Consider the following 70,378-nt stretch of genomic DNA (forward strand, 5'->3'; position numbering starts at 1 on the left):
TTGAATGAAAGAATATAAAATGTCTATTGAAAAGTTTTTATGTTGTATACATCCTGAAATAACACTTTTGATAGTTAAATTATTAAAATTAATTTTACCTGTTTCTTTGTATTTTGAAAATGTGGTTACTAGAAAATTTAAAAGTCCATCCACAGCTCACATTTGTGGCTGACTTTATATTTTTATTGGACAGCATTTCTCTAGATGCTGAAGGACTATAATTGCATAACTATACTGAACTTTCATCTGTGTACATTTCTGTTCTCTGTCATAGTTCATTAGTCATTAGTTCATAGTGTATAAGGTGAGTTCAATACTTCTCAACACATATTTCTGTTTTCTTCACACCTTACTACTGTTAGGCAGTCTTTTCCCTCTGTTAAGAACCCTTTCCCACTGGCCTAGTTGGCAAATTCTTACCTTTTAATAGCCAGTTAAAGCATTCTTTTCTCTGTAAAATTTTCTCTGAACTCCCTTACTCCACACTTGTACCCAAACTAGAAATACAGATTGTCCTCTGGATTATGAAAGTTGTTGTTGAGTCGCTAAGTTATGTCTGACCCTTTGTGACCCCCATGGACTGAAGCATGCCTAGCTCCTCTGTCCTTCACTATCTCCCAGAGTTTGCTCAAATTCATGTCCATTGAGTCAGTGATGCTATCTAATCATCTCATCCTCTGCCACTGCCTTCTCCTTTTGCCTTCAATCCTTCCCAGTGTCAGGGTCTTTTCCAATGAGTTGGTTCTTTGCATTAGGTGGCCAAAATTTTGGAGCTTCAGCTTCAACATCAGTTCTTCCAATGAATAGGGTTGATTTCCTTTAGGATTGACTGATTTGGTCTCCTTGCAGTCCAAGGGACTCTCAAGAGTCTTCTCCAGCACCACAGTTCGAAAGCATCAGTTCTTCGGCACTCAGCCTTCTTTATGGTCCAACTCTCACATCTGTACATGACTACTCAAACAACCATAGCTTTGCCTATACAAACCTTTTCTACTGTTAAAGTATCTTGCCCAATATCTACTGGATGCCCACCATTAACAGAACACAGGGATAAGTGGGGACATATCCAAACATGAACCAGAAAGACACGGACCCTATGCCCGAGGTGATTGCAGCTAGAATGGGATACCGATAAGTAAATACCCAGTCACCAACTGGAGTGAAAAATCCTATCACAGATAGATTCAGGGAGCACATCATAAGCATGCCTCTCCCAGACAACTTCTTTGTGGCAGATAAAAACACTGAGCCTGAACTATATGTATCTGATCCCATAGGAACCCTGAATTTAAAAAATAGTTGTGTGTGTAAGTATAAAAGCTCAAGAGCATCTTTTTCACATCACAATTGGTTAGAGTGAGTTGCCTTCAAAATACAAATTCCAGAATAGGCATTCTTCTATTACATATATGTCCCAGTATCCATACAATGACTCTCTTAGCCAGGAAATTTAGGTATTGATTTTTTTTAAAAAACAAAGTACAACAACAAAATAGCCCCAACACAATTAGAATGATTAAAAATGAATTCCACAAAAGGTGTGCAATTTACTTAACACTAATGTACTATCAAAAAGAGTTCAGGATTTCAAGGATTGGATTTCTGTGGGTTGAGAAGATAGATGAAGAATGAAATGAGGAGCTCTGTTATCTAATATTTTGCAGTAGACTTTTAAACAGGAGTGTTAAAAAGGGCAGGACCAGTATTTGGCATGTTGGATTAATTGTGTAATCTTATTTACCAGGAGGTCGTTTATCTACCAACCACAATGATCTAAAACCCAGTTAAGAAGCAAAAAGAATGCTTTTTAAAGCATCATTTGAGTAGTCCAAATATCTGTCACAAGGTCGATGCACTTAAAGTTCACCTGCCTTTCTCCTTGGTGAGCACATCAGTTCCTTATATGGGACCTATTTTGTTTTACTTTAGACTGAATTGTGACAAATGAGGCTATCTGGAATCTCAGTCTGCACCAGACTAGCAGCTGCCAATCAGAAGAGGAGGATAATGTTAGAGACAGGCACCCTGAGAAAAGAGAGAAAAGACAGCAGATTGTTAGGGAAGGGGGAGAGAAAGCAACTACCAAAGACAGAGGTGATCACTGAGTCATAGTATCCTGGAGTCCTTCAGGGTGAGGACTGGTGGCTTCTATATGTCCTGGGGTCCTGGAAGCCTTCCTAACTCCCAGGAAGGAGCTTGACAGAGAACAGGAACTTGATGTAGTCGTTAAGTTCATCATAACCTACTATCAAAATTAACTCTGAATTTTTAAGAAAAAGCCAAAAAACGGCTTATGAAAATAGAAACATCTAAAATACTTTTCAGAAAATATTTGTCCAACGGTTAAAAACAGTTTTAAAGAAAATTAGTTTGATTCCTTAAAGGGCCACACACACTCCAATAATGATGCCTATCACTTAATTGAAACAGTTGGCTCTGAATCAATCCTGGATAAACGTCGTTCTGCGGAACAGTGGACTTTACTAAGCTGCCTTGAACCGATTTTAAATGGTGGTAGATACAAATAATAAGCTCTCATATGAGGTTTAAATATATAAGATGGCAACAGATCGCACAGTTGAAATCACTAGGGTGATGTAAAATAATTGTTCTAAAATGCTCTATCACCATGAAGCAAAATCTTCCGGCCATGTGCCCAGCACTGTGCTAGGTGCTGTATTATTAAGCACTAACCTGAAAAATCGCTTTTCCTTTTAAGAATGTGAAGGTGTTCCCAAATCCTCATTCATATTTTTAAAGGTTAAATGACATCTTACACGCACAACACAACCATTACATAACAGGCATAGAATACTGTTCTATGACTTGGATAGTTCTTTTTTTTTTAAGTGCACTAGCAACTTTATTTTCAAATGCTGTCGAATCCTTAAGGATCTGAAAACCTACACATAGGAATGGAGTGTCTTATCCACTCACTTGTTTTGTGTGATAACTGTTTAAACACAGGCATGCCATTTCGGAGTTTACAGTGAGGCTAAGCTGTACTTTAGCGTTTTTGCAGCAAGCAAAAACAATTTCTGCAACGGTCCTCATTTCCCCTGGCAATTTTTTTTTTTTTTTTTTTTTCATGGCGAGTTACTAAATGCTAGATGCTAGAGTCAAAAAGAAACCTGACATCTGGGGAGGTGTTGCGGGGGTGTTAATAGTTCTAGTTTGATGTTTGGGGAGAGCCTTGAGGATGATTTTAAAACAGCAAATACAGGGAGAAGAGGGAAATGATGGTTTCGGATGACTCTCTCCTCCCTCCACTTTCTCTCTTCACCAATCCGTATCCCCCCCAATTTAGAGGCGGGTTCAAGGGAGATCAGGCTGCAGGAAACCCGGAGGCTCTCCGGGGCTGCCGCCCCGGCCTCGTGATGTAATTGTTATTTCTTACTCGGAGCCTGAACCCGCGGAGAGCTGCCCGAGAAGCGGCAGCCGGGTGCCTTCTGCCTTGTCTTGGAGGGTCAGGTTCGGTCCGAGGACGATGTCGATTCGCGGACCGACTCCGCTGGAGACTTCGCAGTGACAAAGCAGCAGAAGATAAACCCTTCTTCCGTCCGAGGAGCTGAACCCGGCGCTCCTCAGGTCTCCTTCCCAGTTTTCTTCTCGGACTCACCCCCGATTATCCCTGGGTGCCTCCTACGTGCTGGGCGCCGGATCAGAGGGGCCCGCAGTTAGCGCCCGTTCCGCCCCCCACGCCCCAAGACTAAAGCAAGACACACAAATGACAAGGTGGTGGAAGTTGGGGGGGTGGGCGAGAGGGAGCCCAGGAGACACGGGGCGTGGGGTGAAGTGGGCGGAGAAGGAAGCCTAAGACGCCGGCACCCAGGAAGGGACCCGGGGCGTCGCGACCCCCAGGCTGAGCCCCCTTCGCGGGCCTTTGGCCTGGGTCACGAGACTGGTCCCCCCTGCCCCCTCCGGGAGCCCCAGGAGGAGCTGTCCCGGCGCCTTCGGCGGCGGTGGGGGCTGCTGGAGCACCCGCCTCTCCCGGCCGCCGTGGTCCTCCCGCCGCCTCGGGGCTCCCGCAGCCCCCGCCCGGCCGGCCGGAGGGCGGGCGAGGAGGAAAGCCAGCCAGCCGAGGGGGCCCCGCGGTTCCCGCGAGCCTCCGGGACCCGAGCGCGTGCCTGCCGCCCCGGTGACAATGGGAGAGAAGGGGGGAAAAAAGGGTTAAGAAACTTGGCTGAAGAGCTGAATGGCGTGGAGCGGCGAGGGGAGGGACTGGGCCGCGGCCGCCGCGGCGGCGGAGGGAGGAGCGCGGCTGCGGGCGGGCGGGCGGCGAGCGAGGCGCTCAAAGTCAGCCTCGCAGACATTGCAGCAGAGCCCCGAACTCGGGAGGCGGCGGCGGCGGCGGAGGAGGCGGCGGCGGCCGAGGCGGAGGGACGACCCGGCCCCGCGCTCGCCCGCGCGCCCGCCCGTGGCCTCGCGTCGGCCGCTGCGCCCGGCAGCGCAGCCGATCGGAAGGAAGAGCTCGCCGGGGCGCCGAGGGAGGACGGGGCGGCGGGGCGCCTTCGCGGAGTGAGCCGGCCGGAGCCCCGGCGCTCGGAGCCGCGGCGGCCTCGGGTGAGTGGCGGCCGCGGCCGGGGGGCTCGGAGGAGCGGCGGCCGCCGCCGGAAGCGGCCGGGAGCGCGGCCCGCGGCGGCGTTGGCGTTGGCGGGCAGGGCCTCGGGGGGCGTCGGGGCGGCGAGGGGCCCGCGCTGCGGGGCGGCGGGAGCGGACGCGGACGGCGGGCTGGGCTCGGCGGCGGGGGACGGCTTCCGGGCACATCCCGCCTCTCCTGCCGGCTCCGAACCTCCCCGGGAACTCGGGGGGCCAGGGCAGCGGGGCCGGCAAGTTGTGGAGTTGGCCCGGGGGGCTCACCGGCGCGTTCCTGGCCGTCCTGGGCCGGGGGGGGGCGCGGGGAGGGCGGCCGCCGTGTGGCCCCGGAGCCGGGCCGGGGGTCGGGGTCGCGCCCCCGCTCGGCTGTCCCCCTCGGCCCGGAGCCCCGGGCGCTTCTCGCCGCGCGGTTCTCGGTCCTGCTGCCCCGGGCGTCCTGGGCGGCGCCGGGCGCAGCTCCCCGCCTCTCGCCCGGGTTGCCTCCCTGCTCTGAGCTGGCCTGATCCCGGCTGGGGAAAGTGGGTAGGCAAGGGGTCCGCGCTCCCGGCCCCCAGCCGACCCTCGGGTCCAGCCCGGCCCGTTGGTACTTATCCTTCCCTTCCCGAGGGCGAGGCCCCTGGGACCCGAGGCCTCAACCATCACTTTTCTCCGGAGCCAGAAAACCGAGTTCACCTCTAGAGTGAACCCCGTACAGGTCCTGGGAGGCTTCGTTTTTCTCTCTTACATCCATGTACTACTAGTGGATATTGTCTTATGAAGGGTTTTCCGGGAAATATTCTGCAAACCCTCACAACCTTTCCAAAGTAGTTTTCCAAATTTTAATCAAGAGTTGCTGTTCCGTCTGCGGGAACAAAGGGATCAACTATGTCTTAGAGGCGAGCAAGCTGGGAGTCTGTGACACATGTTGATCTCTGAAGTATCACAGGAGTTTTTACCATCTATCTCGTTATTGAATTGTACTTTTGCGTTTTAAAAACATTTTTAATAGGGCGTTTTTATGTTGGAAAAGAAGTAAGACGTTCTTAGCCACAGGGGACTTTTCATTCAGTTGGTGGAACTGGAGTTTGTCTCCGGTAATATAAATGATTAAATGTGAGATTGTGCGGGAAAAACTGTTCTTAGAGGAAGAGTGTCCATCCATAGGGTGAAAGTAAAAAATGGTTGTCGAGTTACAGATGATGGTTGTTTTCTACGTTTGGGGAGGGAGTGGTTTGTGAAGCAGAGGGCTTTGGTAATTCATTCTTTAAAGTTATGAATTGCATTGAACCTGCTTATTAGTGAATCATGACTTTAGCAAGTGGGTGGCATCTTCCCGATGTGATTCTTCAGTGGTTAATCACTAGTTTGCCACCTTTGTTGTTGAAGAGACACTGAAATAAGTGGACTTTTTAAACAAATGGTGCTTCATCTGCCTGGCACCAAAGTGTGGGTTGCTGCCTGGAGTATGTTGAAATGTTTTCAGCTTTGAAGTAAGTTGCTCTGGTTTTGCCCAGCGGTTTGGTAATGTGGTTTGGGTTTAACTGGTTTCAGAGAGTAGTGGCTTCATCACCAGGGCTAACTTTTCTCTGCTTGGAATTAGTTCCTAAAGACAAAGAAGATTCCAGCAGTGGACCAGCCATTATCCTGCAGGCTACAGGATTGTTAGTCTGTTTCCTACACTCTGGTGGGGAAAGACCTCTTTCCACACTTACCCCTTGAAAGTGCCCTAGAAGCAGGAGTAAAATACATACCAAAAAAAAAAAAAAAAACAAAACAAAAAGCAGGACTCCTCATTGTTGGTTTTACCCCAGTGCGCTCTCTACAATGCCTTTGAGGTAGTTGAAAACCAGGTTTAATGCTTGGACCCACTTCCCGTGTGGGTCTCCAAACTTTTACTAATTGGCCACCCTAAAATTGTATAAGTTTGCAGTAAAAAGACATCTGTAAAAGAGGTGGAAGGCTCCTCTGACTCTTGCAGTTTTTTCAGAGCAAAACATCATGATAAAAAATAACCTATACCACCACCTAGAGTCTGTTTGTTAGTTTATTGCTCCTGAAGTTTGCTTAAATGGACATGCCTCTTGTGGTTCTGATACAGCCAAAGAATTATTATTAAATACTAACTTTCAAAAGGCCATCCAAGAGAATGATTATTTGCATGATAAATAACAGGTGCCAGTTGAAATTATGCATGCTACCTTTACAATAGAAAATGATGACATATCAAGTTAAGTGGCCTATTTGCCAAAAGATATTAATTCCAAAGACTTTAAGAAATTTTGTGTCTGTGACTTAGGTAGCTCTGATTGCTTAAAGGCTCTCTGCATTGTCACCAGAGATTCAAGACATCTTACAATTTAATACCCTTAGGACTTTTTTGAGGTCCAAGTGAAACAAAAGCAATGATCAAATAAAAATGTAAGGGAGCATCACAACTCCAGAAATTCTGGAAACTTTAAAGGTAAGAGAGAAGTTAGGCTATAGTAAAGTTGCAGTTCAGAGATGTGAAAAGTAGCATCACTGTGAAATAAAGTGGCAATCTGTCCTGCTGGTAGTTTATACATAGTAAAACAATCTGTTAAATGGGAGGATGGGAGACCTTAAGAAGACAGCTCTGTTGCCATGTGGTTTAGCACATTGTCCTGGGAGGAAGTAACATTCCTTCTTTAAACAGTGTAACCCGAGAGAAAGATGGCCTCCAAGATCTTTAATTAAATACCAGTTGAACAGAGAGAACTAGAGCACTGTATTAATTCTGTCAAACATCACTATTTTAGAACATCAAGGACAACTAAAAATGAATTAACTCATATCCGAAAGCAGAGTTTTATGGAAGGTGACAGATGAGGCAAAATATGTCAGTCTAATGGCGCAAATAGGGAGATAAGGAGATATGTCATTCTTGGCTCCCTGAAAAGATGAGAAGGAGGAAGGTTATTATTGTACAGATTCCATTGCAAACCGATACTGGAAGAAGGTGGCACAGAAGTAGTTTTAAATCAGAGTGGCTTAGGATATATGATGTTAAAGCGATTAGGTTTTAAAACTTGACAATTGTAAGAAACTTAAAAGGTCATTTTTAAGTGTTCCGAAAGAGCAATGATAGCTTTGTGGATCAGGTTAAAAAAATAACTCTGCCCCACATAAGTTCGAAACAGCTCATTTTTATCAAGAAAAAATTGTTCTCTTTAAATTGTGATAGGTTGAGTTTTGCTTTTCAAACTTCAGATTTCCGGTTGCAGTCAGGTTTTAAAGTATAGGTGGAAGCATTCCAGTTTGTCCTCACCCCACCTCCCTTTCTCCTTGTTGTTTCTGCTTTCTTGTCCCCTTCTTTAAAATGAGTAGCTTCTACATCTGTGGGTGTTTTCTCCCATTAACCTTGCCTTCATTTGTAATTTTGCTTCTTAGCTGTGTTGGGATGAAGGGTCTTTACACTTGTGCTCTTTCCAGATGCCCCTTCACGTGGCTGACGCACCATGAGGGTGGGTTCTGTTTTGGTTTGGTTTCATAGTGGTTTAGTGCTCCACGGGTGCAGACTGGGGAAAAAAGCATTTGCTGTTCTAACAAAGCCCTTTGTATCCGTCTTCCAACTAGAGAAATATTTTTATGAAAAGCAACTTTTGATTACTATGGAAAAGTCAGAGAGACGCTCTGAGCAGAACAGGGCGGGGTAGTGGTTGGAGGCACTTTCAGGATCATGAGTTTGATTTGGCGAATTGTTCAAGATGCATTTCCTTAAGTGGCAGTTTTGCGAGGGGACTGACAGAGGGGAAAATGAGTAAACTTCATTCCGTAATATTTAGATTGACGCAATAATCAGGATTGACAGAATATTACTCCAGGAGGGTCACTAAGACTTGAGAAGGTAAAAATCGAGAGTGTCAGATGATGAAGCAGGCCAATGGCATGGAACTGAGGCTTATATCCAGAGGTTGGAATGAAAAAAAAAAAAGTAAATGGAGGAGAGAGATCTTGTTTCTGTATCCTGTTTTGCATCTGGTACTGAAGCAGGAACATGAATTGCTGATGGTAATGGAGTCCCTTTTATGAGGGCAGCAATATTATATAAATAGTGGTGGTTTGAGAGGGAGAAATGGCAAGTTCCCCACTTGGGCATGTGCACACTGTTTTTGAATGTCTCTTAAATATATCTATAAAGTGGAAGGTCAAAATTGGATACCAGCATAGAAACAGGACTTAGTTTATTTCAAAGGAAATGAATTAAAAATAGACCATCTTTTCTTTATTCTTTTGAGATATGGTGTTTTCCAGGGGTCTTATTAAACATGGAAAACAGAGTGCTGAGGTTTGGGTAGTATAACTGGAGAATTCTTTCATAAGATTGCTGATAAGGATAACTTCATGTAAATAGCCCCAGAAAGAATGCTTTCTTTAAGCACAGTATCTGGTGATTCAAGGGGAGGGGGAAAATTGGGACCAAAGAGACCTCTGAAACCTTATCAGGGTTTTTTTGCGAACTGCAATGTAGATGTCCATCTGTTGTTTTCTTATTCCTTGAAATGTAATGTTCAAACGGAATTTTTAGAGTTCTGAAAAGTAGAGTTTGTTTAGAAGAGACGTTTCCTTTTATTTTGCTACAGATATGAAGAGTAATTTTAATTTTTCATGATAAATATAGGTTATTGAGATAAGTGTGTGTGTGTGTGTGTGTGTGTTAGTTGCTCAGTCATGTCCGATTCTTTGCAACCCCATGGACTGTAGTCCACCAGGCTCCTCTGTCCATGGGATTCTCCAGGCAAGAATACTGGAGTGGGTTGCCATTTCTTTCTTCCGGGGGTGGTGAGGGGGGGTGTCTTCCTACCCAGGGAATAAAACCCGGTCTCCTGCATTTCAGGTGGATTCTTTACCATCTGAGCCACCAGGGAAGCAGGATGATACCCTAATTGTTATCACTGTTGTGTTACATACTCTGCACTTTGAACCTTAAAATTCCTATCGATCCCTACATAATCTTGCAAATATTACAAAGAATTATTAAAAAAATGTGATGTTTTAGGATATTATTATTCCTGAAACACGTAATTTTTCTTAAATTCATAAAACATTGAGAATGAAAATGAGGAAAAGGTAAATATGGTACATTTTACCACCGTGTTAGAATTTTGTTAAAATTAGTATCTTGAGCCAAGCTAGGGATAACATTTAGCCTAGAGCTCTTCTAGGAGTAATGAGGTATGGATTTGAAGAATTCAGAAGACTGATAACTCAGAAATGTAGAAAAAATTACTCTTTGAAGTTGTGGAAAAAAAGAACCCCACTGTATTTACTTAGTATTACTAAGATTTTTTTTTTAAAAGCTAAACCAGATTTTAAGATAAACTGTTATTGAAGATAATATATGGATAATCACTTCTTAAAGAAAGTTTATTTCCATGGTTTTTGATCAAAATAAATTCAATAAGAACTCCAGAATATGTTGAAACTTTTCCTAGGAAGATGCTTGTGACATTCGTGTATCCATCTATCCAGCCAGCCAGCCAGCTAGCCTCTTTCCTGCTCTCCCTCCCGACCTTCATCCGTCCCTCCCTCCCTCCCTTTCTTCCTTTCATTCTTCTTTCCTTCCTCTTTGGATAAATTGCACTGGGGTTAAAAAAAAAAAAGCATTTTGTTAAGAAACTTGGAAATGAACTTGCTTCTCTGACAGTGAAGAGCTGTGTTTGAAATTCAAAGCTAGCATCTCTCCCCAATTTTTTTAACTTGGTACACCTCAAAGAGTAAAAGCTCTAAAAAGCTCTAGACCCATCTTGCCTCTTTAGCTTGGTGTCCTTCAGTAAAAATATTTTTAAGGATGGAAGGAAGAGACCCTTATTTGCCTTAAATTCCGGGTCACCGTCTGACTAAGCCTAGAGTTTCAAGAAATACTCAACTAGAAGCCTGCTGGGAATTTGAGTCATCAGCTTAGGATACCACTGGGACCAGGACAACTCTGACTGACCTGATGCTGGTGTTTATTCAGACCTTTGGTGGAAAGGAGTCTCTCACCCTTGGACCTGCAATTAAGAAAGTCATTTTTCAGTCACCTGTTAAATGATAGACAGGGCTACTCCTTGTTTTCAAATCTGTACTTTGCTAATAGATTGAGGGTAGCTCAGGAACCTAACAAGTTTGGGACTTGTGTTTTTTGCAGTTGGCTTTGATTATTTTACTTTTAGCTTCTTTACCAGCTATGTGAGGGTACTAAGTAAAAGTACCTAGTTTTCTCTTTACATAAGAGAAAAGCTGAATCACATAGTGGCTAAGATAGCTTCTCCTAGGAATTGTGTACTTGTAATTGTTAAATTTTCTTGTACATAATATGTGAACATGTTAACTATGTTACTGTGTTAATAAAGTAAGATAATTTAGCATTACAATAGTAATAGAGGAAATTATTTTTGTATACCATCTTAGAATAAGAATATTATTATAACTGTGATGACTTAAAAACGACAATGTGGATAAGAGAGCCTGACATGTACCAGGACACAATCAAAGTTTGAGATTTAGAAGTTTCAAGAGACAGCTGTCTTGAGGAATTTATCTAGATATCGAGAGAGATGAAATGTTTAAGAGATTATATCTTTGTTTTTTTTAAAGCACACATTTTAAAGAATTTTTTTTAATTCTCGAATTTATAGTAATCTCCAATAGAGTGGTAGATTTTTACCCTGGAAAAGAAATTAAGGAAAGGAAGGAGAACAGAAGAAGGTGGAAAACAGCAAGAAAAAGTGCTTGAAAGCACAGGAAGCACGACCAAACGGGATCTAAGAAATACTCTCAAAATGAAGTTAATCACAGTTGCAGTTTTTCGCCAAAGGGTGTATTTGCACAATGGGTCATGTAGGCTCAGGTTTGACTTTTGAAAAACACATTTTGAAAAAGCATCTCTGTTTTATTATTCCACACAAACTTTTCTAGCTGAAGTTCTGCTACTGAATCAATATGTGATAACTGATGAAAGGGAAGTCCTTTATATCTCTGGGCAACATCTGTAGATTCTGTAGAACAGGGAGGTTAGATTTCATTTCGAAATTCTGAAACCCTGACTATATATCAATATATGTTGTTGTTGATGGGAAACAGTAAAGATTTCAAGGTTGTAGCTTTGAAAGTAGAGATGTTTGAGTCCAAACTTGAAATATAAAAAGTTATTTAGTTACTTATCTGTTGCATTTCCCTTTTTTATTGAGAGGAGGAGGGGCAGGGAAAAAAGAGGCTTGGGGGCTCTTGCTTTCATGCTAGGCGTAGGGCTGGCTGTTGTAGAGTTCCCCTGTGACATATAGGCATCATTTTCTCTATTTTGGGCTTCCCTGGTGTCTCAGACAGTAAAGAATATGAAGTGTGGGAGACTTGGGCTCAATCCCTGGGTTGGGAAGATCTGGAGAAGAGACTGGCTACCCACACCAGTATTCTGGCCTGGAGAATTTCATGGACAGAAGAGCCTGACAGGCTGTAATCCACGGGGTCTCTTAGATGGTAAAGAATCTGCATGCAATTCAGGGGACCCAGGTTTGATCCCTGGGTCAGGAAGATCCCCTGGAGAAGGGAAAGGCTACCCACTCCAGTATTCTTGCCTGCAGAATTCCATGGAGAGAGGAGCCTGACCGGCTACAATCCATGGGGTTGCAAAGAGTCAGATACGACTGAGTGCTTAACACTACTCTATTTTATAGATAACAGACCTAGTCTAGAGAAGCCTGAGTGACTTGCCTGAGGTCACACAACTAATTTCAATGATAATAATTTGATTTTCTATTAGAATAGAGTGACTTCCCTGGTGGCTCAGATGGTAAAGCGTCTGCCTACAATGTGGGAGACCCGGGTTCGATCCCTGGGTTGGGAAGATCCTCTGGAGAAGGAAATGGCAACCCACTCCAGTACTCTTGCCTGGAAAATCCCATGGATGGAGGAGCATGGTAGGCTCCTACAGTCCATGGGGTCGCAAAGAGTCGGACACGACTGAGCTACTTCTTCATCCTGTTCATCATCATCTGTGAGAATATGACATCTTTCGAAGAGAAAACCAGTTTCTACCTGATTTTTAGAAAATCATTAAAACAAAAACAAACAAAAAAAAACCCTGCTCCCAGCCGGATAGCCACAGGACTCAGGCAGCCTGGCTTCTCAAAGAGCAGCCCCACTGGGAAGGCACCCTGCTTCCAACAGGTGTTTCTGCCGCCGTTGGCTGTGAATTGTCAGCTGACGTCCTGCTCCTGCACTTGCAGGAGGGGGTGGATTCACCCAGAGCAGTTGTGCAGACTCTGAGCTCTGGTGAAATGGACCACAGTGTTCTTTGAGGCAGAGAAAGCTACTATGTTTCTTGATATAATTTATTAAAAGAGCTTAGCATGGTCTTAATCTAGGTATTCCCAAGGCTAATTATGTTTGTGCACTTCAAGGAGCCATTGTAGCAGATTCAGAGCCTTAGCTTTTCCTGGTTGAAAAGTTAAATCTCTTGGCTATTACGGCTCTTAACATGATTTTTATTTTTGTTGTCCTGTGTTCACCCCCATTATAAGTACTGTGCTATGCTAATGAACTAGTCTCTGTAATACAAAGAGGAAACTGACAGTATGTTTGTGAATTTATCTCAAGGATGCAGAAATCGAGAGACGGGGAGCATGTGGCTTCATTTGGGGAGTAGACCATGGTCAGGAAAGAAATTTTTGAGTTAGGGAGGTTTGCGGCACATCATGTATTTTTAAGTACACATGAGGCATGTTCTTTTATTGTTGGAACCGTGAGAAATGGAGTTATAAATCTCTCCACCTCTTTTTACTTGCCTCATTTAAAATTTATGGAATTTTGAACCCAAAAGAATCAAGCTGAGTGGTTCCTTATACACTAAAAGGCAGTCAAATTGAAACTATATTGAATACATAAGATTGAGTAGTAAGGTTCATATACATACTTTTTAGTGTGTTTTGGATTTTGAATTGCCGAGTAAATGTTGGATAAACGTCACCGTTAGTATAAAAGCTGCAAAAGAATGTTTGACTATGATTTTTTATTGAGAGTATATTGTATCTGGCCAAATAAGTGAGAAACTGTGTAAGTGAACAATCTGAGTAAGAAAATCTTTCCTGAGTTCATAAATGTATATAAATTCAGACACATTTAAAAAAAATAATTGAAATAGACTAAATCTACATGAGGTCAAAGTTTGAAGATGGACAGTTTTATTCACGGCCTGTTTTTTTCCCCAGTATCTGAATGTTTGGTGTTACCGAGGCAAAACTCAAAGCAATACATTGTTCACTCTGTTAGTAAAATGTTACTCTTACCTGTCCTGGTAATCCTCCACTGAGCTGAATCAGTGTTATATTCTGTTATATCTTTTGCTTTTGCTTGGGCTTTCAGGAGCTGAAGTACTTTCATAGGAGCCTTAGCTATCAGTTTGGAAAGGAATTTGATAGAAACTGTGAGATTTCTGAGTATAAATGTGCTTGTTCTAGAAATACCTTGTCTTACTTGCTCATTTTCAAACAAGTCGGTGTTTAGAGGCATCTTGCTTAACAGAAAAGCACATAGGCTAGGTAGCTGGTGTAGACTGTAACTCAAATAGTGACCAGTGCTACTATTTAGCCTTACACACCTTTTCCTTTTCTCTTGATCTTCCTCCTTTCTCTATTTTTGTTTCCTTTTTTCCCGTTTTCCCTTTTGTTTTCTTTATTTCTCACTTAATCTTTTTCTTTCTTTTTTTTTTTTAAATTGCTAGGAGTATCTGTGTGATACAGTAGGGTAAATGCTTATTCATTTTCCAACATTTTTGTTGTTGTTAATTCAAAACTTCCAAAACATTTTTTTTGTCTGTATCTTGAGCACCTAAGGATTTAAAGCCTCCAGCTGGCAGCTGTATAAACCCAGGGATGAGAAATCAAGTTTTGATTTATTTCCCTCTTTTTTGTTTGTTTGTTTTTGCTAAGGTTACCTCAGAAAGACAGACTTTTGTACCAGGTGTTAAGGAATAGTTAATAACCTTTGATGATGGATCCAGCAATATACTAAGTCTAAGCTGACCCCAAGGGAGGACCTGTGATAATCAGGACTGGATCTTACTTAAGAAGTGGAGTGAGCAGGGTCAATTGCATCATCCCTGTTTTTTGTAGCCTGCTTTCTTCTCATGCTGTTAAAATATGGCCTTCAGGACAGTCTTATGATTCATTTGATATTCTAGAACTTGGAATATATTTTCTAGGATGAGAATTTAAAAAAGAGAAGCTTTACAGTACAGGTGCACATCAGTTCATGCGGCAACCTTGTTTCTACATGTGACATGTATTTTTGAGTTATATTTAAAGTTCAGTAGGGCAATGACAAACCTATACAGCATATTTAAAAGAAGAGATATTACTTTGCCTGCAAAGGTCTGTATAGTCAAAGCTATGGTTTTTCCAATAGTCATGTACAGATGTGAGAGCTGGACAATAAAAAAGACTGAGTGCTGAAGAACTCATGCCTTTGAACTGTGGTGCTAGAGAAGACTCTTGAGAGTCCCTTGGACGGCAAAGAGATCCAACCAGTCAATCCTAAAGGAAATCAACCCTGAATATTCATTGGAAGGACTGATGCTGAAGCTGAAGCTCCAATACTTTGGCCACCAGATGGGAAGAGCCAACTCAGTGGAAAAGACCCTGATGCTGGGAAAGATTGAAGGCAGGAGGAGAAGGGGATGACCGAGGATGAGATGGCATCAGTGACTCAATGAACAAGAGTTTGAGCAAGCTCCGGGAGGTGGTGAAGGACAGGGAAGCCCGGTGTGCTGCAGTCCACGGGGTCGCAAAGAGTTGGACACGACTGAGCAACTGAATGACTATAAGGGGAATTTTATTTGTAGATGAGCAGAGTCAGGTAACTGTAGTTAACTAGTGTGATCACAACACTTGCAGGCCAGCTCTGCTTACTACCGAAGAATAATAATCTAAAACCACTAGTGAAGGTGGTTGGGTCTGTTGGTTCCATTGGGAAATAGTGCCAAGATTATGGGCCCCACTCCTGTATTCTCCTGAGGAAAGGTACCAGATCAGAGATGACACTGTAGACCAGGGGTGATCAGCGCCCTGAACCAGCTGCACCAAGATCCGCCCCTCTAGAAAGAAAGCAGAAGAGAAGAAACTTAATTGTAGCCTTTGATGTGGGCCACAGACTGACCGCATTTCTAACCTTGGTGAAGCAAATTGGAATGGAATATTCTTACTCATGGGACAGAAGACAAAAGAGTGTAGGTGCTCATCATGGTCTCCACACCTCTAAAGTGATCAGATTTGTCTCACAGTTCCTTGAACCCCTGATTATAATAGTCGCACCTTTGTTGAATGTCTGTCCTCAGTAGACTGTCAGTTTCATGAATAGGAGCTTATTCATCAATGCATTATCCATGCTGTAGATGCCTGTTACATAGAAGGTTGCTAAAAAACGTTCATTTTACTGTACCAATCTTAACTATTAGTGAAATCTGGCTCTGGGAGGCTTAGGAATGGAGCCTTTATGCATTAATACATAACAGCTGCTAATTATTATGAATAACTTATGCATAATAACTGCTGTCGTACCATTTTTTTCTTTAGTCTATTTAAATTAGAACTTCTAAAAGGAATAATATTTCTTCTTTAAAATGTATCATCTTCTTTCCAGACATATTTTTTATGAGGGAAACTGTGAAACTGCTGGTGACATTATAATTACTTGGCACTTGAAATTGTTTTGTATACTAAGTTTCTTCAAAAATACACAATTTATAATATATTAGAATGCATGTTCAACAAAATCTTTGGGGGCAATATTTACTGTTTTTAAAAAAAAGAGAAAGTATTTCTAGAGCCTCATGGCGGTTTTCTTGACCTCACTTGCAGTAGTCATCAAAATCTACCAGCTTAACACATTTAATTGCATTGAATTTCACTTTTTGGGATACTATAGGCATCTTATAATCTCATATCTAGTATTAATTTTGGCATTCAGTAATCTTAAAAGTTAAGAGATATCAAGAAGGAATTGTTCAAAACCTAGTAAATTATAGAACTTAAGTAGTTTATGAAGCCCTTTTGTTTTTAAAAGTTAGGATTTGCTCTTCACTAGAGGTGAATTTTCTGTTAGAACGTTATCATATTCCACTAGATTAACAATGCTAAGGTAGGAAATAAAATTATTTTAGCATGGAGGTCACAATTGCTAGACTAGCAATTTTCAAATACTAAGGAAAATGTGTAGGTTATATGGTATACACATATCTAGCACGGAGGTTTAACAAATGCTCTTAAAATGACTTTAATCCAGTTTCTTGCTTGTGAAGGCAAAAAATGTTTACTAAACTTTATGCATAATTAGAAGTAGATGTCTTTTGTAAGCAAAGAAGATATCTGTCAGGACTTGCATATTTTTCTATTCACAAGCTTATAAGTCATAATGAAGAAGATATACAGGCTAATAGACTACTATCCAAAGCAAAAGAGTAGAGAAATTAGCCCATTTATTATTAATGTGGTATATTCTACTTTGTGTTTTTATCCGTGCAGAACTGCCTTTTCATTGTTCCTCAGTATCAATCAGTATGTTGTAGGGTACATGAATACCATGCACTAGTGTAACTTGCCCACTGTTGAATTCCTCAGTGTCTGAGACCCAAACTTAATTTCTATGTTATGAACTGACTCTTGTAATTAAGACATGATGTCTCATTTAAATTAATACTAATATTAAGGATAACAAGGCCATATTGTATAGCACAGGGCACTGTATTTGGTGTCCTGGGATAAACCATAATGGAAAAGAATATAAAAATGCATATATATATATATATATATAATATTAACATTAATATCTTTTGCAGTAAAAAAGGTGAATGAGACTGAATCGTTAGCTTGCTTCCAGTTGTCTCAGTTTGACTGCTCATTTACCTGCATATATTACATTTTATACATCCTTGTGTATATTCTTTCTGATGATGCCATTTTTATGTTTGGGCACTCTAGTAAATGTGAATAGCAGTCCATTTACATACAGGTGTAAAAAGGATATTTTTAAAGATAATCAGCTTTTTCCAATGGGGATAAGTAGCCAGTTGTAGTTGCTTTCTGTAGCTTAAGTCATTTGCTTGATTCAATACTTAAATGAAGCATCAGTAAAGCAAAAAAAAAAAAAAAAACTTTGTTCTCATACCTATTGCCTTGGGAGTATTTCAGAATTTAGCAGTTCCCACAGATGACCATTGTTCCTTTTAAAAAGAAGAATAGTGAGTGGATAGAAAGTTTTGGTGTGGAAAGGAAAGATTACCTCAGAACTGATGTCGACATGCTCGTTGATTTTGCTTTAAGCTTATTTGTGTAGTGAATTTCAGTGGGTGGTGAAAAGTGGTAATGCGTTAAAAGTATTAGTATCCTTAACATGCTCCAGAGTGGTTTGACTATACATAGGAGACATGGAGAATAGAGGATCAGTGTTAAAGATTAGATAAGTTTCAGTGTGGTTCAACTGAAGCTGTGAAATAGGTGAGTCATTTATTGTTTTCTGGCCTCAGTTTGGAAAATAAGGAGGTTGGACCAAAATGATGATTTGGTTCTTCCTGACTCTGTCAGAATCAGTATCACTTCAAAAATGAGGTTTTACTGGCACATGCATTGAGTAGCAGGGTGCATAGAACTGAGGGCTGTGAGGATGTCCCTTATGGTTTTTGAGCGTGGCATTTAATATTTTGCAGCAAAGTTTTTAGTTTAACATAATTGAACTTGTACTAGATAGGGTTAATAGGCTAGAACAAAAGGTCAAAGCATAAGGCATTAGGCTTAATTAAGGGAGAGCGGGAGTGGCAGGAGTGTGTGACAGTTAAATGGGTCTCCCACGGACTAATGTTGGTTACAGTGCAACCATGCCTCAGCTTAAGTGGGTTATTTTGTGCAAAGGGCAGCATGATTAGCAGTTTGACATGCCAGACACTTCTGGCCAATCCCATCTGTTTTAGAGGTTAAAAAAGCACACCTTTATGAGCTGATGGACTGATTTGTGTGCCCGTCTGGTAAAGATTAGAAGTCCAAGGCCAATGCAGTAAACGTCAGTTATAGAATATTGTACTTTCTTCGTTGGCTCATTGTTTTAACCGTCAACTGTTTTATAATGGGGGAATAACTGCTGTTTATGGAGTTGAATGCAAGCTGGGTGGGGGAACGAACAGGTGAGAGAGGAAGAAAACAATGTCCAAGACAGAATTGTCAATTAACATGTTCCGGAGCAAGTGTTTCAGATGGAGATGTGAGCTGCTCTACAGACTCTTCAGCTTAGGGAGTGTTTCTGGTCCCTTCCTTACAGTTTTTGAGTTACGGTGTCCTTTTTTGAGAGTTATCTGAGTAACCTATCAGTGCAGGATGTAATTTTATACTCAGAATTGGTAAGTTTCTTTATTTAGGTACCTCTTTTTTTGGACAAGATGGATCATTTACCTCCATACCATATATATATGGTTATCTTTCTTTACTTATATAAAGTGTCGTATTTGTTCACTGACCTAGGGAGAGGTTAAGGAAAAGAAGAGAGAAATGAAAAGGAGCGCACACACCTGTGTACTTGCTGTCTGGGTAGGATACAGTTCGAGGCTGATGCATGCTGTTAGCATGAAGTGTGTGACAGCCTAGGCTGGGGCTTTCTTCTTCAGTTTTGAGAACTATAAGAGTTCTGCCTTTAAAAGTTCATTTTCAGTTCAAGGTTGTAGCTCATATGAAGACATACAAAGGCTAGAATGTGGTTATAAAAATTGGTTTTAATATAATCTAATATCCAAAGAAAGGAAAACTTAATTAGATATGTATGAAATAGAACTTTAGATAGATATTATTATCATAATTAGTGAGTTTTAAGAACATGAAGCATTCAGTCTTTTGGGTGGGTAGAGGGAAGTGTTTGAGAAATAACAAAATGTTATTCTATTTATCAGAAATTATCATAAGCATGAGATTTGAAATTAAAAATGTGACCAAGAGCACTGGAAATGATATTTGAAGATGGGGTTGGCCCCAGTGCTTTTATCCTTGTTGAAATATGTGAACCGTGAATTGTTTGTTACATAGTTATGCAGATTATCTCTGTGTGTGTATGTGTGTGCGAGTGTGTGTGTGTGAGTGTGTGTGTGAGAGTGTGTGTGAGTGTGTGTGAGAGAGTGTGTGAGTGTGAGTGTGTGAGTTTGTGTGTATGAGTGTGTGTGTGTGTAAGAGTGAGAGTGTGTGTGAGAGAGTGTGTGTGTGCGAGTGTGTGTGTGAGTGTGAGTGTGTGTGAGAGAGTGTGTGTGTGAGAGTGTGAGTGTGTGTGAGTGTGTGTGAGAGAGTGTGTGAGTGTGAGTGTGTGTGTGTGTGTGAGTGCGAGTGTGTGTGTGAGTGTGTGTGAGAGAATGTGTGAGTGTGAGTGTGTGTGAGAGTGTGTGTGTGTGTGTGTGTGTGTGTGTGTGAGGTCGCCTCAGTCGTGTCCTACTCTGTGCCATCCTATGGACTGGAGCCCACCAGGTTCCTCTGTCCATGGGATTCTTCAGGCAAGAATACTGGAATGGGTTGCCATGCCCATGTTAAATCCTGAATTGTTTTAGAATTAAATTATCTAAAGAAGATATGGTCACTGAAAGTTACATGTGAATCATAATAGTAACTAGTACATTTTAAAATACATGTATGCATTTATTTTTACTACTAAGCTATTCCAAAATGAACTGGTTTAACTTATAGAGAGAAAGTGAGATATGTTATTTATCATTTTAAAAGGACAAAGTGACAGCAAGGTGTTGGAGTTTGTTTTGGAATATAGTACTTAAAAATGTTTTCATCTTTATGTTCTTTGTGGAGTAACATCAGTTGAAATGATTGGGATCTAATATAGATTTACATGGAAAGAGTCCTGCCCTTCTAGGTAGGGAGAAAAGGTGAAAAGGCATACATTTTATATTATTGCTTTTTTTTTTTTTTTGCCTAAATCGTTTTTAAATTACAAAAGTATGGCTTGAGTAGTATAAAAGTGCTTTGGTATAATAGTATTAATACATTAAATGTAGGAGATTTATCTAATTTAATGGACAGAAGCTTCTTAAATGAATCTCCTGGTGATGATACGTTAAACCTAAAATAAATACTTGAGGTTATATATTTGTATTGATAGTACATTTTAAAGGTCTCTAGATCCTAACCTTTTAGTTTCCTTCTGTTTTCTCCAGTAAATTCAAGTGCCAATAACATCTAGTTTGTGTTACGATTTTACTAAAGACATATTTTGTAGGATTAACTTGTTTTTGTCTGTTATGATATTAAATTATAAAATTTTGAAGAATACACATTGTCCCTTGTAATTTATGGCAGCCAGTTTCTATCAGCCAGTTTTATTTCTTTACTTTCACTAATGTGGTATTATTGGCTTTGAGATATGTAAAAAGTCTGCTCCTCTAAGCAAATTAGTTGAATATATGCTTAGGTTGTGAAAAATCAAAGCAGAAATGCTTAATATACTTAGCGTTCTGTGTTTGCAGTCCTTGTCCTAAAAATTGCTATAGCTTTATAATCTGACTTTTAGTTGTTATTTTTTTGAACCATTGGAAATAGTAATAGCCCTGTTGCGTGTTTTGATCTTTAGTGTTGATAAGGCATGGAATTGTCCTTTGCCTCTATTCAGGGAGATGGCCTTTAATAAGAGAGCCATAAGATAAGATGGATTTAGCAAATGCATATTCTTATTATGTTTTGCATGTGTATTTATGAAATCAGTATGTCCGGTTATGTACGATACATTTCAGGTGGAGATGTTAGAGATGGCTGCACCTGTTGACTGCGGTAAGCATTGGGTCTCTCCCGGGGAGGCAGGGAGAAGGCCTCCCCACTGTCTGAGTACATCATCCCTCCTTGGTAGATTGCGTACATTTTGCTTTTTTGTATTCTGTGACCTTGCAGTCAGTGACTTCAGCCCAGAATAGTTTCAAAGTCATGTAAATGAATGCAATTAAGGTATTGCTTATCATCTTACATAGTTCAGATGGAACTTTATTGGATAGAGAGGTTTGTTTGCTGTATGAGGAAGGTCAAAGTAAGGTTAAATTTTATTACATAAAATGATTTGGTAATGGTTTTATTTAGCTGCTGAAAAAGTAGTGTCCTAATAGGAAATGATAATGCTCTTTTTTGTTTTTAGTCATTAGGCAGTCTCTTCAGGGTTTTTTGTTATTGTTGTTGTGTGTGTTTTTTTTTTCTCTCTATGTTAAGGTGATAAGTACTTGTCTCCTAATAAAATTTGGGGAATATTCTGCCTTTAGTTATGATTCGAGGTATTTTTGAGGTTACACGTTAGGTGACATTCCTTGCTGCTGATGGAGGGTAGCTTAGGAGCTGCTGAGCTTAGGAGTGTGCTAAGAGAGCTTGTGTTAGTGTTCAGTTACCATGCCGGTTGGTGCAGAGTCCCGGGTCACTAGGGCAGAGAAGAGCCCTGCCGCCCAGCTGGCTGACTGTTAGGGATTGGGAGAGTATGGACTTAGATACCCGGAGAGGGTTGCAAAGGCGAGCTGAGAAAGGGGAGAGGGAGAGCGTTGGAGAATGGGAATTGAGTATGTGTACGTGTGAAGTGTGAAATTTTTAAAAAAGCTGAGTATTCTCCATTGTGGTTGGCTCATGTAACTACCTGCTTTTGTTTGCTGATCCTGTGTTTACTTCAGCATGATGTATTAGGTGATAAAGTCTCTCCAATTCGTTGACTCATAAAGCAGACTTTACTCAGCATCAGCTCTGTGCCTTCCTTGCACCATACTAGGTCCTGGGGGATTCAGAGATGAATGAAAGACTCGCAGTCACCGGGGGAGTAACAGGAAGCAGGATACAAAGTGACCCAGAGGTAGAGTGGTTAAAGAGTCTGCTTCCCTGGGATATCACAGAAGCATCACTCAAAACAATGTATAATCTGTGTATGGTTTTCAGGAGACTGAAGGGCACTAATGAAATAATGATGGAAATGCTTTGTTTGGGGGGTTTAAGGTTTAGGTTTATTTATTTATTTGCAAGCTAAGCTATAACCCCTGAGAACCAATCACAGGCTCTGGGGCAGCTGCTGTTGTTCAGTTGCTTAGTTGTGTCCAACTTTTTTGCAACTCCATGGACTGTTGCACCCCCAGGCTCCTCTGTCCATGGGATTCTCCAGGCAAGAATACTCGAGTGGGTTGTCATTCCCCTCTCCAGGGGATCTTCCTGACCCAGGACTCAAACCCTCATCTTCTGCATGGCAGGCAGATTCTGTACTGCTGAGCCAACAGGGACGCCCAGGCGTAGGAACTGAGAATTGTGGAGAATGTGAACCTGACGAACGTGCAGTGGCTGGTGTGAGTGGAATGCTGCTGTGAGAAATCTCGGAGTTGGCCCCGTACTTGTCTTATCATCAGCTGGGCTCACTGTCCATTGGCCTATTGGTCAGTACACGGTTTCCTCAGCCACCGCAGTGTTAAAGGGGGGCTGTGGGTCTTGCTGGCCTAAGACTTTTTCATCCACTCTTTTGTTCTTATAAGAATAAACTGTCCCACATGTTGATGTCATTCTATATCTAGGATGATTCTGATTCCAAGTTTAGTATTTTTTGTTGCTAATGGTCTAGGGGGGGAAAATGAGGTGTTTCAACTCTTGTGTTGACTACCAAGTAATTCTAATACTTTTCTTCCAGAATCTTTGATCATAATTCCCCTTGGTCATTGACATTTACTTCTCATATAGTTGAGAATTGATGGAAGAGTCTTTATACAGTGTATAGACAGATAAGTAGTATGTTTTGATGTAGATAATTTTGTAATGCATATTTTTTTTATCAGATGTGATCAACAGCCTTGCCCAAGGAAAACATGTATAATTAAGAATATGTTTTACTTGCAATATGTCTTTTTTTTTTTTTTTGGACATTTTTTTCAGATTTTTTTTTCGGTCAGTAGTTAAGATTTCAATGTAAAAGATACTGTTGAAATTCTTTGAGATAAGATGCACTTGAAGTAACATTTCTTTTTGTTAATTTTCAGAGAGTGCTTGGATTGTGAGCGATTTAAGAACTCTGTTCTCAGGACCCATTACTTTAACATTGGGGAGAAACACATCCAGAAGGTATGTATTTTGCCTCATTCCTCCACTTTTTACAATGTAGTTAAGCCTTTTCAGTTATAGGGAAGAAAGAATATTATGCCATATTTTATTTTTCTTAAGTTTCAGAGATTGATAACTGAGTTGCTTGACGTTTGTAACAGGAGAGGGATATATTTCAATGTTGATAAATTCTGAATTTTGTGTGAGTACAAGAAATCTGGTTTAGATGGAACCAGTTTTGCCTTTTTTAAATATCTGAGATATTTACATTTTACCTTTTCAGCACAGTACTATTTTAAAGAATGTTTTGATTTGAAAATGAGTTGTAAAAAATTCCCGTTTATCTGAAACAGTGTGAAATACATGTTAAACATGCAGGCAGTCTTAAAGCTCTTTGTGCCTACATAAAATTCTACCTTCTAGTATAGGGACCAGCTGTCGTCTGTATTTCCATCAGTCTTTCATCAGGGTCCATGGACATATACAGCCAGGTCACCTGACTCCGCCTCTGAACGTCCATCTGCTGAATTCCCTCTGCATTATCACATGTGTCTAGGTTGGTGCAACATAGTAATTTAGCTGCTCCATAGGCCCTGAGTCTCAGGACATGTGATATATTCCCGGGAAGGAAGGATTTTAAGATCGTCACTTGGTTAACTTACCTGCTTTGTGTTTCTGTCCTTTACAACCCCAAGACCCCATGTGGACATACCAGTCAGTTTTGCTGAGGTCAGTGGTGAACACAGGTCCCCTTCAGTCATATCCCAGGTTTCCTTCTTGATGTCCTCCTTCATATCTCCTGTAAGTGTTGTGGTGGTCTTTTAAAAAACTTGGCAGCTGTCTTGCTTAGAATAGAAGCTGATAAAGGAAGAATGCATTAATACATTTAATAAGAATATATTTGTTAAGGTTGTAGTGATTACATGTGACTATTAACTGAAGATAGGTCAACTTCTAGTGTCAACCTCTTTGAATCCATATGACTATTAACTGGATATCTTGATTTATATTCACACGAAATAACACAAAAGTCAGTTTTACAAATTTTCTTATGTGATCACTTGTCAAGCACTATGAGTTTGTAGAATTGGATCAATATAGTCTTTTATATTTCTATAGCACAGTATATTGAACTCTGTAGGTTTAAGGTTATTCACTATTAGCAAAACAACATTTTCTCCCTGTTCCTGTCAGATGGAGAGGGTAAAAGCAAATAGTAAATCTGAATAAACACATTAGGACTGTAAAAGAACTTCTAAGTGAACTCCCAAATACAAAATTTAATTTTTATGTATACTTTATCAGCGAAAGAGGATATGATCTGAAAGCCTGAATTTTGTGAAATTTAAAGTTATCTTTTTAAATTAAAAGTTAACATATTACATACTTTAAAATATAAACATTCAAATAGTTCATAAGTATTAGTTATAGAGACATTTCCTATACTTTTTAAAGCCATTGTAATTTGTCCATTTATGAAAATTCATCAAGTAATTGCAAAATTAAGAGTAGGTTGAATAGAATTGAATTGCTTATTAGCTTTTATTAAAAAGAAACTGCAAAGAAGTTTAGTTACACAGTTGAATAGAGAGATTCTTATGTAAATTTTGAATAGAAATTGCTTTTAAGTCGTTCTTTTGAAAATAACTTATGTCAAGGTTTTTAAAAAATAATTTCTTATATTTAAAAAAAAAACCATTTTACTGAAGTCTAACTTCATATAGTCAACTTGGCACTCTTACTTGCTAGTTCAAAGATTTTTGGCAACCCACTCCAGTATTCTTGCCTGGGAAATCCTGTAGACTGAGGAGCCTGGCAAACAGGCCATGGGGTCACAAGAGTTGGACATGAGTGAGTGACTACACCACCACGGCCACCCTGCCTAACTGTACTCTACCCCAGAAGGTTCGCTGGGGTCTGTCCCAGTCAGTACTGCCTCCATCCTGCAGAAACTGGTCTTTGGCATCTTATATCTTGGATTAGTTTTGCTTCTTTTTGAACTTCATACAGTTGGAATCATACAGTGTGAACTCTTTTGTGTCTGACTTTTGTGATTAACATTATGTCTTTGAGTCATCCATGTATATATCACCCCCCTCCCCACTGCCCAGTCGTGTATATTCCATTGTATAATTATACTATCCTTTATCTCTTCTACTGTAAATGGATATTGAATATCTTACCAGTTTGGGGCTAAAATAAGGTTACTTGAACTTTTTAAAATCTTTTGGTAGAAATAAGCATTCATTTCTGATCAGTGTGTGCACAGGGATGGAACTGCTATGTGACAAAATATATGTGTCTAACTTTACAGTAAATAGATACCTAGAGTGCTTCTAAGCATATTTAGGAACTGTCAATCATTGTATCTTTTACTAATGATAGCTCTTATTATGAAATTGACTTATTTTTCTCTAGCTTTATGTGAACTCTAAAGTGGTTTTTCTAAGAATTATGAAATTTTCCTATCTGTTAAAATTAAGTAGTCAGTTTTCTGATTCCATTATGTGTTTGGTTCATGAAACTTACATCTGTCCTAACCCCATTGAAAGCAAATAAGACCCAGAACCCTCCTGTACATACTTATAGTTAAGGAAATACTGAAATGGGTTTTGAAACAAATTGCTCACATCATATAATGAAGCCTTTTACTTTATTGTTGAATTTTTAGTAACCTCTTTGACTATCTAAAATCATGGATATTTTTGAGTAACAAAGTAGTACTTTTGCATTTATGATGAATGTTTCTTGTGACCTTTATCTGTGTTTGTATTAATCTGCTTGGTGATTAAGTGAAATTATTCACTCTAGAACATAGGTGCTTGAGAAATTTTATCATCAGTCTTTTTCTCAGTCTTTTTTATAGAGCAAAGCTGTTCTACTGAACTATAATGTTAGCTCAAATTTAAAATTTTCTAGTGAGTGAAGTCACTCAGTCATGTCCAACTTTTTGCGACCCTATGGACTATAGCCTACCAGGCTCCTCCATCCATGGGATTTTCCAGGCAAGAGTACTGGAGTGGGATGCCATTTCCTTCTCCAGGGTTTCTTCCCGACCCAGGGATTGAACCCAGGTCTCCCGCATTGTAGGCAGACGCTTTACCGTCTGAGCCACCAGGGAAGTCCTAGTAAAGCACATTAAATAAAAGTAAAAAGCTGATGAAGTTTGTAAAATATTTTATACTGATATCTACAAAATATTATTTCATTGCTTAATTAGTATAAAATCATGAGATATTTTACATTCTTTTTCTCATGCTAAATTTTTCACATTCAGGGTTTATTTTCACTTTGTATCTCATTGCAGCTCAGACTAGTCACTTTTAAAGTACTCAGTAGCCACATGTGTCTGGCGAACAGTAAGGTTATAAAGTTACATCTTGGATGTTTTAAAAAAGACACTGCTTTAGTTAAATTCATATCAGTTAAAATATACTAAAAATTCAATGGGAAGATTTCATGCAGATGCTAATATGGTATGTTTCAGTAGGTCTCAAACAGCCTGTTTTTCCTTCAGTGTAGGAATAAATTATATTTTTTAAAATTGAACATGGGATTAAAGCAGTTAGCCTGCATCTAGGGGTCATTTGTGTGAAAAATGCATATCTTTAAATTAAAATCAAAATGTCAGATCCACATTGTCTCTCCTCCTCTAGGTTATATGCTAGTAGAATTTTATTTTTTTTGTGTGTGTGTGTGTTTTTAAAGCGTGGCTGTTTTAATTTTAGTGTGATAAATTGACATATGATGTAACTTCACTATCTTCCAAGTAGAACAGTGAAGTGAGTAAAGTGGCTCAGTAGTATCCAGCTGTTTGCGACCCCATAGACTGTAGCCCACCAGGCTCCTTCGTCTGTGGGATTTTCCAGGCAAGAATACTGGAGTGGGTTGCCATTTCCTTCTCCAACAGGGCAACTCAGAAAAGGCTGTATACGTATAAATGTACCTATGACTTTTTATTCATTAGGATATTCAAAGAATACCTAGATTTTGAGGGTTCATGTTTATTCATGAATGTATTTGCTGAGTGAGATGCAACGAGATCTGTAAGCTGTCTTACTTGAACTTGGGTAAGATTTTGCTACCACTTGGGTTTGCTTTAAGCTTTTTAGTGTTCAGAATTTGGAATGTGGATAAAGAAATACTAGTCTATGACAGTGGTCATTTGTGGAGGGTTGTCCTGAGCAGTAAAGCTTATTAAGCAATACTTTCCATAATTGCATGTGTTAGCAGTTATTTTGGGTTCTTGATATAAGGGGGTGTGTGTGTGTGTGTGTGTGTGTGTGTGTGTGTGTGTATATATGGTTCCTCATAGTGGTGATGTGTGTGTGTGTGTGTATATATATATATATATATATATATATGGTTCCTCATAGTGGTGATGTTTCACAAATGTATACTCACCTCCAAACTCATCATTAAATATGTACAGCTTTTTCTATCTAAATCTTTTCTCAATAAAGTGGTTTAAGAGAATGCTGGACATCTAGAAGGAGCGCATGAGTATTTATAAGTGTTTATTGACTAAATAGTTATTGAATGTATATTTTTCACTCCCCAAATTTTGCCTTATGGACTTTCTGAGGCAGGAAGTATTTGAAGGAAGAGAAAACAAAATCTTTAATTATATTTGTAGTAATACATTTTGATAGTTTGAATTAGTTGAAAGTAGTTTATTTATCAAACTGATATGTATATCTCAATTAAGAGTAATATGTAGATATGAAGTTTTCTAAAAATAGAGTGTAGTATTATGATCAGGTCTTTCATCTTTGGAGTATACAAACATGCCTTTTTCCATTTTGTTATAAAATAATGGTAATCAGCTTGAGAAGTACATTTATAAGAAATACCTTATGTTTCTGTAAAATATAGAGATTCATTGTATTTTAAAATTACTCTGAATCAGGCAGATCTTGATAGTTTTTAAGAAATAATTTCTGTATAGTGAAGTAAAGGTTGTCTTTCCATCTTATATAGGTATTTTCTTAATGTAGTTTTTGAAAGTGTCAGTTTTAGGTCATCTGTAATAAAGTGATCAAAGACTTATAGTATCGAGGAATGGTATTTGTTACTCTAGACTACATTCAAAGGAGATGTTCTAAGTGTTTATTCCATTTTAGCATCGGTAACTTTTATGAGATGATTTAAGTAGCCTTTCCTGCAAGTCTATTTGCAAGTTTTGAGTTTTATATTATGCCTTTATATATTCAACACATTATAACTGGTGACCATTTTTACGAGTATTTCTATAGTCATTTTCATTAGAACAGAAAGAATTATGAGATTTGATTTCTTACTTTTTCCACTGCCATCTTCTAAATCAAGCTTTAGTATTTCATGATTGTTATACAGTTACTATCGTAGCTTTCTAACCAGTCTTTTACCTTTTAGTGTTTATTATCTCATATGTTCTCCACACTACAGCACAATAAAACTTTTCTGAAGAGATAATCATTACCCTGAACACAAAGACCTTTGCCCACAAGATTAAAGCCAGGTCCTGTTTCTACCTGGCTCCTGCCTCTTATTGCATTTGCCTCATCCTTGAGCATGTTAACTGCACACTTCTTACACTGCCCCAGCTGTGGCTGTCTTCATCGTATATGTGTTGTGGTCTGTCTCTCTAGTTCTTTTTTCACAAACACGCTGTCCATCCTGTGATGCATATGATCACCCTAGAGAAAGGAACAAGTGCCCTCTTCGACCCTGTCTCAGTTGATGAGTACTACTCACATGCATTATTTTATTGATCTTTTCAGTGAGATTATAAACTTCTAAAGGGAAGGGACCATTTCTTTTATAAAATTGTGATATACAAAGCAGCTAGCTTGATGCCTTCCATATACATGGGTAGTAAGTTAGTGTTAATGAAAAAACAACTTCAGGGTGTATGTACCCTAGACCTTTAAAAACAATCAAAGGATTTAAAAATTCATCCTGTATTATATTTTGTAAGTTATTTAAACTTATTGTGCCATAGTTTTTGCATGCGGTTTGTGTGAAGATGAAATGATAGTGTGTGTCAGAAATCTGTCGGTTCCAGAGTTTGACACAAGTGTTTGTGATAGTACCCAAACTGAATTTTGTTGAGCATGTAAATTTCTTTGTCTTAATGTGAAACATAGAGAATGTTGTTCAATATTCCTTACCTGAATGACAGCAAGGTTGATTTAATGTTAGCTGATTGTGTATTCTAAGTTTCTTTACTGTTCATCTGAAACCAGAATGAAACTACAGATGCCTTTGGTGAAAGTAATGAATTAGCTTTTTAGAATGAATAGTTACAAAGATGAATGAATTTAAAAATCTTGTTAACTTTACAAAATTGGTCCTTAATTCCTCATATTGAATTACATTAGGGTTAAATAAGTTTTTTTTGAAGGGCATCTTTTCACAGATTTCCATAAATTTCTTAAAGGTGACCCCATCTGTGTCAATTCTGTTTCCTAGAAGTATTTTAAAAGCTTACCTGGCTAGTGCAGGTTTTTAACAGGACTGAATTTGGGAAAAGTTTTTTCTTCGATTGTGATATAGTTTTAGTGCTAAGAGAAGTATTTTGGAATAACACAAGTTTCTGTCCTTCAGAGATCTTTCACCCCTCAAAAGCAAAATCTGAGTGTTACGTGTACATGGATGATAGCTATAAATCAGTTTAAAGAAAGAGATAGGTTGACATTTGGGGGAAATGAATTTTCACAAGACCAGCATGCTAAACCACGAAAACTGTCATCATAGGGTTTTCCAGGTGGTGGTCATGGTAAAGAACCACCTGCCAACACAGGAGAGGTAAGAGATGCAGGTTCAGTTCCTGAGTCAGGAAGATCCCCTGGAAAAGGGAATGGCTACCCACTCCAGTATTTTTGCCTGAAGAATCCCATGGACAGAGGAGCCTGGTGGGCTACAGTCCCTCGGATCACAAAGAGTCAGACATGACTGAGGCGACTTAGCAGGCACACGTGCACCGTCATCACACAGAGAATAGGCCCTGAAAACGTGGGCCCACTGTAGTCTTCTGTATGTGTGTGCTCAGATGTTGGTGACACTAGTAGTGACAGAGACTCTGTTGGGAAGGAAGAGGGGAGGATTGTGTCTTCCTTGTTGTTGTTTAGCTGCTCAGTCATGTCCAGCTCTTTTGCTGCCCCACAGCCTGTAGCCCACCAGGTTCCTCTGTCCATGGGATTTCCCAGGCAAGAGTACTGGAGTGGATTGCCATTTCCTCTTCCAGGGGGTCTTCCTGACCCAGGTATCGAACCTGTGTCTCTTGCATTGGCAGATGGATTCTTTACCACTGAGCCACCTAGGAAGCCCAAGTCTTCTTACCCATAACAAAATATGTGCAGCTGAATAACATTCTTTTGAATAGGCTTGGGAGGTTAACTTTATAGGCCGCCTAGGTGTATTTAGGCAGTCAGTATAGAGGGCCCTTACTTTATTACCTAGGGTATAAAGTTTAGAAAATATTAAGCATTTTCTACTTATACTATAGACAAAAATTCTTAAAGGCAGTCTGTATTTATTCTAATAGAAATGGATATAACCTAAGAGTGAAAATTACTAAAGTTACATTGACAAGTATATTCAAAATATGTGCATGGAGTTATTGTATTAATGCTGAGTCCTTGCTAACTTGCCATTTTCATGGTAATTTCAGGAAGTAAGAAATGGATAACAATTTTTAGTTTAAGTACTCCCATGAGTTTCTGTTAAGGGTGAAAATGTCATTACAGTATTTGTTAGAAAGTCACATACCCTTTAATGCTAGTCTGATAAGCACAGAATATTATTGTTATATTTTTGCTTAAGTCTTCTTTAATAGTATAGCTTCTCTTCCTCTTGGTTATATTAATGAAAGATGCAGATTATCATGCTTTTTTCCACCAGAAAAAGTCTGAAATGAATATATGTGAACTATTTAAAACATTCAACTTTCAACATTTAGACCTTTTTTTTTTTCTGATAGCCTGATCACACAATCACCAGTCACTAGCTTATAAACTTGTATTTTAAAAGAAGACATTTTAAAAAAAAAAAAAGAAGAAGAAGACATTTATAAGGGATAGGATTCCCATTTTCTCGTTGGAGAAGGCAGAAGTAGTTTCTTTTCTTTCTTGGTTTTACAAACAAAATAATTAACCCAAGGGGTATATTTCTTTGTTACCTCTAATGCAGACAGTTAAAGAATAGCCACCATCATGGCCACAGTTCAATACGTGATGAAAATGCTGGTCTTAGAACCATAAGATTTATATTTGAGCCGTAGCTCTCCACGCAGATTGTTAGCACATTGCTTAACCTGAGTCTCAGTTTTCTGACCTGGAGGAAACAGCTACCCATTCCAGCACTCTGACCTGGAGAATTCCATGGACTGTATAATCTATGGGGTTGCAAAGAGTCAGGCACGACTGAGCCACTTCCACTTCACTTCAAAATGAGAATACAGTCTACATCACAGGAGTATTCCACAAGTATTGATAAATGAGGCAATAAAGTTTCATGTCACAAGTGTAACATTCTAGAAAGATAATGTGACAGTGTTGTTAATTCTATATTTTTCAAGAGATATAAGTTTACAGATGACCACTGTTTACTCAGTAGAACACTCTTCTATTAGAACTTTTTCTTCCACACATGATACATTTTTCTTTTTTTGTTGTTGTTTCTCCCCCACTTTAAGAATGTTCATAAACTCTGGTCATACTTTTGAATGCCTTTCAAGTTTGAACCGGTTAACATCTGCCACCTACTGACCCAATTCTCTCCACTTCCTCTGATCCGGCCCTCTGCAATATGCAGTTGCTTGTTTTTGCTGGGTGATTAAACTGGCCTTAATTTGATTTTTCCAAAGATCTGGATTAATATAGGGTTAGAAACAGCAGCTTCTAAATGCGTCTAACCTATAAAGCAAGGTGCATAGCAGTCAGTAATACTTTTTCCCTCTAGAGAACAATTGGTAAAACCCCACATGGACTTGCTTTTTCTAGCATTTATAGTTTTAAAAGTGATTCCTGCTCACACATTCAGGTTAAAAAGCATTTTTTTTTAGTAAGTGTGAATTTGTGAAGTGACTCAACCACACATGTAGGTACTTCAAAATGCATGCCTTTAACTACTATTTGAATTTTTATAGATTTGTACTTTTGCTGACTGCAAGAAAATAAAAGGCCTAGTGCCAATTCTTACTGGGTCAAGATTTTATTGTAAAGTATCATTTCCTCAGCTTTTTTGATACTTAAAAAGTCATACAGATTTTCCTGCAAAAAGTTTTAACAGGCTTTATTCCAGTGAGGAAAATTCAGGATGCTTATGCTATGGTAATAACAAAAATGATGTACAGTGGCTCTTCAAAAAGACAGGAGTTGTGGTGCCAACCGCCTACCTCCATTCATTTGAAAATTTGAGTATGACTTTTGATTCCCCCCCAAACTTAACTACTAATAGCCCACAGTTGACCTTACTGCCAAAAAAGCTAATTAACATGTATTTTGTACATTGTATGTATTATATACTGTATTCTTACAATAAAGTAAGCTAGGGAAAGAACATGTTATTAAAAAAAATCATGAGGAAGAGAAAGTGCATAAATCTGTGCTATATTCATCCGTATGGTATGTTTACATCATTTCTTAAATTGAATTGTCTGCTTACATCAGTATTGTCTTGTATGATGTAAAACACTGTGGATGTTATGTGCATTAACACTAGACATCAGATGTGAAAAGATAATGAGAAAAATTCATGTTTATTTACAGGTATAACAATTCAGGTGTTGATAACTAAGATCAGTATGATTGCTTTATGGTATCCTCGTGTAATCAATACAGTTATTTCGCTGTAGCCCAACCTATACACTAATGAATGAATCACTATAAAATTTTTATGGCATCTCTATTAGATTTATGTTTGTGGGCATACTATATGGTAATATAATTCTCTGAAAGCAAAGTTGTAAGAAGTGAGAAAACTAACACATCATTAATTTTATTTTAAATGTCACTCACCTTATGCCTATCCTGATACCAGGATAGACTGGTATCATTTTATGCATTCTTGACATACTTTTTTCTTATTTTTTTTGACATTTCTAGTCTATGTGGTTTGTCTGAAGCTTTTTCAAATTATAAAATCTCCAAACATTTTCCAATATATTTACTGAAAAAAAAAAATCCATATATAAGTGGACCCATCTAGGATCAGCTGTGTTTGGTGAATTTGTTAATAGAAATTGCTGAAAGCTAGACTACCTTAGAAATATATTTTTGTTTAAAGAGGCTAGTGGAGGTGGTAAGAACTAGTGTATATATGTGTGTGTATTCAGCATAGTTCTGGGTGCAAAAACTTTGGTGATTTAAAAAATTTTCAGGAAATGATCAGACAAGTTGACCAAGGAAATTGCTTTGACCCTGTGGAGACTTAATGGGTAGTGATTTGTGGAACGCATTATCGCAGCACACTGACCTGAATCTGAATCATGGTGCACCCTTACCTGTTGTATGACTTTGGGCAACTCCCTCCACTGCTCTGAGTCCCAGTTCCTCCATCTATAAAAGTTGTTGTTGTTCAGTTGTGTGTTTGACTCTTTGCGACCCCATGGACTGCAGCATGCCAGGTTTCTCTGTCCTTCACTGTTTCCCGGAGTTTGTTCAAACTCATGTCCATGGAGTCGGTGATGCCATCCAACCATCTCATCCTCTGTCACCCTCTTCTCCTGCCCTCAGTCTTTCCCAGCATCAGGGTCTTTTCCAGTGAGTCAGTTCTTCGCATCAGGTGGCCAAAGTATTGGAGCTTCAGCTTTAGCATTAGTCCTTCCAATGAATATTCAGGACTGAATTCTTTTACAGTTGATTGGTTTGATCATCTTACAGTCCAAGGGACTCTGAAAAGTCTTCTCTAGCACCACAGTGCAGAAGCATCAGTCTTCGGTGCTCGGCCTTCTTTATGGTCCAACTCTCACATCCATACATGACTACTGGAAAAACCATAGCTTTGACTAGATGGACCTTTGTTGGCAAAGTAATGTCTCTGCTTTTTAATATCCTGTCTAGGTTGGTCATAGCTTTTCTTCCAAGGAGCAAGTATCTTTTAATTTCATGGTTGCAGTCACTGTCCCCAGTGATTTTGGAATCCAAGGAAAGAAAGTCTGTCACTGTTACCATTGTTTTCCCATCTATTTGCCATAAAGTGATGGGACCAGATGCCATGATCTTCGTTTTTTGAATGTTGAGTTTTAAGCTGGCTTTTTCACTCTCCTTTCACTTTGATCAAGAGGCTCTTTAGTTCCTCTTCACTTTCTACCGTAAGGGAGGTGTCATCTGCATATCTGAGGTTATTGATATTTTCCCTGGAAATCTTGATTCTCACTTGTGATTCATCTTGCCTGGCATTTCTCATGATGTACTCTGCATTTAAGTTAAATATGCAGTTGACAACATGGCCGTACGTTTATTTTCAATTCTTAGTTAAGAACAAAAACACTATACAATTAGTCCGATGAGAAAATATGACTCTCATTAGATATCTTATTTATTGTCATATGACATATTCTCTAGTCATGCAGCGTAAAAAGGAAGGAAGACACCTGACATCCATTTTCATTTTCACTTTAGTTTGACTTAACACATTTCAGGAAACTGAATATTTGAAAAACATTTCTGTATTGATTAAGATATAAGTAATAGGATACTTTATTAAAATAGCTTAAATAATCAGTAGATCATCTCACCCAACAGGAAGTTTGGAGTACTGATGTTTAATTGTCATAATGATGTTATCAAGGACCCACAAGGTATTTTCCATATTTCTTCTCTACCATCATGAATGTTTTGACAGCGTCACTCTTCATGGTTGCAAGAGAGCTATTTTTCTATGCTAGTCTTTTTTTTTTTTAATGGTGGAAAAACCTTTTTTAGTAAACTTCATTGGCCATAATTGCATCATATACCTGTGCCTACACCCCTTTTTGGCAGAATAAACATTACTTGTCTTAAGCAGCTTGACCTAATCAATATTCACCTTCTAAGGATAAGAGAGTGAGCGTTTGCCAGCAAGTAAGAAACGAGGAGGTACGTCTTTGAGAAGGTTGCCTCAGATCTGTCACAACTAGGGAATGTCACAATTTTAATAATTGCTCCAAATTTTCGTAGGAGACTGTAAAATATAGGACACTCATGACTTGATTCATTCGATATATTTATTTTTAAGTGCTTGCTGTATTCCATTTCTTGGCCCTGAGTATAGAGAAGTGAACAAAAGGGGAAAAAAATCACTGCCCCCTTGGAGCTTATGATGAAATAGACAAAAATATAAAGCAATTTAATTCATGGTATCTTATGAACAAATGATAAATAAAAATTATAGTAGAGAAGGGAGCATGGAAAGTCTGGGATGGGGTGTGTGTGAAGTTGCAGATTTTGTGCAGGGAAAGTCTCTCATCCAGAAAGAAGATGCCTTGAGTAAAGGCTGTGTTGGTATGGGAGCTGATGCTGCAGCTCTGGAGAGATGAGTGTTCTTGTCAAATGCCCTGTGGCTGGAATGGGGTGACTAAGGAGGGTCACAGGAAGTGAGGTCAGAGGGGAAAGCCAGGAGACAGTTGAGACCAGAGGGGTGACGCAATGTAACGTTTTTACAGAATCACTGGCAGTGTGTGAAGTAGACCAAAGTGGGCATTAAAAACAGAAGCAAGGAAACAACTTAGGAAGCTGCTGTAATAATCGAGGCGATATGAGCATGACTTGAACGGGAGCAGTATGAAGTAGTTGGACTCTAGATATTTCTAAGGCAAAGCCCACAGAATGTGCTGACGAATTGGATGTGAGGTGTGAGAGGAGGAGAGGCAAGGATGGCAGCCAGGGTTTGGGGCCTCAACAATTCAAAGAATGGAGTTAATATTAACTGAGATTAGGAAGAACAGGGGTTCAGTTACTGACACATTAAATTTGACCTGTCAAATAATTGTATAAATATTTCTTGAAGACAGATCAATATATATTTTTTAAAAGGATGACTTTGGCCATTAATAACAGGAAATGGCTTTTAAAAATGTATATATTAGAAAAAAAACAACAGTAAGGAAGAAGACAGTACAAAATGGGGAACTAAAGTTTTATGGCAGGGGGGCAGAGGGATTTTTATATTCCATTGAACAAATACAGGGAAACATTGGAACTGATTTTTAAAATAGAATATTCAAAGAAGCATTTATACACTGAGCATTTATCTAGTGCCTACTATATTTTAGTTTCAAAAATTGCATGTTAAATATATTTATTTGAGTCAGTGCCTCAATTTTGAAACCCCAAATCTTGGTAAAAGCCCACATCAAAAAAAGAAATATACCACAAAAACCAGTGATAAAACTTTAGGGTATGTCTGTTTCCTCTGAACATGGTGCAGTCAATGATCCTTCTAAATACATGCGTTGTTAACTGTCCAGGTTATCTTGCCCCGACCCCAACTTCCTTGGTGCCATACAGCCTCTAGTTAACGCGCAGGCATATCATTCAGTAGTGAGAAAGTCAGAAGAGAGATCAATACATTACGTCTTAAGGTGAGTTTATCAGGATGAATGGCTTTTCTTTTGAAGAGGAATTAGTCCAAGATGTCTTTTAACCATATTATTGCACCTATTTGCATTTAACAAGGATGCCACACAGAGGTGCAAGTTTCAAACTGCATGCATCACATAAAGTGCTGAGAAGCAACTTGTCAGGTACCTTTCGTATTATAGGTACTCAAGAAATATTTAGTGGAAGCTCTTACTTAGAACATTATCTTTTCTAATTTATTTAAAAACTTAAAATTATGGAGCATGAAGTAGACATTGCCTGATAAAATGTGCTCTATTCATATGAGGTTGTTGAGAAAACTGAATTCTAATAGTTTTTTCAGGTAAAAGTTCTGTGGAATAAATACAAGAAATTATTTACTAGGCAAAGAAATGCTGCTCTTTAACTTGGATTAGGCTTTTCTTATCACGCTTTTGGCCAAGCTTGGTGAATATATGACCTTTGGCCTATATGACCAGTGAGGGGAAATGTGCATATTTAGAGGGGAAATCTGTTTGTTCAGAACATGAAGTGTACTGAATTGCTTCACTTTACCTATTTCCCGTGTTAAGTAATTTTTGCAAAATGACCAGAGAGAGTTCTGTAAATTTGCAGTAATTAACCTGGCATTTATGTTCATCTTATTTGAGACCAAATTGATGGTAGATATGAATTAGCCTCATTCTTTGATTGACCAGGCTGTAAGTTTTTAATCTGCAAATTTACTTTCAAGTTCTTTGGACTATATTTCTTTATATACTCCTTTGTTTTTGTTTTGTTTTGTTTGTTTTTGCTTTTTAAAAAGGAGAGTTAGCAAAATCTGTTGTCTGGCAGTTAGCATTTGTTCATGTGTACAAGTTATTAAAATGCTTACCTAGACAAGAATCTTGTCAAAGTAAAACTCTGATTTGCCAACCATAGCAGCTTACCTTTTATTATGTAAACACGAATGATGTAAACCCAGTATAAATTTAAATCATGGAACACAAAATCAAAGTGATGGACTGAGAACCCACCAACCAGCGTGGAATCAGGACTTCACCAACACAGTTGTGCTTATCAGCGTGTGCTTCTCCTTGCCTGTGTCTTTACCCTAACTGCCCTGACCCCCAGCCGCTTTTCAATTTTGTGTTCATCATTTACTTTCTTTTTAATACTACTGGTTTTTATCACGTGGTTCCGTAAATAATATGCTTGGTTTTTTTTGTTGTTGTTAAGTTTTGTAAAATTGGTAACATTCTATGTGAGTCTTCTGGGACTTGGCTCTTTTTCCCCATTCACTGTGTTTCTTTGACATTTATTTATATTGTTGAATGTAATTGTGGTTCATTTATTTCACTGCTGACTAATATTCCATTGCATGGATTTATTTACTATTCTATTGATGGGCATCTGGGTTACTATTGGAGGGTTTCCGTTTGCTTATTTTACTCGCTTTTGATATATTTGTTTTGATGTATCTATGCATTGATACAGATGTGTGTGTTAATGTGTGATTCAGCCATCATTTATATGTATAGTAGTGTACATGTACAAACTTGAGGATACATATATAATGGTAGAAGCATAGAGAATGTTCAGCTTTATGAAGTAATGTCAAATTGTTTTCCAAAACCTTTGGGCTAACTTACCTTCCACTAATCATACATCAGATGGCAACCCACTCCGGTACTTTTGCCTGGAAAAATCCCATGGACAGAGGAGCCTGGTGGGCTGCGGTCCATGGGGTCGCTACGAGTCAGACACAACTGAGCGACTTCACTTTCACTTTTCACTTTCATGCATTGGAGAAGGAAATGGCAACCCACTCCAGTGTTCTTGCCTGGAGGATCTCAGGGACCAGGGGAGCCTGGTGGGCTGCCGTCTATGGGGTCACACAGAGCTGGACATGACTGAAGTGACTTAGCAGCAGTGGTCATACATCAGAACCTCCTGTTGAGTCAAATCATTGCCAAAACTCAGAATTCTCAGAATTTTTAACTTTTCCTAATATAGTGGCATCTTACTATGGTCTTAAGTTGCTTTTCTGTGATTGCTAATGAGGTTGAACATCTTTTCACTTGGTACTCAACACTGGTGTTTTTCTTGCAGAAAATGCTTATTCATGTGTTTTGTCCACTGTGTACTTAAAACTATGCATTAAGTGCATTTATTTTTTACATTTTAAAAGAATAACATATAGAAAAGTTGCAAGTGCAAGAAAGATAAATTTTTCCCCTAAAGATTTGATCTGATGCTCTATCATCTGTAAATAAATGAATGTAGATCTCTTGCAAACAAGAACATTTTCATATAAACAACAATAAAACCATGAAAATCAGGAAATTAATATTGGTGCATTACTATCATCTAATCCTCAGATCTCATTCAATTTTCACAAGTTGTCCCAATAATGTCCCTTATAGTAAAATGTTCTTTATAATAAAAGAATCCAGTTTAGAATCACACCTTGCTTTTTTTTTTTCCATTTATTTTTATTAGTTGGAAGCTAATTACTTTACAATATTGTAGTGTTTTTGCAATACACTGACATGAATCAGCCATGGATTTACACTTGCTTTTTACTTGTCACGTCTCTTTAGTCTCTTTCAATCTGAAACCATTCTTCAGCCTTTGACTTTCAGGATCTTGGCACTTGCAGGATCTTGGCACTTTGAGGACTATTTAGGCTGGTTATTTCGTAGAATGTAGGTTATGAATATTTGGCAGGAATATCATAGATGTTATACTGTGTCTTCTCTTTTTATCTTATAAGGTGGCACAAGATTTCATTTTGACCTATTACTGTTGAAGTTCACTTGGATTACTTGATTCAGAGGATCATTTTTTCTCAGGTTTCTCTACTGTGAAATTACTCATTTTTCCTCTGTAATTAATAATTATTTTGTGTGAAGGTGTTTTGAAACTGTAAATATCCCCTTCCTGATCAAACTTTTATTTAATTAATGAATTAATTTGTATCACTGTGAGTTCATGACTGTATTTTATTCAGTGATCTATAATACATTACTGTTGTTAACTTATTCTGATGCTTATCTTACCCTGAGTGAGCCAGTGGGATCTGCTTCACGATGGCTTCTGAGTCTTTTTGACATGTCATTCCTCGACCATATTGCTACCTCCAATTTCATTCCCACATTACAGAGATTAATTTTCTGTAGAGACACATTTTCTCCCTTTTTGGCACCTCTAACAGTGAAAAATTTGCCTATTATTATCCTAAATGTACTTACTTATTTGGTCAGTCTCCCCGTATGTGGTCGATCTGCCAGTTTCATTGACCCTCCACCACCTCACAATTCTGTTTTGAACTTCAAAACCATTTACGTGGAAGCCCTCCTCAGCCCACTTGGATTCCTACACTGCACAGCATGGTGCATCTTTTTACAGGCCCCTTGCTCAGGCATGCCTCCTGTTGCTGGACCGCTGCGGTGGAGGGCTCTGCTCACCTGGACCACCGTCGCAGAGCTTGGGCCCTGCCTCCACACCAGTGTTTCCTCCTTCTACCATGGACACCTGCCTCAGCCTGCTTGGCCTCTGATACCCCTTATTAGGAACGCCTCCTTTCTATTTTGCCCTCTTTTAGTTAAAATGTTGCAAGATACACACATATGCTATACTCCAAATTTTTAGCAATGTAGTTAGTGATATTGTAGTTTATCATTTTTTTGTTTGTTTTTGTTTTTTTTTTGTATTTGTCAATGAATGGACATTTTAAAGTATAATACAGTTGAATTTAGTAATCATATGCTTTATAGGTAACCATTTCTGTATCTTAAGAAAACCTTCTCTACCCGGAGTTCATAAAGATATCTCTTATATTTTATTTTAAAAATATTAGAGACTTGTTTTCTCTACTTAAAACTTGACTTCCTGTGGAATTTATTTTTTATGTATTATGCAGTAGGGATCAAATTTCTTTTTCTCCCCCAAATGAATAACCAATTGTTTCAGCACTGTTGAATAAATTCCTCCTTACTTTAATGATCTGCAATGCAACTTTTATTAAATATCATTTTCCATATATGTGAAGGTCTATTTCTTCTCCCAATGGTCAGTTTGTCTCTTTTCTAGGAGTACACTAACTTAATGGCTAAAACTTTATAATAAATCTCTGTATAGATAGAGCAAGTTCCCATACTGTATGCTTTATCTGGTTAGATGGCTTGTCTCCTATGGGCTTTTGCTGTCCATTGTAAATTTTAGAATCAACTTATAAAACCTTTGGAGTTCTATTGCATTTCATTCAGTGTATTGGTTCACTTTGAGGAGAATTGGCATGTTATAGTAGTGAGTCTTTCTTCTATTAGGAACATCCCATTTATTCAGGTTATTTTCCGTTATTATCTCCATATAGAATTTGCAGTGTTTACAAGTTAATTCTTCAGGTACATTTTCATGTTGGATATTTTTTAAATGTTATTTTCTGTTTGTTACTGGTATATAAAAACAGTTGATTTTTTTTATGTGATTTATATTTAGTTACAATGAGTTAAATACTAAAAGCTGTTCAGATTAAATGTCAGACATGCTCAAAAGCAGATAAGTAAGATTAGAAGTCCAAGTTTTTCTCTGATGTTTTAATAAGTACTAAGTAGATAGTCATCTTTTTTCTTTTTTTATCAGCTTTATTGAAATAATTTGCTTACCATAAAGTTCACCCATTTCAAGAATTCTTTATAGCCACATAGGTGCTCAGTCAACACCACCATTGAATTTTTGAACATATTCATGACTCTAAAAAGCATCCCGTGCCCATTAGCCGTCACTCCCCGTCCTTATCCTGCCCCATCCTCAGCCCTAGGCAATTACTCATCTACTTGCTGTCTCTGAATTTGCTTATTCTGGACATTTCTCACAGATGGAATCGTGGTTTTTTGTGACTGGTTTCTTTCACTAAGCACATAATTTGCAAGATTTGTCTGTATTATAGAATATATCAGTAGTTCATTCCTTTTTATGGCTGAATAATATTTCATTGTATTGAATGTATCACATTTTGATATTCATTGGTTGATAGACACATAGGTTGTTTCTGATTTCTGGCTGTTGTGAATAATGTTATTGTAAGCATGTATATAGAGGTTTTTGTGTGGACGTAAGTTTTCGTTTCCCTTCTGTTTATAGCCTCAGAGTAAGAATTTCTGGGTTATATAGTAGTAACTCTTAACTTTTTAAGGAGCTGCCAAACTGTTTTCCAAAGAGGCTATGCTATTTTATGTCTCATCAGCAATGTATAAAGGTTTCAGTTTCTCTCTATCCTCCCTAACCTTAGAATTATTCAGTCTTTTTAATTATATATATATATATCTGTTCTAGTGGGTATATAGTGAAATATCATAGTTTAATTTGCAGTTCTCTCATAAGTCATGATATGTGCATCTTTTGTGTGTTTACCAAACTTTCATGTATCTTTGGTGAAAAGTTCTCAAGTCTTTAGCCTATTTTTAAAAATTGATTTATCATCTTCTTCCAGAGGCCTAAGGGCTTTTAATATGCTGGATACCATTTCTTTATCATGTATACTCTTTGCAAATATTTTCTCCCATCATGAGGCTCGTCTTCTATCTAAGTTGTATCTTTTGAAGAATTTGATGTAGTCCAGATGCTGTTGCTGGTAAAGGTTGAAGGCAGGAGGAGAAGGGGACGACAGAGGAGGAGATGGTTGGATGGCATCACTGATTTGATGGGCATGAGTTTGAGCAGGCTCCAGGAGTTGCTGATGGACAGGAAAGCCTGGCATGCTACAATCCATTGGTTGGCAAAGAGGCGGACACAACTGAATGACTGAACTGATTTTTTTTTTTTTATGGATTGAACTTTTATTGTTGTATTTAATAAATCTTCCCCGACCTAAGGTCATGAGATTTTTTTTCCCCTTATGCTCTTTTCTAGAAGTTTTGTAGTTTCCTTTCTTAGAATTTGGACTATGATCTATTTTGAGTTACTAATTTTGTATGTTGTGAGGTAAATGTTTATACTTACCAGTTTATTTTTACATGTGAATATCCAGCTGTTCCTGCACCATTTATTAAAAAGACTTTTTTCTCATTGAATTGCCATGGCATATTTGTTGAAAATTAAATGACCATTAATGTGACAGTTTATTTTGGGCTGTCTATTCTGTTTCATTATTCAGTTGTCTATCTCTGTGCCCATATCGCACTGTATTGGTTATTATAGTTTTATTTAAGTTTTGAAACCAGGTAAAGTCCTGGCAACATTAATCTCCTTTTTCAATATTGTTTGGGTATTTGAGGTTCTTTAGACTATCATATATATATTTTATGATCGATTTCTACAGAAAAAAAAAGCAGTATGAGATTTTGATAGATCACTTTGGGGAGAATTGCATCTTAACAATACTGAGTCTTCTAATTCATGAACAAGAAATGCATCTTCATTTATTTAGATGTTTAATTTCTCTCAACAGTATTTTATATTTTGAGTATACAGGTTTTGCATTTTCTTTAATAATTTATGTTAATTTTGTATCACACCTCACGGCATTTGTGATCTTCATTCCCCAATCAGACTGAACCTGAGCCCCCCTTGCAGGGGAAGTTCAGAGTCTCAACCACTGGACCACCAAGGAAATCCCTGCATTTTTAAAATTAGATTTATTCTTAATCTTATTCTTTTTTGCTACTACTGTGAGTGAGTGGAAATTTTTAAAATTTCATTTTTGACTTGTTTGTTGCTAGTATATAAAATGCATTTAATTTTTATACATGGCTTGTATCCTACAATCTCTCAAAACGTTCTTAATTTTATTAGCATTTTTTTTTTTTTGCCTGCTTAAGATAATCTGCATCCAGGATCATATTGCCTACAAATTAAGAGTTTTTATCTTCTTTTCCAATCTGCATGTCTTTATGTTTCTTGCCTGATTGCTTTGAATAGAGTCACTGGTACAGTGTTGAATAGTAGTGGCTAGAGCCATCATCCTTACCTCTTCCCAGATGTCAGAGGGAGGAAAGTATTCAGTCTTTCTCCAGTAAATATGGTATCACCTTTAGGCTTTTGTCCCAGAAAAGAAGGGTTATTTGACATTGAAGCAATCAACTAATGTAATGTATCATATTAAAATAATGTAGGACAAAACTTGATTTTCTCAATAGACACAGACAAAAAAGATAAAGGGAACAGAAAACAAAGGGTTTAAACAATGAGAGAGAGAGAGAGAGAGGAAGCTACTTTAGATACAGTGAAGAGGAAAATCTTCTCTGAGATCACAAAAAGCTGATCTCTAAACAACCTAGAGGCCCTCGTCAAACAAAGAATAAAGTGAAGAGGAAGCTCTTCAGCACTTGGTACTGCACTTGATTTGTTTCCTTTGTAATTCCAATATCTCCCACAGCACCTTGCCCCTGCAATTTGTTCAGATAGAAACTAGATAGTTTAGTACCTTGCTTTCTTGACAGTCACATTCCGATCAAGTTATGGTGACATATTCTTTTTGTTGTTCAGTCGCTCAGTTGTGTCCAACTCTTTGAGACCCTATGAACCGCACTACATCAGGCTTCCCTATCCTTCACCATCTCCTGGAGCTTGCTCAAACTCATATCCATTGAGTCGGTGATGCCATTCAACCACCTCATCATCTGTCATCCCTTTCTCCTCCTGCCTTCAGTCTTTGCCAGCGTCAGGGTCTTTTCCAGTGAGTCAGTTCTTCGCATCAGGTGGCCAAAATATTGGAGCTTAAGCTTCAGCATCAGTCCTTCCAGTGAATATTCAGGACTGATTTCCTTTATAATTGATTCGTTTCATCTCCTTGCGGTCTAAGGGACTCCGAGATGTCTTCTCTAACACCACAGTGCAAAAGCATCAGTCCTTTGGTGCTCGGCCTTCTTTATGGTCCAACTCTCACATCCACACATGACTACTGGAAAAACCATAGCTTTGACTAGATGGACCTTTGTTGGCAAAGTAATGTCTCTGCTTTTTAGTACGCTGTCTAGGTTAGTCATAGCTTTTCTTCCAAGGAGCAAGTATCTTTTAATTTCATGGTTGCAGTCACTGTCCCCAGTGATTTTGGAATCCAAGGAAAGAAAGTCTGCCACTGTTTCCATTGTTTCCCCATCTATTTGCCATGAAGTGATGGGACCAGATGCCATGATCTTCGTTTTTTGAATGTTGAGTTTTAAGCTGGCTTTTTCACTCTCCTTTCACTTTGATCAAGAGGCTCTTTAGTTCCTCTTCACTTTCTGCCATAAGGGAGGTGTCATCTGCATATCTGAGGTTATTGATAATTTCTCCCACCGGTCTTGTTTCCAGCATGTGTTTCATCCAGCCCTGCCGGCATTTCTCATAATGTACTCTGCATTTAAGTTAAATAAGCAGGGTGATACTATATAGCCTTGACCTACTCCTTTCCCAATTTTGAACCATTCTATTGTTTCATGTCCCATTCTAACTGTTGCTTCTTAACCGGTATGCATGTTTCTCAGGAGGCTGGTAAGGTGGTCTGGTATTCCCATCTCTTTAAGACTTTTCCACAGTTTGCTGTGATCCACACAGTCAAAGGCTTTAGCGTAGTCAATAAAGCAGAAGTAGATATTTTTCTGGAACCCTCTTGCTTTGTCTATGATCCAACAAATGTTGGCAATTTGATCTCCGGTTCCTCTGCCTTTTCTAAATCTAGCTTGAACATCTGGAAGTTCTCAGATCATGTACTATTGAAGCCTAGCTTGGAGAATTTTGAGCATTGCTTTGCTAGCGTGTGAGATGAGTGCAATTGTGTGGGAATTTGAACATTCTTTGGCATTGCCTTTCTTTGGCATTGGAATGAAAACTGACCTTTCCCAGTCCTGTGGCCGCTGCTGAGTTTTCCAGATGTGCTTACATATTGCGTGCAGCACTTTCACAGCATCATCCTTTAGAATTTGAAATAGCTCAACTGGAATTCCATCACCTCCACTAGCTTTGTTCGTAGTTGTGCTTCCTAAGGCCCACTTGACTTTGCATTGCAGGATTTCTGGCTTTTGGTGAGTGATCATACCATCGTGGTTATCTTGGTCATGAAGATCTTTTTTATATAGTTCTTCTGTGTATTCTTGCCACCTCTTCTTAATATCTCTTCTTATCCTTTGGAAACATATTTTAATGATTATGTAATACTTTACAATATAATTATAAGAAAGTCATTTGAATGTTTTCTTTATTTATTTGTTTTTTATTCATAGGCATGCTTCCTTCCTTCACGATTTACAACACATCTGGCATATTGTTTCATTGATTTGGATTTAAGGCTAATTTTTCCATTTATTCATATTCTATGATAGTTGTTGATTTTATATTATCTTTTGCTAATTTTTAAGTATTCTTTTAACTTATTCTTCATGTGGTCATAAGTTTAGCTCAGAAAGGTTATAATAGTGCTTTAATAGATAAAACAATTCTAGTATGTGGCAAAGTATCAAACGTGAATTGTGGATACTGAATATTGTTCCCTCTCTACATGGAAGAATGTAGACTCATGAACTTTATGTACCATTACCAAGTATTTTGCACTATCTGAATTGAGATTATGGGAAGTGAGTAGTATTAGAAAAAAGTCTGGAATTATGTTCCAGAGAACTGTCAAGGCCTTGTTTTGTTTGCAAGTAAAATATAACAAGGTTAGAATTCCACTTTTAAGTTCTTACTAGTTTTGTAATTTGGGTAACTTAAACTCAGTTTCCTCATCTATAAAATGAGGATTATAATCATCATCTCATAGGGTTGTATATAAAGAGTTTAGTGCAGTACTTGATGCATAGTAACTGCCCAGTAAATGAGAGCTATCTTTACCTTCTGCTGAGTCTCTCATAGTCCTGGGAGTGCTGGTGAGAGTGGTAGCAAAGCCTCTGAAGATGTTTACTTTTACTCTTGTCAAGAATTGGTCATATTCTTCAGTGAATATGGCTGTTTCGAGACTGTTTCTTGTCTGCCCATGTGCAAAAAAAGATACGGCCCAAAAGGTAGTATTCTAAAGTAAATTAAGTTAGACCTTTGTCATTAACTTATAGTTATTATACTCAAAAATAGAGTTGCAATTACTTTCTTTTCCAACTTGAAAGATAATACATTTTTTTTTTCTTTTTCAAGGAAAAAAAAAATGAACTAAAAATTGAACAGTTATAACATTGACAAGGGGCAGGATAGAGTTGTCTTGGGTGTAGCTTCTGCGTTGGTGGACTGGGAATTCAGGGAATTTGGAAGGCCTCTGGCATATTCTAGTAGGAGTACTAAATTGATTGTTAATACAGTTACTTTTAAGTTCAAGTATAAAGCTCTGCCTTATAAATTATCAGAAGTGATTATTCCTGACTCTCTCAGAATTCCTATGAGAATTTATACTCAAGGCCTAATTTGAGTCCAGGATCTATCATTTGGGGCATGGCACTTAACCAGCCCTGCCTGCACACTGTTTCTCCTCCGAAAATGGGATAAGGCCTCCCCTGCTTGTTTCACTGAGTTAGGAATATTCAATGAGGTCATGTTCATGAAAGTGCTCTGTAACTGGCGTGACACCCGTTCATCCTGTCAGACCTGCCCTTTCTCACTCTTGTTTGGTAGGTCACTGGTGAGGGTGACATGATAACCCAGAAATCTGTACTGTACACTGCCTCCTACGAGTGTTTGCTTTATACACATACAAGGGATTAGACAGTGGTAGACTGCTGATATTTCATCCTTTAACTTGTTTTATCTATTATAAAAGTAATACACGTTTATTGTGAAGAAATTAAAAAATACAGATAAGGAAAAAGAATAAAAGTAACCTGTACCTGGAAGAAGAATTACTATATTTATTTTTGTGTAATTTTAAAACAAAAATTCAGTTACACAGAGCGTAATGTTGTTTCCTGTTTTATCACTTAATATATAATATTGTATATTATTCCCTGAAACTTAATTCCCTTATATAATATTTTAGTGGCTATGTAGTATGTAATGACATGCTTATGGCTAAGTATGTGTACATATCCTCTCTTTTTTTTTTTTTCTCATTAGGAAAAATTCTATACTTGGAATTGCTACATCAAGGGGCATACAGCATTTTAAGAAGTACAAGTTTTTAGCTTCATTGAAATGTAATTGACAGAAAATAAACTGCATGTTTCAGTTCAGTTCAGTTCAGTCGCTCAGTCATGTCTGACTCTTTGCGACCCCATGAGTCGCAGCACGCCAGCCCTCCCTGTCCATCACCAACTCCCGGAGTTTACTCAGACTCATGCCCATCAAGTCGGTGATGCCATCCAGCCATCTCATCCTCTGTCATCCCCTTCTCCTCCTGCCCCCAACCCCTCCCAGCATCAGGGGCTTTTCCAATGAGTCAACTCTTCGCATCAGGTGGCCAAAGTATTGGAGTTTCAGTTTCAGCATCAGTCCTTCCAATGAACACCCAGGGCTGATCTCATTTAGGATGGACTGGTTGGATCTCCTTGCAGTCCAAGGGACTCTCAAGAGTCTTCTCCAACACCACAGTTCACATATGTGTACCCCCATTAAGTCAGCACCACAATTAAGATCATGCTGTTTTGTAATCCCATCTTCTTATAACTTTTCACAACTATTCCCAGGCAACCACTGATCTGTTTACTCTCCCTTTTGATTAATTTGCATTTACTACATTTTTATGCTTATAGAATCACACACTATGTATTCCTTTTTGTCTGGGTTCTTATACTCAGCACAGTTATCTTGAAATTCATTAGTGTTGTTTATATCAACAGTATACCATTTTTTGTTGTTGAGTGCTGAGTAGTAAATGTTCCATTGTATGGATATACCATAATTCATTCACTATTGATGGGAATTTGAGTTGTTTCAAGTTTTTGGCTATTAAAAATAAAATTGCTTTGGACATTGGTGTAGAAGTCTTTCTATATACATAAAATATTTGATATTTATTACCAAATTTTTTGCTGGGAAGGTTACATAGGTAATATATTGAAACCGACAAGGCTTAATATGAAACTAGCAATTTTTTTTTTTTTTTCTTTTTAAGAAACTTTGGAAATATATCTTTGGGAGGATTTAGAATTTTTAGATGGAACTTTATTGGATTAATTTGATAGAAATTTGAAATTAACAGGTTACTAAGTGCTTCTTCGCAACTATGAACCTTTTTCACAGTGTGTTTTCTTGAATCATCTACTTTTATCAAGTAAAGTGTTGTCTAAGAAGCAAAAATCTGTTGCTTGCCTTTAGTGGTAAATTAGTATTTCATAAACAACTCATATTTCTCTGTGAAATGACTCTATTGAACTTGAACAAGAAAAGATACTAAGAAAGTTTACAGAACTTCACAAAAGATACTGCAGAATCTGGTTTGGAATAGATGCCAAACTCTTTTTTTCCTCTTCCTAAGATACTCACTAGATAGAAGGAGGAGCGGGAATCTGAAGACTCCAAATGACATCAGAGTTACTTTTCAGCAGCCTTCTCAATTTCCTTTCTCAGAAAGCAGAGACTCCCAGCCTTGGAGATGGACGGTGAGAATGTTTTTCCTGAGATCTTAAGCTTAATCATTGTGACTTCAGTATATTTCAGACAGTCTTTTCTTGGTTATAAATGAGCTTATAATTACCAGATTTGTATTTTGTGCTTTATCTGTGCAAATAACTTCATTATGCAGTGTGTGTGTATGTGTGTTTTTAATTGAGTAGGATATGATCTTATAACTAAGGAACTTACAGGGAAAGAATAAATATAGGTAAATAAGTATCATCAAACAATAGGAAGAGGTTAAATGCCATAAGAAAGACACAGACAACATTCTTGAGAATTCAGAGGTGTAGATTACTTCTGGAGAGAGTGATTGAGATGCTTAACAGAAGAACAGCATTTACGTTAATGATACTTTTGTTTTTTTACCAGAAAAAACAAAAATTATTTGTTTTTTTTAACCAGAAACCAGGGAGAATGGACAGTTAATATAAATAGCAATCGGATTTCAGATAAAAAGTTAATTATCATTTGGAGGAAAAATAGGAGTATGTTTGGTTTTGTGGGTTTATTATAGTATAAGTCAGTGATTACTTTTTGAATTATATAAAATGGTTACCTCTTCCAAGGCAGATAGTAGTATTTCAGCATTTCTGAGAAGTGATTTAAAAATCTGATTAAATTATCATGAGTAGATGGGCAGTGCTGCAGAAAGAGATAAGTGAGTGGCTAATTCTACTTGGACTTAACCTACTTGTTTTCTAGTATAGCTAGAACCTAAATGAATTTGTCATGTCTTAAGTTCTTGGGCCTTGTGCTGCTTATACATGGACAGAAGAACTATAAGTAAACAGGGAAAAGGCACAGTGACTAATTATTGTGGTCATAATTAGTTGTGAAGAGTTCAGCTAACTGAAAACTCTGTTTTAGAAGAGTTTTATGGACCCTGATGTTTCAGTAGGTGGATGGCAACTTTGAGCCAGATTTGTTCTCTACCTGTAGGCATCATATGGTTGGCACAGTGATAATACTAACTCCTTTTTCTTCACTGTTCTAATTATGTTCAGAAAATCTAGTGGTGAGGTTTTTCTTTCAATTATTCTACTTCCCTTTTATTTTTAATTACTGTGTGTATTCTTTCTTGTAATTTAGTCAAGGAAATCTTTAAAACATTATACTTATTAAACAAAAACACTATAAAATTATTAGTGGTTATTGGTTGCTAGTCATTTATTCACATATTCAGTTATCTTTTTCCTCAACCTTTTATTTATAAATATTAAAAGTTCTTTTACTCAAGTATAATTATGTGTTGATATCTGTTTGATAGTCTGAAATCTGCTCTTATATTTGTTGAAACATAGTTGATGTTAAATCCTAATTCTTGACTTTTAATTTTGTTAAAATGAAAATTCTAACAATTCATATTCTTGTGACCATCAAGATATAATTATGTCTTGTTTGTTGCTCTTAATTTATCACCACCTTTGTTTTGTGGTAAGCTCCAACCACTTTTGACAGTTGGTAAATAAATTGTTATCACCAGATGGTAAACATACATAGCCAATAAATTGGCCTTGAAAAATGACCAAATTTAGGTCTTTGTTCCAGATAGGAGATAGATTATTTATAATACATGGTGAACAACTTTCAAAGCAATTAAATTTGAATTATTAGTGACTATCTCTGTCATTTATATATGTTTTTAAATATTTAAGATTTTAAAAGTGAATATGTTAAGTGTATTGTTTCTGTGGTATGTCTTGTTGAACAGTTTTTCCTTTTGAATGAGGAACTCATGGCCAAATAAGTTTGGGAGAAGTTGAATCATATTATAAAATACCTATTCACTAGGCCTTCCATTAGCCAGTGGGCTATCAGTCTCCAATAGGAAAATCTTGAATATATATAGTATATGACAGAATAGATTGAAGACTCTGAGCTAATGTATTAATGTTTCATAAGGTTTTACTATGGTTTGTAATACAGCTCCACTTGGAAACCAGTTATGTTATATTTTTAAGTATAGTAATGTCCTGAATAAGAAGTCAAAGAGGATGATTAGGAAAGAAGGAAAAGTATTTAATTAATAATATTGTAAAACATATGAAACATGAGTGTTTATAAAGCTTCTTAATGTCTTAGACCAAGATTTCACCCTTTATTGTATTTTAAAGGGCTCCATGTATTTTCTGTGCTCTGTTCATCTTAGTGTGTAACATATATAAGCTAATTTTGATAAATATTGATAATATAAAAGTTAATATCTTGAGTAGAAGTGGATTATTGGCCATAACTCAGTTTAGCTTAAAACACTTGAATATAATCATTTTCTAAGGGGAGTTTTATTGTTATATCTCATGATTTCTCATTGGGAAGCATGCTTTTTTGTACATTATTTTTTTCCTAGTTTGATTAAATTGTTGATGACTATTTCAACAGATGTCTAAAGTGTTAAAAACTTTTTTGTCATATAAAGTATCTATGTGAAGAAACAAAAATGTGGGCCAGTAATTTAGCTGATTCTATCAGTTTGGGTTACCAGGTTGGAAGTGAGGCTAATTGTCAACATGGGAAATCTTCCCTGAATTTTATAAAGCTTTATATAACTTTATATAACTCCTCAAAGTAAGATTTTTAGGAAATAATGCTTTTAAAAAGTATTTCAACTTCTACACAAAGGTTTCAGTGAGAAACCTTTGTACCTGCTATTGGTGAAATCAAGATCAGTCCAGAATCTGGGTGAGTCATTGGGATTGATTGAATTCATTGCCATAAACTAACCTGGCTATCTCACTTATACTTCCCTGGCTTCATGGATGACCTGGGCAAGAAAATTTGGACGTTCCGCTCAAATAAGCCATTGTTAGTTCCCAACGTAGCTTCCACCCAATCGTTAGTTTCCTTTCCCATGGCCAGCATTTTGGTTCAGAGTTCTTTTCTCATCTGGAGCTCTTGTGCTGCTAAGCCTCCATACTGAAGTCTTTGCTTCAGTCTCTCACAGGTGCTAGATCTTGCCAAGACTCCACTCTGCTGTGTTACTTCTTTGATCAAAATAATTCAGTTATGCCAGTAGCAAAATGACCATAAAAAAAATATCAAGACTTTCTTCAATCAATCCTGATTTACCATTACAGTGGGAAGCATTCATATAATTAACATTTTTCTGAATTTGATGTCTATAAAAATTGATTTTCCATAAGTTTTTTTTCCTTAATACTTTAGTGGATATCACTAACGTTATTTTAGGAGGAAAATTCCCACTATACCAAGCCTCTGTGTCAACTAAGGTTTTTTCCCCTCTACCATGAAAGGTTTCAAATGAATTAATTAAAATAATTTTAAAATGTATTGGTTTAAGTGTCAATTCACTTTCTCTTCTTACACAGATCCTGGTTTGTTTTTTCTTAATTAACTGTGTTGAATCTGATATTTTCCTTGATTCTCTGGTACATTTTGCCCTTCAACCATGTGGCCTATGGTTTGCATATCTGAAATTGGTGTGATTCTGACAGTAGAGCTTATTATGTACTTTATTTAGATAATTAGAATTTCTCCATTCTAGATTAGAGCTATGCTAGTAATTTTCAAACCCTGTTTATTTTCTTTTTTGCATTTACTTTTAGAGAAATTGTTGATAATTCAATCTGTGCAAGCTTCTGCATAGTAAGTCACTCAGTCGTTTTCCGACTCTGTGTGACCCCATAGACTGTAGCCCGCCAGGCTCCTCTGTCCATGGGATTCTCCAGGCCAGAATACTAGAATGGGTTGCCATGCCCTTCTCCAAGGGGTCTTCCCGACCCAGGGATTGAACCCACGTCTCTTATGGTTCCTGCATTGGCAGGTGGTTTCTTTACCACTAGCGCCATCTGGGAAGCCATGCAAGCTTCTAGCTTGAAGCTTTTATTTCCTGCTATTGCTACCCTTCATCCCCACCATCTTGCAGCCTGTGTGCTAAGCTTCTCAAAATATTTGTGGTGGAGTACTAGTTTTTGTTTGGTTGTTTTCACTTCATTATGTTAGTAGCTTACTTGTACTGTGCTTTTCAAAAGCTCCTGTCTAAGGAAGATTGAAAATTAAGAAGCATACTTACAAATTATACATCCAAATCTTTGATCATTAAATTCAAAAGACAGCAAATTACTTTGTCAAATTGTATGAAAGTTTAGATCCCCTGGGGGAAGAAATGGCAACCCACTCCAGTATTCTTGCCTCAGAAATTCCAAGGCCAGAGGAGCCTGGCGTGCAGTAGTCCCTGGGGTTGCAAAGAGCTGGACATGACTGAGCAACTGAGCACAGAATTACTTGTAATTTTTGTCCTTTAAGTGAATTGCCTAGTTTCTGGAACACACTGTACTGTTCTGCTACCCGGCTCAGATGATGCCCCTCCCACTTTTAGGATGCTTTTAGCTTCTTTTCTAATTGGCAAAGCCTCCCTTGTGTTAGAGTCAATTTGCATACCACCTCTGTGGAGTATCTTCACTAAGAAAAGCATTGCCTGCCTTTTCATCCCATCTTCTTCCCAAGAATTTGCCCTTCCATGCTTTTTACACTTTGTTCATGCCTCCTCTTATAGTAGTATTTCATTATGTCACTGATTATATTTTTTTCAGTATGTCCAATATTGTGGGTCCACTAAAGGCTGGTCTATCACTTAGTTACTCTTCTATCTTCAGCTCTCAACATAGCAGCTTCTTTACAAATATATGTGGAGTCATTGCTTCTTGTAAATTCAGAATAGCAGTGACTATCTCAAGATGGGAGATATTTCATATCCCCTGTAATCTTTTTAAAAGGTCATCCTTTTATTTTTCCCCTAGTGTTTTGGAAGCATTTCTGCACAGAGAACAATGTTTATCAGTCACAGTTATAACGTAAATTCTTGAAAATTAGAAAGTAGAGATTTCATCTGAAGATTAAAACCAAGATTGTGCTTCTCAGGAAGTTTCTTTGCTTTAGTAAAGCAGCAGCAGTTTTCAAACTTCTTGCCTCAGGACCCTTTTGTGCTCTTAAAATATTGAGGGACCCCAGAGAGTTTTTGTCTAGAGGGTCATATCAACCAGTATTTGCTATATTAGAAATTTTAAACTGAGAAAAATTTTAAAACACAGGATTACACAAGTATGCGTTCCAGGAGTCGTCAACAGAGTGCTGCACATCCTATAGCCCTAGACAGCTCCATTGTAGACTTAGAAGGGAAAGAGACAAGAAGGCAGATAGCAGTTTGGTGTTAGAAAGTAGTGTTGACTTCATGTGCCTCCTGAATGGATCATGCATGGGTTGCCTCGGAGTCCCTGGGCCACACTCTGGGAACTGCTGCTTTATAAGAATTCACTTTAGTTGCCAACAGAATATTCTGTATTTTTTATTTTGATCATGTTGTAACCTAGCTATTGTGTTTATAGATTAATAAATTGTTGGGTTTTTTTTTTTTTAAAGTATCTGCGAGGTCTATCATGTTACCCACTCTTCTATTAATGTCTAGACATAGAATGTGCTGGAGCTTATTACCAGTGTTGGCTTGGCAGCTGTAAGAAGGAGCTGCTTACTCAAGGAGAAGTCATTTTATTTGTGGATACTCATTAAGGTCATTCCTAGTTATGCCCTGTCAGTACCCTGGCTTTTACGTGCTAGCCCTTTTTATGACTAATGAACTTCCAAATACTTCTTCTGTGATGATTCTCCTTACCCCAGAGGGCTTGGAGGTTTGGTCATTTTCCTATTTCACAAAGTAAAGTTTATCTCATTTTCAGTGGAGTGGGAAGTCTTCCCTTCGAGACCTTTCCTTCTTCTCTCCTTTGTGTGACCTTCCCCTCCACTTGCCTCAACATGATCCGCGATGCTGGCTCTCCTTTCCTGGGAGTACAGTCTGCTCTCTGGCAGATAGTGACTTGGCCCTAGTGACTCCTGTTCTTTGTCACTCTCTACCCTCTTACCTTGGCTGATACTCTGTTAAATTCTTTCTGAGGTCTTAGCGGGACAGTCAGTCTCCTGGAGTATTTGACGACTCCCTTCAAATTAAAAGGGGACTGGGTCTTCCGGGAGAGTCCTGGGCTTGCATGGTATAAACCTGTCAGCCGCGCGGGAGCGCCAAGATGGCGGCTCGTTCAGACTCCTGTTCGTTCGCTGACAGCTCCATCCTGTTTACTCATCAGTCTTCTTATTGTGCGTTGGTGTCATCGTGTGAGCTGTAATTTGGGGCTTTATCTTTATGAGTGACAAACTAGAAGCACAAAGCTGATAGAATGTCGGGGACTTTTTATTTTTTAATTCTGTGTCCTAAACATAGTAAGCAGTCAGTAAACGTCTGCTAAGTTAATTTTATTTTCATTAGTGTTGATGAAACTCTGAGCTCCAGCAATGACTTTATGGTTTAAGCCAGCCCTCTCTCCCTTATTGGAGAAGGAAACGGCAACCCCCTCCAGGGTTCTTGCCTGGGAAATCCATGGACGGGGAGCCTGGCAGGCTACAGTCCGTAGGGTCACAAAGAGTCGGACATGACGGAGTGACTGACCATGCACATCTCTCCCTTGTAGGCAAGGGAACTCTGCCATCACACTCTTCTGAAAAAGTACATGTTGCTGCCTTATAAGCAAAATCCTTACCTGGTACTTAGTGAGGAATGCTATTTGAAATATACAAATTTCAAATCTCCAAGAGAATCTGATTCTGACTCTTTGTTAAATACCTTTAGTTTTCTTGTAAATTCATACATCATATTGCCACGTATTCTACAAACCTCATGATTTGTAGATTATTTTCTTTTTTTTACTTAATGAACTTGTATTAAAAATACCCTATTTTGTAACACTGTTTATGTTAGATATATTGCTATCCAAATATTTAAACCAGGTTTCATTGTTTTTCAGAGTTGTCTTTTTCTTTAACTGTCCTGCTCCTGCCTTATTTTGACTTTCTTCTCTGGACTAATTTGTCTCAATTTCTTTCCCCTCCAAGCCATCAGCAGCTCTACAACTCTTTGTTTTTTGTTTTTGTGTTCTAACATTCGTTTAGTCACACCATTGCCTGTAAACCTCCTACTGCTCACCAGATAAATGCCAGCTCCTTGACATGACCTTGATTCGGAGTCCTTGGTCCCAATTGTGTTTTCAGCCTAATCTCTAGTCACATTGGACCACTGCTTCCTGTATCCCACTGAACAGTTCCCTGCCTTGGAGTGCTGTTTTTGAACCTAGAGTGACTGCCATTCTCTTTGCCTCCTCATTTTTTAACCATCATTGATCACCTCCTTGGGCATAGCACCGCCCACTGTGTTCCACTGGACTTCTTACAAACCTCAGCCTTAGCATTTAGCACATATAGCCTGTCTCCTTTTCATAGTGACTAAAGGAAACTTCACATGTACTGTTCACGCTCGTGTTATATACTTACTAGGTATACTTTACCCTTTTCCTGCCCCATTTGGGAAACTGTATCTCAGTGGTCCCCAACCTTTCTGGCATCAAGGACAGGTTTCATGGAAGACAGTTTTTCCTCAGACTGGGGGAAGGGGCGGGGAATGGTTTCAGAAGATTCAAACACATAACATTTATCATGCACTTTATTTCTATTATTATTACATTGTGATATATATTGAAATAATTATACAACTCACCATAATGCAGAATTAATGGAAGCCCTGAGTTTGTTCTCCTGCAACTAGGTGGTCCCATCTTAGGGTAATGGGAGAGCGATGGGGAGCAGCTGTAAATACAGATGAAGGTTCACTCACTTGTCTGTTGCTGACCTCCTGCAATTAGGCCTGGTTCCTAACAGGCCACTGACTGGTACTGGTCCATGGCCTGGGTGTTGGGGACCCCAGGCATATCCACATTCAAGTGAGTTAGTTTGGTTGCCACTCAGCATAAACTTGAACTCAAGCCTATTTTTTCAGACAGGTATAATTTGCAATAACGCAGGAGGAGAAGGGGACAACAGAGGATGAGATGGTTGGGTGGCATCACCTACTCGATGGACATGGGTTTGGGTGGACTCCAGGAGTTGGTGATGGGCAGGGAGTCCTGCCGTGCTGCGGTTCATGGGGTCACAAAGAGTCGGACATGACTGAGCAACTGAACTGAACTGAACTGATTGGACCTTAATGCATTTTATACCTTATACTAAATACTCTTTACAACTAATTATGGCATATCTTACATATGATGAGAAACTGACATGTCACAGGTTACACTGATTTTAGGTTATTGCATTTTAAGTATTATAGCTCTTTCTTCACGTAGATTATTTCCTGAGAGCTGTAGCTACTAAATTAAATTTTAAGGGCACTGCAGAGAAGACGCACACCCTCTGCTGGCATTAATACCTTCTTTTTTGGCCTACTTTGGAAATACTATAACATTACAATAAAAAAAGATGTCTTGCTGATTTATAACAAGGCTGAGACTGCCTTATCCTATGTAAAACACTATTCTGATATTTTCCCCCTCTTACCAGTGTATTCATCATGTTAGGAATAAGAACTTTAATAAACATATCATGCAATTTTTTTACTTATTTTAATTTTAGTAAGCTGTATGCAACATGCATGAAGTTTATGACTTAACCAGCTAAAAGCTCATTCTTTAAAAATAAATTGAAATTGAGAGATTAATGTCGATGAAAATACTTCCTTAGTCTTAATGTATCACTTGCAGCAACTCTAAAATATAAAGAAATAGAATTTAAGTTTTATATACTCTACACTACAATATGATCTAGAAAAAAAAAAAAAATCCCACGCAAAATCTTTGATCGCAATGGGAGGGTTTGGTTTTAAGGACTAATAGCTGCCTCATCCTTTGTGATTGCTTGCTTGCATAATTTGTTATGAAGAAAGGCTTCTAGGTAAACTGTCTCCCGAATGCTTGTGATTTGTTCTGTTCTGCTTGGGAAGGGTTAAGAGGAGACAACATCCTGTCAAAGACCTTGTTTTTAATTTTGCTTTGCACACTGGCACAGATCCTGCTAAGAGCAGCCCAGATTAGTTCGGAAAACCTTTGAAGAGATTTAAGATGTCCTTCAGCCAGTTTGAAGGTTTTTGTCTTGCAAATCCAGTACAAGGGCGCCTGCAGGCATCTCGACCCTTGCTGCGCTGCTGATGAGGCTCAAGGTCACACTAACCCGCCCTGTGACATTCAACAACAACAAAAAATTATGCGGTGAAACTGCTTCAGCATTCAACCAACCAACAACTTCCTTTAGTGAGGAACTGAGGAAGAAGTCTATTTTTTCCCCCTCTTTTTCTTGTTTTTGGGGGGGCTCTGTGAATTTTTGCTGTAGGAAATAATCCTGGATTTCTGGTGTGTGTGATGACAAGGTCATTTCTTAATTAGAACACATGTAAAGAACAAAGCTAAATGGCTTCAAAACAGCTTTGTAGTTGATGGAGAGGATTTAAATTATTTAAAGAGATAGTCACCCATGTATGATGGAAGCTGAATTCTAAAGGCATTAACTCCTTCATTCCTGTCTCTTTGCCATTACTTTGAATTCCTTTAGAAGATTGCAATGTAAACTTAAGAATGTACAAATGTTTTTTTTTTTTTAAGGAGGAAACATAATTTATAAATAAAATTGTTGGATAAACTTCATAGGAGAAGTTTTCTCCCCATGCCGTTCACCTCTTGGAAATTTTGTCAGGTGGCTTGACTGAGGAAGTAGGAATTAGAAACTTTTTCTGCTGTTAACTGATTTATTTTTAATTGGTTGAGGAGGGTTGAAAAAAGTACTCCTTTATTACCTCACCTTCTCTTCTTCACTTTTACACATGTGACTCGGAATTTTAGTAAATCAATTTACCTTGAAAGTAAAAGTTGCTCAGTCGTGTCCGACTATTCGCAACCCCATGGATTGTAGCCCGCCAGGCCCCTTTGTCCATGGGATTCTCCTGGCAAGAATACTGGAGTAGGTAGCCATTCTTGAGTCTTTAGAGAATATAGCACCCATCATTCAGTTTCTCAGCTTTCAGAGAATTGGTATAAAAAGACACATGTGTTTTTCCTCAGGAAGGAGAAAAGCAATTTTAGTTTCAAATAGCCTCTAAGAAAGTTGTTTGTTAACATACGGACTTGTTTAAGGCACGATGAAACCGTGTGCATAAACACTTACCAGCCATACTGGCTTCCCTCTCTTCTGTGGGACTGTTCCTCCTCTGTTGCCTGTGAGTGCTAACTACAGGACATCAGTTGGAAAGAGTCCAAATAAACTGGCTTTCTAAGCTTGAGACTTAATGCGTATCACCTCTGTAGGATTAGAGCCAAATAATCTAAGAAATTTTTACAGTTGATACTTTTTTGGGTAGATCAGGTACAGAAGCACTTGAAGTTATTTCTTTATACACAAAATCATGTCTCTAGAGAAACTTCAATTCAACATTATAATATTAACATAAAGCTTTCTTGGCATTTGGTTGTTTCTTTCTTAAAGAAGATGCTTCTTCTAAGTGTAACTAAAGTAGAACCAGGGCATATACTTCTGGAAAGTGGACATAACATACTGGGCCCACAGATAATGAAGCTTCCCGGGATGACATGGTGAATGGTATTAGAAGAACAGTTTAGAACTGTCTAGACTTCTTATTCTGGACCATTTTCCTCCTGTCAAGAAGCCGAATCTCTAGGTCCACCCAGGAAAGTAAAAAGGTGTATACACTTTTAGGTTATGGCTGTTGGAGAGGATTTTAGGTTTGCCAAAAGCAAAGCCTGGAGGGGAATCTGTCTGCAAGGAAATGGCAGTGTGATTCTGTGCGTCCCTGCCCTTGCCTGGAGTCTGGTGTGCCCTTCTGGCATGTATGACCCACGCTCACCTGCTAGTCATTTCTAATTTACTGTCCTAATTCATCGATTTGTTATCACTAATTGTTCTTCATTTACTTCTGTGTAGTTTCCAGTACCTAAAGGGTTGAAAGGTTGCTGTAATTGGCACCCGCAGCTGCTCTTTCTTTTGACAGGGGATAATTTCGCAGCCTATGCTTTGTGTGACAGCTGCCTAATTGGGCATTCTCCCCTTGTAGCAAGCCTGCCTCCTCCAGCCTCCCTGCTGACAAATGGTGGTGGATTATAGATGAGGACACGCTGACCCATTCGACCTTGCTGAGACAGCGGGGAGGGGCCTCCTGCTACTTGAGGGAAGCTTTAGGTCATTTAGAGGACAAGGTCACCAGCCAGGTGGGGAAATGACATGATACCACATGTCAGTGGCTGATGACATGGTCACTGTGTCAAGGACGAAGGCATCAGTATCGGTTAAACATTATTGCAGGGCTTCATTGAAGGCCTGGTATTTCTTAATTGTTCTGCTGTTTTGTTTTGTTTTTAAGAAAAAGGAAGAGTGCAAAATAAGACATGTATTTTAGCAGTGTTAAGGCAAGTGTGTACATGAAAACAGAGCTGGTTTAGAAAGCTTCCTCATAAGTTTCTCCAGTCATCTAGAATGTTTTGTTCTTAATTCTTATTTAGCTTGTAATCCCTTGACTATCAGTACTTTTCAAGACTTATTTGAAAATTAAGGCAGACAAATGAAAATGAGGTATTGTATATTGGTAAACATTTAACAACTTCCTTTATCATGCTAACTCAGTGATTGGCACATCTTTTAATATTTTGAATAAAAGGAGAATAAGCCAAGTGAAAATGCTTAATTGAAAGGAACCTCAAAACTCTAGGCTTAGGAGATCAAAAATAGCACCATAACATAAGTATAAAATTTTAAAGATTTTTTTTAAGTAATTTTTGAGACCCGAAAATATTTTTTAATACCTTGGGATTATATTTAATGTAAGAGCAAAAAGCTAAATGAAGATCTTTTAGATATCTTTTCATTGTTGGTAATACACAAGCTTTTCTTGGATAAGTAGATTTGAACTATATAATACCCTTTTTAAAGTGTAAAATCTTAAGGATCCCTGCTGTTAACCCTATGTTAATACTTGAGAGATTAAGTCCATATAAACTGTATTGGATAGTGCAAATCTTGTTTTAAAAACAAAGGACAGTTTAATGCAAAAATTACTGATCATGATTCTCGTTTTCTGGGAAAAACAAAAAACTAATTACTGTTAGGTACTGTTGAATCTAAGCCCTCACTTCAACAGGAACTAATTTCATACCCCTGAGGTAAAAACTATCAGTGGTAAAAGTGTGATGAATTAGTTCAGTGAAGTAGACACATCTGTATTTTTGTGGCTCGTGCGTGGTGTATGAGTGTGTGTGTGTTTAATTTTGACTGTGCTGTGCATGTGTTTCGCTGCTCTCAAACCCTGACTCAAGCTTGGTGGAGGTTTAATCCTGTGCCCTTGTACACGTAGACTTGATTAGTAGTTGTGGTTATCTCAGCAGAAGACATACCGCCCTCCTCCTTGTATTGGTCGGGACCTGGGCATTGGGGAGTCAAGGCAAAGGAGAAAGAAAAGAGATTTTACATTAGTATTCTATGAAAGCCTTACTGTCTGCAGAACAAATTGATTGCTCCGTGTACCTGTGCTTGGCACCACTGCTGTGAAAGAAAGGTAGGGTTGTAATCTGTTTTATTGTATTACATATTGTGACACTCCAGGAATATTTAACATGCTCTCTTTCTGTGGCACGTGCTGAAAGTCTAAGTTTAAAAAAAAATAGGAAATAAATGAGTGGGAAGTATGGAAGAGGAGGGGGCTATAGCTTTGTTTACTTCAGTCCATGAGAGTTCATTCAAATAAGATAATTCTGCTGAAAGCATCACTGGGAACATAACCTGATTGATAACGAAACCCTATAAAGTGTTCTGAGGCACTAATCTGTTTCACTGCTTGAAATGTGTCAGGCAGAGATGAAATTCGAGCTAATATTATAAGATTATAAGCACAAGATGAATGGGAGAAACCAGGGAGGTGGTTCCGAACCTAATTAGTTTAGGAAATGATTTTTAATTATTTTCCAGTACATTGTATTGTTAAAGGTCCTACATTACATGATGAAGAGAATAGGAAAGAGATTTTCATTAAAAGAAAAAGTAGCCACTCTACCACCTTAAACTATATTAAGGAAATTAAGAAATGTAATTTTTACTTTACTCTTTTACTAGTTTCATTGTATAAACATTATACTGTTTGATTCTGCTGTGGGAAAGGAAATTGAAATGTTTCTCCTAGTTTTTTTTTATTATTATTAATTCTGTGGAATGTTTTTCAGATAGAGACTTGTGTAAAATTTGGGATTTCTAAATAGGAATTGAACAAATGTTTTAATATTTCACAAAATGATTGAAATCCCTGTGATTGGGATCCAGGCATTCATGAGCTGTTGCCGGAGTCACACGCTTCAGGTTATGTGAAAATCTGTACCATGAGGGGAGAGGTGAAATTCCTCTTGTCCAAGTCTCTTGCCACATGTGAACTGCAGGTGCCCTTTGCCTCCTCTGTCCCTGTCGTGTTCCTTTGATTATAATCAGAGCCCTTGATTTAGGGGAGAGAGGAAGCAAAAACAGTTCACTGGTGGATTAAAGTTGTTTTCTATTGTTTACTTTTATGTTCTTAAGATCAGCATATAGCTTAATATTTTTTTGATTACACTTTCCCCCCATTTAAATGTGTGAATAATTGTTCTGTGTGTACTACTTATACATTGTACAGACATTCTGATACTGAAGACTGATGAAATCAGAGACCACAGACATTGGTCTCAACTTATTCCCAAATACTTTTAGAGAAAAACGTGTGAATGGAGAAACATTTTTAAGCATTTGCTTTTTTTGTTTTTATTCAACAAGTTCTTTAATTTTACCAATAATTTTGAGAAATAAGGAATGAACGTAACTATTTTTCATAGTAAGAATGAAAACCATGAAATTAATTAAATTTCCAAGTGATTATCTAGACAACTTGCAAGATTATAAGCATTTGTTAAACAAAAAATACAATACCGAATTCTGATATAAATCATTGATTAACATTAATTGTTTGAGGTCATGTTATCTATTAAGGAAAGAAGGTATTTCCAAAGAACTTCTTTAATTCAGTGGCAAAATTGATTACTAAATATTTTTTTTCAGTGAAATATCAGCCATCAAAATTATTGGTACTGCATTCATTCTTACACTCTGAGTTGTCGGAGGGTTTTTTTGTTTTTGAAAAAATGTGTATTGAGAAAATGTAGAGAACCATAGAACTAAGATTCAAACATTTTATTTTCCAGAATAAAACATGTTCTAAACTCTTTCTCATTCAAATTTTAGTTTTTAATTAAAAAAAATTTTAGTTTTCAATTTGTAATTACCTTAAAAATTTTGAAACATTTGTTATCTTTTACCCTTAAAAAAGAAGAGCATGGAATGTGTATATTTAATGTATAACCAACTCAGAATGGAAAGATAATGAAGGAAGTAGCAAGTAGAAGAAATTTATATTTAAACTCTTTTTTCTTGTGGTGGTGGTTGTAGTTCTTTTGATGGAGTAGGAGATTGTTTTTTTTACAGACAAAAGCTGTGTTCTATGTTTACTAAAATAGACAGGATGCTTAGCACTCTACTTGGGATCTAGTATCCACTCAATAAATACTTGTTAGTCAAAGGAATAAAGAACACTCAGCTGGTCTATCCAGCTACCCTATACACTTGGTTTTTATATTTTTTCTATTTACACTTTCAGCTGTTCTCATCGTAGTAGTTTTCAGCATTTGCTTCTGTTCCAAAAGCATTCTAGGTATTGAAGGAACTAGAATTTGGTGTTTCAGAACCAGAGTAGAAACTGTTTTTGCAGAATTGTTTTTTACTCAGAGTAGTTCAGGTACCGAACTGTGTCTTAAATTGTTTCCTCTCAACACAGACAAGCACAGATATAGACAATCATACTTAGGATTTTTCTTCACCTCACATTGCCTCCAGCCTTTTCCCTCCTATGCGGGTCTGCTGTGATGTTAAATTTTTCAAGCACTGAAATCTGTGTCTTCTTAGAGGCATTCTGTGAGTCTAGGTCTGTTATGCTTACACCAACAAATTATTTTGAACATCCAAGAAAACTGCATTATAACTGCATTAAAACAAGAGAGATTTAAATCTATGGAGAAAACAAACATTTGACTTATCATTATGACTATGACTTGAAGGCATGAGATGAAAGTCATTCATGAGGACAACTTTAAATATGTGGGTGATACTTCCCTCAACTCAGTTAATGAGCGTATTTTTTATTGTTAAGTTTTCAACATTAGCTAGGCTTAGACCAGAGTTTTTGAGTGGTAGAACCTTACAGATCAGTTAATATAAAGGTACATTAACAGATGAGAAAACTAAGCTTTAGACAGGTTGATACATGGTCACTGTTATAAAACTATTTAGTAGCTGAGTCAAAGCAAAAATACAAATTGCTAGCTTTATAAAAAGTGATCACTTTTTCACATGATGTTAACTCTTTACCTGATATTATTCTCCTAAAATAATAATTATGTTGATACTAGCCAACAGTAGTTATACCTGTAGCCACAGTAATTTTAATTCATAACTAAATGGGCTATAAATTTAAGCAAATGGATGTTAAGTCATTATATATATTTATACATATCATTATACATATTTATAATGATACAGTTTCAGTTTGCTTTAGTTTACAATCTGGTAGTGAGTTATACACACACACAGAATTACTGGTTCAGTTCAGTCGCTCAGTCATGTCCGACTCTTTGTGATCCCATGGACTGCAGCATACCAGGCTTCCCTGTCCATCACCAACTCTCAGAGCTTGCTAAAACTCTTGTCCATCGAGTTGGTGATGCCATCCAATCATCTCATCCTCTGTCATCCCCTTCTCCTCCTGCCTTCAACCTTTCCCAGAATCAGGATGTTTTCCAGTGAGTCAGTTCTTCACATCTGGTGGCTAACATTGGAGCTTCAGCTTCAGCATCAGTCCTTCCAGTGAATATTCAGGGTTGATTTCCTTTAGGATTGACTGGCTTGATCTCCTTGAAGTCCAAGGGACTCTCAAGAGTTTTCAGCATCACAGTTTGAAAACATCAATTCTTTGGCACTCAGCCTTCTTTATGGTCCAACTCGCACATCCATACATGCCTACTGAAAAAACCATAGCTTTGACTAGACAGACCTTTGTTGCCAAAGTGATGTCTCTGCTTCAGTTAATATTTAACATTTTATAGCAATATTTTCTTTAATTGTATAATCAAGCTGAGCAGAGAAAGTGGGCAGCGAACTGGGCCTTTGCTAGGTAAAGACCTCCAAGGAGGTATACTGACCAGGCATGGCCCCCTTCAAACATAATTAAATGTTGAATTGATAAATTCAAGAAACACTCTAATTCAGATTGTTCATGGAAAGATCGATCATGGAGTCATCCAGGGGCTAAGAGTTTGGGTTTGCAAATAAGTCCCAACAGTACATGTCAGATGGGTATCCACGTTAAAGACTGAGAGGGTCACTCCAAAAATCAGTTCTTGTCAAGACTGGACTTGCCTTCATCCCACTGGGCTGGTTTTATTTCCAATAGAGAAATGAACAAATAACTAGAGATGTCAGAAAATCAAGTTGACCAAGTATAGGGGCAGTGGGGAAACTAGTGGGCAGTGGAGATGTGGTTTAAGAACTAGACTCATGCTCAATATTAAGTTTATATAAACTATATAAGGTATGGGGATGGGGAGATGGCAGTAAACTGCCATCTAACGGTATAACGGTATAAACTATCGATAAGTGAATCAGGTGCCTCACTTTAGAATGAGGAAATAATTTGAAAAGTGAGAACCCAGAGCTGATAAGGTGAAGTTTAATTTGCTTGAATCTTAGCTTAAAAGTTTCATTGTCTTCAAATGCCTCTCATAGTTTTTAGACTTTTCTTCCTTTAATTATAGGAATTATGTAGCAATGATAGACTTTTGCAGATCCTTAGGACACTGGGGTGATCTGACTTAACAAATGTAAATGCCAAATAAATAGCAATTAACACAACACTTTTCTCTGGACTGCACAAAATAGAGGAATATTAGAGATTTCTTTGGAGAAGGCAATGGCAACCCACTCCTATATTCTTGCCTGGAAAATCCCATGGATGGAGGAGCCTGGTGGGCTGCAGTCCATGGGGTCACGAAGAGTTGGACACGACTGAGCAACTTCACTTTCACTTTTCACTTTCATGCATTGAAGAAGGAGATGGCAACCCACTCCAGTGTTCTTGCCTGGAGAATCCCAGGGATGGCAGAGCCTGGTGGGCTGCCGTCTATGGGGTCTCACAGAGTCAGACATGACTGAAGCGACTTAGCAGCAGCAGCAGCAGAGATTTCTTATGATTTGGCCTGTTTAAATAAAATTTTACCTTTCCATTATACAATACAATACTTGTAATTTTAAATGAAGTGATTATTTCTTTTGATCTTTATAAAAAGGATTTCTTAAAGTTATACCTTATAATCATCTTTATTTGGCTTGCCTGTTAAATTTAAGGGAGACCCCAAGTAGTTCTGTGTGTGTGTGTGTGTATATATATGTGTGTGTGTGTGTGTGTGTATTTCCTAAGCTGCCAGTTGCTTTTTAGTATTATGTATAGAATTAAGCAGTCAGAGAGAAACTACGAATATGTATAGACATCCACTTATTCAGCAAAAATTCATTGTCGCAGATATGCCTGTGGCAAACAGAATAAAACTAATTCTTGTCCTCACAAAACAGTAAGTACCATGTAGTGCTGGAAGACAAGCAGCAAATTAAGTATTAAAAATAACAGCAAGGAAAAGCAAGCAAAGAGAGAAGTCCTAAGACAATTGGTCTCCTGATTTCTCTGCTAGAGGAAAATGGAGAGACCCATTTACAGAAAGAAGGCCATTGGAAAAACCTTGCCTTGGGAAGTAACATTTAAGCTGAGTTGTGGAAGGAGGCAAGGCTTCCCAGGTGTCTCTAATCATAAGGAACCCAGCAGCCAAACAGGAGACTAAGAGACACAAGTTGGATCGCCGGGTTGCGAGGATCCCCTGGAGGTGGGCATGGCAACACACTCCAGAATTCTTGCCGGGAGAATCCCATGGACAGAAGAGCCTGGAGGACTATGGCCCATAGGGCCACAGAGTAGGACAAGACTGAAGTGACGTAGCACACACACGTCGGCAGGTGGAAGAAGGCAAAGGTGAAGCTGTAGGAAGAGCCTTCCTGGCAGAGGCACCTACAACACGCAGAGGCTAGGGGGCCAGAAAGAACTGTCTCTTCTGGTATCGAAGGAGATCTCTGTATTTAGAGTTATGCTTTCCAGATGTTCTACAGTATAGTAGCCATGAGCCACACGGGGCTTGTCCGAATGAGATGCACTGTAAGTGTAAAATACACACCAATTAAGAATTCAATTCAGTCGCTCAGTTGTATCCAACTCTTAGCGACCTCATGAACCGCAGCACGCTAGGCCTCCCTGTCCATCACCAACTCCCAGAGTCCACCCAAACCCATGTCCATTGAGTCAGTGATGCCTTCCAACCATCTCATCCTCTGTCGTCCCCTTCTCCTCCTGCCCTCAATCTTTCCCAGCATCAGGGTCTTTTCCAATGAGTCAGCTCTTTGCATCAGGTGGCCAAAGTACTATAGTTTTAGCTTCAGCATCAGTCCTTCCAGTGAACACCCAGGACTGATCTCCTTTAGGATGGACTGGGTGGATCTCTTTGCAGTCCAAGGGACTCTCAAGAGTCTTCTCCAACACCACAGTTCAAAAGCATCAATTCTTCTTTACTCAGCTTTCTTTATAGTCCAACTCTCACATCCATACATGACTACTGGAGAAACCACAGCCTTGACTAGATGGACCTTTGTTGGCAAAGTAATGTCTCTGCTCTTTAATATGCTGTCTAGGTTGGTCATAACTTTCCTTCCAAGGAGTAAGCGTCTTTTAATTTCATGGCTGCAATCACCATCTGCAGTGATTTTGGAGCCCGAAAAAAATAAAGTCTTACACTGTTTCCGCTGTTTCCCCATCTATTTGCCATGAAGTGATGGGACCGGATGCCATGATCTTATTTTTCTGGATATTGAGCTTTAAGCCAACTTTTTCACTCTCCTCTTTCACTTTTATCAAGAGGCTTTTTAGTTCTTCTTCACTTTCTGCCATAAGGGTGGTGTCATCTGCATATCTGAGGTTATTGATATTTCTCCCGGCAATCTTGATTCCAGCTTGTGCTTCCTCCAGCCCAGCGTTTCTCATGATGTTCTGAAGTTAAATAAGCAGGGTGACAATATACAGCCTTGACGTACTCCTTTTCCTATTTGGAACCAGTCTGTTGTTCCACGTCCAGTTCTAACTGTTGCTTCCTGACCTACATACAGGTTTCTGAAGAGGCAGGTCAGGTGGTTAGTATACAAAAAAGATGTGAAACATCTTAAGGATTTTATATTGATTTCATACTGATGCCATAATATTTTAAATATATCGAGTTAAAATATATTCAAATTAATTTTAACTTTCTTTTAAACTTAAAGTATGACTACTAGATAATTTAAAATACTACATGTGATTCTCATTACATTTTGTTGGACAGCACCTGACTAGAGTACAATGAACAAGGGACTAAATGACATGAGGTTGGTTAGATTCTCTGGAGCCAGATTATGCAGGACCTGGTAGACTTTAGAGAGGAATTCAAACTATCTGAAGTGAGAAGGAAACCATAATGGATGGCTACAGTGTAAAGATTGTATTGCAAGGGGCCAGTTAGGAAGCTAATATAGTAGTATACAACACACACAGCACTGAACCATTTATCACAACAGTTGTCGGATAATGTTACATAAAATAGAGTATCTAATCATCAATGAGTTTTTTCAGTCATATTTGGTGGAGTTTCTTAAGCTATGGGTGCAGGCGTTGGTTTAGGGTTTACATGTGTAGGAGTTCTCTTTCCTCCCTGTTCATGGGAGATTAAAAATCTTACAAAATTACACTTCTACATTTCCCAAAATATTATAATTCATGAAAATAGTGATACTTTAAAGTCATTTATAGTTTTAAAGATTTTTAACATTTTTGACAAACCTGTGATATTTTGTGATGGTTTGCTGTTCAGTCACTCAGTTGTGTCCCACTCTTTGCGACCCTATGGACTGCAGCACACTAATCTTGCCTGTCCTTCAGTGTCTCCCGGAGTTTGCTCAGACTCATGTCCATCGAGTTGATGATGCCATCCAGCCATCTCATCCTCTGTCACCCACTTCTCCTCCTGTCCTCAGTCTTTCCCAGCATCAAGATCTTTTTCAGTGAGTCAGCTCTTTGCATCAGGTGGCCAAAGTATTGCAGCTTCAGCCTCAGTCCTTCCAATGAATATTCAGGGCTGATTTCTTTAGGATTGACTGGTTTGATCTCCTTGCTGTCCAAGGGACTCTCAAGAGTCTTCTTCAGCACCATAGTTCAAAAGCATTGATTCTTCAGCACTCAGCCTTCTTTATGATCCAACTCTCACATCTGTACATGACTACTGGAAAAACCATGGCTTTGACTATATGGACCTTTGTCGGCAAAGTGATGCATCTGTTTTTTAAAATGCTGTCTAGGTTTGTATAGCTTTTCTTCCAAGGAGTAAGCATCTTTTAATTTCATAGCTGCAGTCATTGTCTGCCGTGATTTTGGAGCTTAAGAAAATAAAATCTGTCACTGTTTTCACTTTTTCCCCATCTATTTGCCATGAAGTGATGGGACCAGATCCCATGATCTTAGTTTTTTGAACGCTGAGTTTTAAGCCAACTTTTTCACTCACCTCTTTCACCTTCATCAAGAGGCTGTTTAGTTTCTCTTTGCTTTCTGCCAATAGGGCAGTG

The 70,378-nt window shown here is 38.2% G+C and overlaps 1 protein-coding gene across 1 annotated transcript; it reads left to right on the forward strand.

Moving 5' to 3' along the window:
• The first annotated feature begins 1,072 nt into the window (after positions 1-1,072).
• Positions 1,073-49,665, forward strand: LOC122687299 (translation initiation factor IF-2-like). The gene is made up of 5 exons (XM_043892654.1): positions 1,073-1,105; positions 3,308-3,466; positions 3,682-4,563; positions 23,579-23,660; positions 49,542-49,665. Exons 1-4 carry the CDS (start codon positions 1,073-1,075, stop codon positions 23,594-23,596), a joined length of 1,092 nt encoding a protein of 363 aa, XP_043748589.1. The 3' UTR covers positions 23,597-23,660; positions 49,542-49,665.
• Positions 49,666-70,378: the final 20,713 nt, after the last annotated feature.

This window comes from Cervus elaphus, chromosome 31, assembly GCF_910594005.1.
Source record: "Cervus elaphus chromosome 31, mCerEla1.1, whole genome shotgun sequence".
Lineage (NCBI taxonomy): Eukaryota > Metazoa > Chordata > Mammalia > Artiodactyla > Cervidae > Cervus > Cervus elaphus.

Coding starts and splice junctions, on each gene's coding strand:
- LOC122687299 (XM_043892654.1), top strand. CDS start 1,073: ATGAACCAGAAAGACACGGACCCTATGCCCGAG. Junction 1,106..3,307: donor ACACGGACCCTATGCCCGAG/GTGATTGCAGCT, acceptor CCCCCAATTTAG/AGGCGGGTTCAAGGGAGATC. Junction 3,467..3,681: donor CTTCTGCCTTGTCTTGGAGG/GTCAGGTTCGGT, acceptor GCCCGCAGTTAG/CGCCCGTTCCGCCCCCCACG.